The sequence below is a fragment of the Papaver somniferum genome, chromosome 11 (genome assembly GCF_003573695.1).
Source record: "Papaver somniferum cultivar HN1 chromosome 11, ASM357369v1, whole genome shotgun sequence".
Classification (NCBI taxonomy): Eukaryota; Viridiplantae; Streptophyta; class Magnoliopsida; order Ranunculales; family Papaveraceae; genus Papaver; species Papaver somniferum.
The window spans coordinates 95,175,585-95,247,673 of NC_039368.1; the positions used below are offsets into that span (position 1 = coordinate 95,175,585).

Here is a 72,089-nt window from a genome sequence, read left to right on the forward strand (position 1 = left end):
TGATCAACCTTTGGTGAAGGAGCCTCCTTCTACTGAGATGATTGTTACTCGACCAAGGCTGAAGCATTTACTTGGTGGTGATAAACGGAAAACATTTCCAGGATGTTCACAAGTGAGTATTCTCTGCATAATCTTCATAAAATTATGATAATTGTGTTTTGATTATTGGATCAAATTTTTCACAGGACGGTCGTAACGTAAGACCTAGAATCGATGTAGACCTCTCAAAAACTGAATCAACTGTTCATGGCGGAGAAGGCAGGAGCAAGAATTATAAATTGTGGTCCAATACCATAAAGTCCCCGGTTGTTTCTTTGGTGAGTTGTCAGTACTTCTCTTGCTGTGACTTCTTCTCATCCGTATTATTAGGATTTAAAAACCAATATTTGTTATTCCGTTGTAGAACTTTACTCCATCGAGTATTGACGGTCTTCAGTTCTCTGATGCTGGGCAAACAGTTTCTGACTTGAGTGATAAAGAAGAGGTCGTAACTATTTCTTTGTATAACCAATTATGATGCTTTGTAGACAAAATGCTAATTGTTAAGAATATATCCAGGAGGATGTCTTCATGGAAGTGGAGATTACTGATGATGTTCGTTCATCTTCGAAAAATTGCGATAAAGAAAATTCCCAAATCCCAACACCGAATGAAATCAATGGTGCTCTTGATGTTGATAGGGTAATTCAGGTTCTTTGAACGCTCCAGAGACCACCCAAGCAAGTATTTATCTTGAATTTTATCAATAAAAGTATAAATTTCTTGATTTATGAATGAATGAATGGGAATTCATGTGAATATAGGAAAAGTTTTGCCGAAATACGTCACCAGAAATTCCAGAATTCAGCCCTTTAGCAAAAACGCCATAAAATCTTCATCCGATGTTGGATTTTTGCGATCTACCCATGTATCTTCATGCCCAAAATATTTACAAGCATTGTGAAAGAATCTTTTTAAGTTTTGAGCACTTTTAGGGGTCTAAATCGGCGAAACGGTAAACTTCCAGGAGACTTCAGAAGATTTTCAGTTGCCATGTAGTCCAATGTTTTGATCACATCTTTTTACTCGTTCATCCAATTTCTATGAAATTTTGATATGTTGTAGATAACATCCACAGGAAAATAATGGTATATAACTAGACCTTAGATTCTTTACCAATTGCTCCCAGTTCGTCATTTTGTACAGGGAAGTGTAAAATCCTCTCAGACGAGCTCGTTGTAAAACGTGTTTTTATGACTTTCACGCTATTTGATCGTGTCTTGAATGCATAATGATGAACTTTGATGATTTTAGACCACTTTTATGCTTTAGTTTATGATTCCATTTGGTTTCCATGTGTAGATTGCTCTAATCTCATGTAATCTTTGTATTAGGTACTAAATGCCGAAGTTGAGAATAATGGAACCAATAATGATGATTCGAACAACCCTGTGGTTGTTGATGAAGGGACAACCACCTATGTACTTCAAGACCATGAGGGGATTTCTACTGAAACCATTAAGAAAACTGAGACTTCAATTGTTGTTGCTCCAGTGTCGGAAGAAGCCGAACCACGAGTGGAAGAAACTGAAGAAATTGTCGCCCTGACTGTAGAAGTTGCTCCAGTAATTGAGAATCGTATAGTGGTGAATGAATATCCGAGTGCAGGAGTTTCTTTCGATCCTCCATTTGATGCATTACTCCCATACCACGAACTAGTTGGTGGATTCAGCGTTCCTATTGGATATGTCGGCTTGTACGAGAAGATATGGAGGAAATTTGGTCACATCATCATTACCAGAGATACCATGCGTGCTTATTCTTTAACAATGCAAGTAAGTGTTATCTTGCGTGTTGTAAGTGATATATGCGCTAGGGCCATAAATATTGTTACTTCAGATGTACTCTTTGATTGGGCGTTCAACTTGGAGAATTCTGAGAGATTTGGCTTCAACGTGAAGTGGCTTCGTAAGACGATAGATGCTATCAAGGACTCATGCGAGAATAACATACCCTTTCCCAATAACTCATGCGAGAATAACATACGATAGACGATAGATGCTGTGATGAAGAAGGAAGCCAAGATTACTAGGCTGATTGAAGAGATGAACATGGAGAAGGCGACTTTACAAGTCTTGAAGGATGCAGAGGAGCGAAAATCTTTCTTTGCTGATTTTCTTTGATTTCTTTTTCATAATCTCTTGAACTTCTGAACTTCTGAGAGATGTGAGGTTTTATTTTGGTTTTGATTTTTTGATTGGTTTTGGACTGGTAGATGATTGAGGATTTTCTTTTGGACTTGATAGAGATTTTCTTTAAGTAAAATGAACTGAATTTTGATAAATTGATGAATTCAAATACTCAATGCAAGTATTGCAAACTTTTTTGAGAAATTGAAATACAATGAAATAAAATCCTAAATGCCAAATCCAGACATCATGAATGTTCAAAATCCTAGTACCTCAAATGCCCAATAATTTCAGGTGTCAAATGCTTTAAGCCAATTCTCGTGTATCATTGGCACGGACCTGCCATCCGTGTTGATCAGCCCGTAGTATCCTCCAACTATGGATTTAGCAACCACGAAAGGTCCTTCCCAATTGAAGTTTCTTGCAGAATGAAGGTTGCGCTTAGCTGCTTTGAGAACTAGGTCTACTTCATGGAATTTGTTAGGCTTAGTCGTCCGCGCCTTGAATATATTCTGTTGATTCGGAATGCCTTGTGCGGTGGGATTACGTGGCTGTGGCACATATGGGCACTCATGCAAAGGGGAGTATCCAGAGTACTTTCTGTCATGCTCAACCATGCATTCAGCAATAAACTTTTTGATAGAATACTGAGTTTGAAGAAGCTCTGTATTCAACCATTTGGTGTAATATTGTCGCGGTGAGGCTATCCACTCATAACACTTTGCGACGGCTAAGTTGTCAGTGGGAAGAAGTCCCAGGACCAGGGCAACATGATTAAACATTTGTAGTATAGGCGCATGAAGGGTAATCAGACTTGCTTGAGTACGAAACCTTTTGATGAAAGAGTGTGCACTTTCTCCAGGTTTATGTGCTAATTCCACCAAGGCTTTAACTTCCTCCAGATGCTCGAATGATGGAGTATCTTCTATTTATTCTGAATCAGAGCTTTCTTCAACCGAAGGCATTAGAGTCACCTTTCCATCATGAATCCAAGGTCGTCCAAGAATCATGTCATATCCTGGATCTTCCCGGATTATATAAAACTTGGTCTCAGTGCAGACCGAGTTTTCTCTGACCTTGAGGGTGATGTAGCCGTATGCATCTCTGAGTGTCCCTTCATGATCTCTGATTGACATGGGAGCATGCGCAACTTCTTGTCGAGTAATGCCAATGGCTCTGAGAGTTTTCAAAGGAATGATATTGATGGTTGTGCCAACATCAACGAACACTCTTCTGAATGCATTTCCTTTGAGATGCACAGTGGTGAGCAGTCCCCAGTCGTATATTTCTTTGTCAGTGGCTGGAGGCTCATGAGGTACTTCTGGGATCAGTAGACGTTTCCCAGATACTATATGATTCAAAGTTGTGAACATGTCTCCCCTTTGAGCCTTCGACAAATAAATCAATTCGCAGACATGTTCGATCAACGACTAAACAGCTTCTTTGACTGGTTGTTCAGAGAGGGAGAAAGTCCTTACTAGAAGAGGGTCCTTGTATACTCCCTCAGTACCCAAGTTAAGTTCCCCTGATTTGACTTTTTCTTGAAATATGCGCTTCAAGATTCTGCATTCCTTTGTGGGATGATTGACGAATCTATGAAAAAGACAGTAACGAGGATTTTCCATGTCTTCTTCAGTTGGTTCTTTCCTGGCATATGGTAATTTGATTGCACCGTCTTGAACCCAGACATCTAATAATTCAATTGCCTCTTCGATGGGAAAAGGGAATTCAGGTGCTTCTCTACCAGTCCCTGCGTGTTGGGTAGGAGTTGGTGCATCTCGAGTTTGATTATCCTTCTTTTGTGCTTTCGAAAGGGTCGGAGAAGTATGCTTGCGCTGCGGCTCGGATTTTCGTTTGCTCCCTTCTGCAACAATCAAACGTATGCTACCTCGAGTTTCTCGTGGCTCCTCAGCTTTTGTAGTTTTGGCTCTCTCCAGCAAAGCAGGTGTAGTAGTTGCTGACCTTTTAGCCGCTTCATGAAGTTCGGAGAAAGTCTGGAATCTGAGATTTTCCAGTAGATATATGTAAACCGGAATCATTCCATTGATGCACAAGTGATAAAAGATTTTTCGTGGTTGTAGTAACGAGGTTCAAACTCTCGGACTTGTGAAGGATAATTTTTTAGAAAATAAATATATATACAAATATTGACAAATTGGTAGAGAGGTACTGGGACTAAAGATTCGGCCATTTTTCATTTTCAAGTGGTTCAGAATTTAATTCTAGGCGATTATAGTTCAAAACAAAACAAATCTTAACTCTAGTTTATTGCCAAGATAGATTTTATAAAATATTACTTGTATTTCTTAAGCATGGCATATCAAAAATCCCTAGGACTAAGCATAAACCATCAAATGAAATCACAAATAATTAATTAAAATCTTAATTCAATTAAAATTGGTGCAAAAAGTAAATATAGAATTAAATAAAATTACCCCAAGTATGAAGTTTGGCCTCCTCCATCGTCCCAGTGTTGGGTTTTAGCTCATCGTAGTAAAAATGCTCTCAAAATAATTATTTATTGCTCAAAAAGTTGTTTACAAATGATAAAAATGAGTAAAAAAATTGAACAGAAAAATCGCAACAGAAATAACTGTTGCAAAGGCGCTGTTCAGTTGTTACAAAAAGAACGATAAATGATAACTGCTGTTGTACGAAGAACTACGACCCACGCGTGTGCGTCTTAGACACTGTTGATAAACGACTGCTTCTGCGAGTCCGTTCTTCGTGTTCTTCATCTTCATCAATGGCAGCAGCAGCAGCAGAGAGAAATCATGGTTCTCGATATGCAGCGTTCCTTCTCTCCTCCCAACTCTCGACAGCCTCTCTAGTACTCCCAGGGAACATATTTATACACCTACAGCTCGTTGAATCTCCCTCAATTACTCCATATAATTCTCTTTAACTCGGCAGTAAAGAAAAATATTCTTGGGAATATTTTCTTTCCATTCTTGCTCTGGTACGCATAGATTTCCATCCTGGTCACTCTAGAAGTGTTTAAACACGACCCAAAACGTTGCTAGAGCCCTCATGCATGAGAAGAACACGCTCAAACCCGTGTCCAACCCGTGTTTCCCTGTTTTGCTTCCGTGAATTTTCCAGCTAATTATGGCCAAATTGGATCGAACCAAAAGCCCAAAACGTGTTCCTTAACCTATATCAGATCTTCCTACCAAGTTTGAGCCATTGAATCGCACCACAACACCTTCATTTTGTCGATTGAAATTCTGCCAGTTGATGAACCAATTTTCCCTCCAAAAAGTTTATTTGAATTTGAGAAGAAGGTGCCCCTTATCAAGAATGATGGGGTGTGAATAGTAATTTGGGTGGAAATAGTAATTTTGGGGTGGAAATGATAATTTTTCTGGGATCCTCCGGTACATTTCTGGGGTGCCTTACAGTGCATTTCTCTGGGGTGTAAAACATTACTTATTGAGCAACTCTTTCTACACAAGGGGTATTTCTCCAAAAACACCTAAACAAACATAAAAACACCACAATAAGCAAAAATGGGTACTAACAAAATACACAAAAGAGATGAAAATAGACACATAAATGCGTCTATCAAATACCCCCAAACTTATTATTTGCTAGTCCTCGAGCAAAATTTATTCTTGAAAAGTGACCGAGTTAATCTCGGGTGGGTTTATCAGAGGTGTACCCACAAAAACCAATACTCCAGACCCTAGCTATCTACGAAAAATCTTGGAAAGCACTAAAGAACCTCCTTGGTTGGCATACAATTATTGACTTTAAGAGGAAGAACCCTGATGCGAAATTCCAATTGCTTGCACTCAAACATACTAAAATTCATATAAGTGACAGAGCTCTACTAAGATAGTTTCACGATGGACATCATACTCGGAGTCAGACTAATTACATGAAAAGATTAAGAAGATGGAAAGAAAAATGTAGATGGTTGAAAAGCGAACGGTGTTTCCCATATCTGTCTGAAGGCCTCTGCCAAGATGAACCTAACCTAAATGACTGAGATACCGGTCTGACTAATATTAACACACTGGCATATACAAGGGAACCAGTAGTTAATAACTTAAATCTAGATCAATAAACTGGCAAATACAAGGGAACCAGCAGTTGACTACACATAACAATAACCATTTTTTTTTTTAACTTAACGGCATGAATAGATCTTTTGGATCCAAGCGCATGCTTCTTGTCAGCAGATTACACGATAGTTCCCACGGGTCCTGCATTCCACGCTTGCTTAGGCGACGGAAACAAGGAGAACACACGCATATTGCTATCCAAGTGTTAATACTTATTCCGATTGGTCTAACTGGTCCGGTCTTTTTTTTTTTTTTTTTTTTGGGTAACTCAGTCACTCTATTTCACCCTAGCAAAGGTAACAACTTGAATCGTGTGCCCCACCAAATCACTTGAAACAAAAGAAAACTAAAAATAGAAAGTGAAAAGGACTCGACGAGATATGGCGAAACTATCATGTTATTTCTAACACCTGAGCTCTGTGCTTTTATGAATAGACTCTATAGATGTTTCCATCTAGTCAGATTGGTTCCTCAACTCCTAAAACAAAAATGTTTCCATCCACTTAGATTGGTTAGTGCTATCCTTAATAGGCGTAAATTTCTAGGCTCTGGAGTTTATTTATTGCAACTAAAAAGTTTCTCCCATACCCCCAAACTTAAATCTAACATTGTCCTCAATGTTCTAAAGATGAAACTAAAAGCATGAACAAGGAGAAACTGTTACCATTTGAAGCGAAAGAGTTAAGGAAAGATATTACCGTGTTGCATGAGATTGGGTTACCTCCCAAGAAGTGCTAAGTTTAAAGTCTTCAGCCAGACGTGGGAAAGGTTTAGTCAACTCGAACCGTATAACAGTAGCCGGAATAACTGTGGGTCTTTAAAACCAAAAAGAGCTGACAAAAGGAAACTGCAGTGAACCAAGAAAATGTACAAGACTAGCATGCCCTTACCTAGTTTCCTGATAACTATCGCTAATTGTGGTTCAGGTTCAGGTTCTATGAAAGGGTCTAAATAGAATATTTTCATTGGCTGCGTTTCGTCATAGGTTGGATCCAAATTATTAGGTCTTAGAGTCTGTAAAAACTCAAATAAGAACTTAGAATCACAAAATAATAATAACCTAAATAACTGAGGATCCTCTAAGTCAATCAGGTTTGACTTACATAATTGACCACAGTGAGAGTAGTGGTCATTCTTAGGAAAATGTGTCGATTCTAATTTCCTAAAGTACTTAGGCTTAGTCTCAGAACTTAATAAGTGACACATTTGAAATCTATATGTTCCCACAATTGGAAGAAAACTATTTGGTGGGAAAACAAAGTCAATCTGGGTATCATAGCCTGGGCAAACCACATCGACCAGAGGATGGGTTTCTAACGACTGAACCTTTTTCAGGACATCATTAGGTTCGGGAAAACGAGTATGAAGATAATCTTGTAAGATGGTTGAGGCATTGATGTCAAGTCCCAAGTGAGGGACCTTAATAAGAGTTAAAGAACATGGAGAATGATACTCACCCCCAAACTTAGAGTTTTCGGCGTCTCTAGATAGACTGGTCATAACCTCCCTAATTTCTAGGTCGGCAATTGATTTTTCTAAGTCAGGTTCATCCTCGCTAATCTCTACGAGTTCATCTAAGACTATTGTTTCTAAATCGTTTGACTCGATCTCAAGATAAACTGGTTCCTCTAAACCATCATCGGTTTCGTAAACAGGACATACAACATCGTCTGAAACGGGGGTATCTCTAGTCAAATCCTCGTCCTTTTGAATAGGTGAATAATTTTTAAAATTATTAGGATCTGAACCAGAAATAATATAATCATTATAAGGCTCAACTGGGGTAACAAATTCCTGATCACTATTCCCACATACTTCAGATTCTTCATTACTGCTATCCTCATCATCATAGTACGAAAATGATTGAACCTTATCTAAATAAGTAGTGTCTTTTATTCTAACCTCGTCATCTAAATTAGGCAAATATTCATTATTGATATCAAGGGTAAAATTAGAAACACTATTTTGGAAATTTAGATTATTTCGAGCAAGTCTTTCGTTCGTCTCAGCCATCAACTTGAGGGATTCCTCTATAGAAAGTTCTCTTTCGTCAAAAACTAAGTTATTCATTTCTGCTAACTTACGTGTCGACTCTTCTAATTTCCTGAGAGACTCTTCTAGAGAAGGAATAGGAACTGAAGGATCATAAAAAGGACTACTTTTCAATAGTTTGATTGTATCCTCTAGAGACGAAGAACTAGTACTATAATCTTCTTGCTCGTAAGACTGATGCATGTGTGGATAGTAATTGGGCTCACCAGGGTATGACCCATATCCTTCCAAAGGATGGCGTTCCCAACCACTATTCCCAACATGGTCATAAAAAGGATGATGTCCATATTCAAATTCAGGTCGATACTCATTGTATTGGCTTCTATCATACCAGTTCGACATTCTTAATTGCAAGGGAATTCTACACAACCACAAACGAGGCTGACTCGACCAAATCAAACCTATAAAATCTAGCAAACAACAAGCATGATGGCTCCACTTAGATTGTTTCTAGACTTGCTTCTATCTCTCGAAGGGGAATTCGTTACAATTTAAGCAAACCCCTCTGGAATCAATCCGAGTCAAAGTAAGTTGAATTGAGGCGAGGGAAGCTCAGTGGAGCTTTGATACCCAAGGCCTCACCGCTATCACAAGGCGGCACAGTCACGCTTTCAACTCACAGAAACCATTATGAACTTCAAGGTGTGCTTAAGAAAGTAACCAATATCCTTCGAAAAATTTTCCTAATAAGCGCGTTACCCTATCGGTCTCGTTCTAGTCAAGTTTTAAGCTTGGGTTCGCGTTAGGTTTCGTTTTCCTAAGGCGGGCAAGAAGGGAGCGGTGATGAAATACGAACCCTTATCTTGTATTGGAAGGCCTTGTCCTTTACTAGGAATTTAAAAACAGTCCAAATTCGTCCTCAATCAATGAATCACCTTAAGGAATACAGTAACTCGCTTACAGGAGATTCGCGAGTGTTTCGATGGACTTACCTCCCGTACCAGACGGGGGATGAACCGTTGAAGTCGACTCGGGCCACGACTCCTATGTCATGTATGAACCCGAGGGGCCGAGACGATATAGTAATCGTCGCCCTTCCCTGCACACAATTTATATAATTTTTTATTTTTTTTTAATAATACCCTTCCGTAGGGTAAAAAAGAATAAAGTCCAAAGTCCAAAATAAATAAATAAAAAAATTACAGTTTTCCTCACACACTCTAAAAAAAAAATTAAAAATTAAAAATTAAATCCTAAAATTGTCCTTTTTTCTTCTCTTTTCGCTTTTCGCTTTAAGCTTTTTCCTCTCCAAGTCCTTAGTGCTCCACTTCGAACCTGTAATCCAAAGACAAAAAGACAAAGTAAAAAGGAACAAATAATAAAAAAAAAAATAAACCTAAAAATTCTACCTAAGCACAAATCCGCGTCGGCGGCGCCAAAATGATAAAAGATTTTTCGTGGTTGTAGTAATGAGGTTCAAACTCTCGGACTTGTGAAGGATAATTTTTTAGAAAATAAATATATATACAAATATTGACAAATTGGTAGAGAGGTACTGGGACTAAAGATTCGGCCATTTTTCATTTTCAAGTGGTTCAGAATTTAATTCTAGGCGATTATAGTTCAAAACAAAACAAATCTTAACTCTAGTTTATTGCCAAGATAGATTTTATAAAATATTACTTGTATTTCTTAAGCATGGCATATCAAAAATCCCTAGGACTAAGCATAAACCATCAAATGAAATCACAAATAATTAATTAAAATCTTAATTCAATTAAAATTGGTGCAAAAAGTAAATATAGAATTAAATAAAATTACCCCAAGTATGAAGTTTGGCCTCCTCCATCGTCCCAGTGTTGGGTTTTAGCTCATCGTAGTAAAAATGCTCTCAAAATAATTATTTATTGCTCAAAAAGTTGTTTACAAATGATAAAAATGAGTAAAAAAATTGAACAGAAAAATCGCAACAGAAATAACTGTTGCAAAGGCGCTGTTCAGTTGTTACAAAAAGAACGATAAATGATAACTGCTGTTGTACGAAGAACTACGACCCACGCGTGTGCGTCTTAGACACTGTTGATAAACGACTGCTTCTGCGAGTCCGTTCTTCGTGTTCTTCATCTTCATCAATGGCAGCAGCAGCAGCAGAGAGAAATCATGGTTCTCGATATGCAGCGTTCCTTCTCTCCTCCCAACTCTCGACAGCCTCTCTAGTACTCCCAGGGAACATATTTATACACCTACAGCTCGTTGAATCTCCCTCAATTACTCCATATAATTCTCTTTAACTCGGCAGTAAAGAAAAATATTCTTGGGAATATTTTCTTTCCATTCTTGCTCTGGTACGCATAGATTTCCATCCTGGTCACTCTAGAAGTGTTTAAACACGACCCAAAACGTTGCTAGAGCCCTCATGCATGAGAAGAACACGCTCAAACCCGTGTCCAACCCGTGTTTCCCTGTTTTGCTTCCGTGAATTTTCCAGCTAATTATGGCCAAATTGGATCGAACCAAAAGCCCAAAACGTGTTCCTTAACCTATATCAGATCTTCCTACCAAGTTTGAGCCATTGAATCGCACCACAACACCTTCATTTTGTCGATTGAAATTCTGCCAGTTGATGAACCAATTTTCCCTCCAAAAAGTTTATTTGAATTTGAGAAGAAGGTGCCCCTTATCAAGAATGATGGGGTGTGAATAGTAATTTGGGTGGAAATAGTAATTTTGGGGTGGAAATGATAATTTTTCTGGGATCCTCCGGTACATTTCTGGGGTGCCTTACAGTGCATTTCTCTGGGGTGTAAAACATTACTTATTGAGCAACTCTTTCTACACAAGGGGTATTTCTCCAAAAACACCTAAACAAACATAAAAACACCACAATAAGCAAAAATGGGTACTAACAAAATACACAAAAGAGATGAAAATAGACACATAAATGCGTCTATCAAATACCCCCAAACTTATTATTTGCTAGTCCTCGAGCAAAATTTATTCTTGAAAAGTGACCGAGTTAATCTCGGGTGGGTTTATCAGAGGTGTACCCACAAAAACCAATACTCCAGACCCTAGCTATCTACGAAAAATCTTGGAAAGCACTAAAGAACCTCCTTGGTTGGCATACAATTATTGACTTTAAGAGGAAGAACCCTGATGCGAAATTCCAATTGCTTGCACTCAAACATACTAAAATTCATATAAGTGACAGAGCTCTACTAAGATAGTTTCACGATGGACATCATACTCGGAGTCAGACTAATTACATGAAAAGATTAAGAAGATGGAAAGAAAAATGTAGATGGTTGAAAAGCGAACGGTGTTTCCCATATCTGTCTGAAGGCCTCTGCCAAGATGAACCTAACCTAAATGACTGAGATACCGGTCTGACTAATATTAACACACTGGCATATACAAGGGAACCAGTAGTTAATAACTTAAATCTAGATCAATAAACTGGCAAATACAAGGGAACCAGCAGTTGACTACACATAACAATAACCATTTTTTTTTTTAACTTAACGGCATGAATAGATCTTTTGGATCCAAGCGCATGCTTCTTGTCAGCAGATTACACGATAGTTCCCACGGGTCCTGCATTCCACGCTTGCTTAGGCGACGGAAACAAGGAGAACACACGCATATTGCTATCCAAGTGTTAATACTTATTCCGATTGGTCTAACTGGTCCGGTCTTTTTTTTTTTTTTTTTTTGGGTAACTCAGTCACTCTATTTCACCCTAGCAAAGGTAACAACTTGAATCGTGTGCCCCACCAAATCACTTGAAACAAAAGAAAACTAAAAATAGAAAGTGAAAAGGACTCGACAAGATATGGCGAAACTATCATGTTATTTCTAACACCTGAGCTCTGTGCTTTTATGAATAGACTCTATAGATGTTTCCATCTAGTCAGATTGGTTCCTCAACTCCTAAAACAAAAATGTTTCCATCCACTTAGATTGGTTAGTGCTATCCTTAATACGCATAAATTTCTAGGCTCTGGAGTTTATTTATTGCAACTAAAAAGTTTCTCCCATACCCCCAAACTTAAATCTAACATTGTCCTCAATGTTCTAAAGATGAAACTAAAAGCATGAACAAGGAGAAATTGTTACCACTTGAAGCGAAAGAGTTAAGGAAAGATATTACCGTGTTGCATGAGATTGGGTTACCTCCCAAGAAGTGCTAAGTTTAAAGTCTTCAGCCAGACTTAGGAAAGGTTTAGTCAACTCGAACCGTATAACAGTATCCGGAATAACTGTGGGTCTTTAAAACCAAAAAGAGCTGACAAAAGGAAACTGCAGTGAACCAAGAAAATGTACAAGACTAGCATGCCCTTACCTAGTTTCCTGATAACTATCGCTAATTGTGGTTCAGGTTCAGGTTCTATGAAAGGGTCTAAATAGAATATTTTCATTGGCTGCGTTTCTTCATAGGTTGGATCCAAATTATTAGGTCTTAGAGTCTGTAAAAACTCAAATAAGAACTTAGAATCACAAAATAATAATAACCTAAATAACTGAGGATCCTCTAAGTCAATCAGGTTTGACTTACATAATTGACCACAGTGAGAGTAGTGGTCATTCTTAGGAAAATGTGTCGATTCTAATTTCCTAAAGTACTTAGGCTTAGTCTCAGAACTTAATAAGTGACACATTTGAAATCTATATGTTCCCACAATTGGAAGAAAACTATTTGGTGGGAAAACAAAGTCAATCTGGGTATCATAGCCTGGGCAAACCACATCGACCAGAGGATGGGTTTCTAACGACTGAACCTTTTTCAGGACATCATTAGGTTCGGGAAAACGAGTATGAAGATAATCTTGTAAGATGGTTGAGGCATTGATGTCAAGTCCCAAGTGAGGGACCTTAATAAGAGTTAAAGAACATGGAGAATGATACTCACCCCCAAACTTAGAGTTTTCGGCGTCTCTAGATAGACTGGTCATAACCTCCCTAATTTCTAGGTCGGCAATTGATTTTTCTAAGTCAGGTTCATCCTCGCTAATCTCTACGAGTTCATCTAAGACTATTGTTTCTAAATCGTTTGACTCGATCTCAAGATAAACTGGTTCCTCTAAACCATCATCGGTTTCGTAAACAGGACATACAACATCGTCTGAAACGGGGGTATCTCTAGTCAAATCCTCGTCCTTCTGAATAGGTGAATAATTTTTAAAATTATTAGGATCTGAACCAGAAATAATATAATCATTATAAGGCTCAACTGGGGTAACAAATTCCTGATCACTATTCCCACATACTTCAGATTCTTCATTACTGCTATCCTCATCATCATAGTACGAAAATGATTGAACCTTATCTAAATAAGTAGTGTCTTTTATTCTAACCTCGTCCTCTAAATTTGGCAAATATTCATTATTGATATCAAGGGTAAAATTAGAAACACTATTTTGGAAATTTAGATTATTTCGAGCAAGTCTTTCGTTCGTCTCAGCCATCAACTTGAGGGATTCCTCTATAGAAAGTTCTCTTTCGTCAAAAACTAAGTTATTCATTTCTGCTAACTTACGTGTCGACTCTTCTAATTTCCTGAGAGACTCTTCTAGAGAAGGAATAGGAACTGAAGGATCATAAAAAGGACTACTTTTCAATAGTTTGATTGTATCCTCTAGAGACGAAGAACTAGTACTATAATCTTCTTGCTCGTAAGACTGATGCATGTGTGGATAGTAATTGGGCTCACCAGGGTATGACCAATATCCTTCCAAAGGATGGCGTTCCCAACAACTATTCCCAACATGGTCATAAAAATGATGATGTCCATATTCAAATTCAGGTCGATACTCATTGTATTGGCTTCTATCATACCAGCTCGACATTCTTAATTGCAAAGGAATTCTACACAACCACAAACAAGGCCGACTCGACTCCACCAAAACAAACCTAAAGATTTCTAGCAAACAAAAAGCATGATGGCTCCACTTAGATTGTTTTCTAGACCAGCTTCTATTCCTTCGAAAAGGAATTCGTTACAATTTGAGCACACCCCTCTGGAATCAATCCGAGCTAATGTAATTTGAATTGAGGCGAGGGAAGCTTAGTAGAGCTTTGATACCCAAGGCCTCACCGCATTAGGCGGCGCAGTCACGCATTCAACTCACAGAAACCATCATGAACTTTGAAGTGTGCTTAAAAAGAGCAACCAATATTTTTCGAACGAGTTTCCTATTAAGCTCGTTACCCTATCGGTCTCGTTCTATTCCAAATTTTAAAGCTTAGGTTCGCGTTCGGTTTTGTTTTCCTAAGGAGGGCAAGAAGGGAGCGGTGATGAAATCCGAACCCTTATCTTGTATTGGCCAGGCCTTGCCTTTTACTAGGAATTTAAAAACAGTCCAAATTCTTCCTCAATCAATGAATCACCTTAAGGAATACAGTAACTCGCTTACAGGAGATTCGCGAGTGTTTCGATGAACTTACCTCCCGTACCAGACGGGGGATGAACCGTTGTCGTCGACTCGGGCCACGAATCCTATGCCATGTGCGAACCCGAGGGGCCGAGACGATATAGTAATCGTCGTCCTTCCCTGCACACAGTTTATATAATATATTTTTTTTTTAATAATAATACCCTTCCGTAGGGTTAAAAAAAATAAAGTCCAATTGTTTAAAGTCCAAAGTCCAAAATAAATTAAAAAAAAAAAAAAAAAATATTATAGTTTTCCTCACACACTCTAAAAAAAAAATTAAAAATTAAAAATTAAATCCTAAAATTGTCCTTTTTTCTTCTCTTTTCGCTTTTCGCTTTAAGCTTTTTCCTCTCCAAGTCCTTAGTGCTCCACTTCGAACCTGTAATCCAAAGACAAAAAGACAAAGTAAAAAGGAACAAATAATAAAAAAAAAAATAAACCTAAAAATTCTACCTAAGCACAAATCCGCGTCGGCGGCGCCAAAATGATAAAAGATTTTTCGTGGTTGTAGTAATGAGGTTCAAACTCTCGGACTTGTGAAGGATAATTTTTTAGAAAATAAATATATATACAAATATTGACAAATTGGTAGAGAGGTACTGGGACTAAAGATTCGGCCATTTTTCATTTTCAAGTGGTTCAGAATTTAATTCTAGGCGATTATAGTTCAAAACAAAACAAATCTTAACTCTAGTATATTGCCAAGATAGATTTTATAAAATATTACTTGTATTTCTTAAGCATGGCATATCAAAAATCCCTAGGACTAAGCATAAACCATCAAATGAAATCACAAATAATTAATTAAAATCTTAATTCAATTAAAATTGGTGCAAAAAGTAAATATAGAATTAAATAAAATTACCCCAAGTATGAAGTTTGGCCTCCTCCATCGTCCCAGTGTTGGGTTTTAGCTCATCATAGTAAAAATGCTCTCAAAATAATTATTTATTGCTCAAAAAGTTGTTTACAAATGATAAAAATGAGTAAAACAATTGAACAGAAAAATCGCAACAGAAATAACTGTTGCAAAGGCGCTGTTCAGTTGTTACAAAAAGAACGATAAATGATAACTGCTGTTGTACGAAGAACTACGACCCACGCGTGTGCGTCTTAGACACTGTTGATAAACGACTGCTTCTGCGAGTCCGTTCTTCGTGTTCTTCATCTTCATCAATGGCAGCAGCAGCAGCAGAGAGAAATCATGGTTCTCGATATGCAGCGTTCCTTCTCTCCTCCCAACTCTCGACAGCCTCTCTAGTACTCCCAGGGAACATATTTATACACCTACAGCTCGTTGAATCTCCCTCAATTACTCCATATAATTCTCTTTAACTCGGCAGTAAAGAAAAATATTCTTGGGAATATTTTCTTTCCATTCTTGCTCTGGTACGCATAGATTTCCATCCTGGTCACTCTAGAAGTGTTTAAACACGACCCAAAACGTTGCTAGAGCCCTCATGCATGAGAAGAACACGCTCAAACCCGTGTCCAACCCGTGTTTCCCTGTTTTGCTTCCGTGAATTTTCCAGCTAATTATGGCCAAATTTTATCGAACCAAAAGCCCAAAACGTGTTCCTTAACCTATATCACATCTTCCTACCAAGTTTGAGCCATTGAATCGCACCAAAACACCTTCATTTTGTCGATTGAAATTCTGCCAGTTGATGAACCAATTTTCCCGCCAAAAAGTTTATTTGAATTTGAGAAGAAGGTGCCCCTTATCAAGAGTGCTGGGGTGCGAATAGTAATTTGGGTGGAAATAGTAATTTTGGGGTGGAAATGATAATTTTTCTGGGATCCTCCGGTACATTTCTGGGGTGCCTTACAGTGCATTTCTCCGGGGTGTAAAACATTACTTATTGAGCAACTCTTTCTACATAAGGGGTATTTCTCCAAAAACACCTAAACAAACATAAAAACACCACAATAAGCAAAAATGGGTACTAACAAAATACACAAAAGAGATGAAAATAGACACATAAATGCGTCTATCAACAAGTCCACAAGTTGTTGTTCTGTGACATTTTGATCATGACAGTCCAGGGCTTGAACTCTGAACATTTTCACATAATCATTAGGATGTTCATTTCTCCTTTGAAACATCCTTTCAAGATCAGAGAGGGTGATTTGCTCTGAAACAAAGAAATATTTCCTATAGAAAGCGTTAATCATTTCTCCCAAGCTCGTGATACTCCCTGGTGCGATATTGTTGTACCGGGTATATGCTCTTCCTTTCAAATATTTTGAAAATTCCTTCAGACGGATGACATGATTGTGCTCATGTTCACCCAATGCTTCGAAAAACCGAGAAACATGCTCTCGAGCTTGCCTGTACCATTGTAAAGGGTGAATGTTGGAGAAGTGTAACCTTTCGGCAGAGGAATCCTTTGTGTAGCAGCAGGGTATGAAGGTTGGTGACGATGGACAAATGAAGTCTTATCTTTTCCACGGTCCTCCAAGAGACGTTCCAAATCTTCACGAGTGATGAAACTGGACTGTTCCTTAGCTGGCGGATTGTCTGCAGCTTTAGCTTTAAGAACTTCTTCATCGTCTACTACATGGATTGGAGTGACTTCAGGATCAGCGTCCGAAGATGTTTCTTTAGCTTTTACTTTCTCCTGAGTTTTCCCTGACATCTTGTATGTAAGAGTCTTGAGATAATTGCACAACTCTTTCTGAGTAGCAGCCATGTCAATCTGATTCTTGGCAAGAGTTTCTTGCTTCCGATGTTGGTTTGAGGAGGAGTGGTACCACCAGTGTCGTTGTTAGGAGTCGGAGTAGTTTCTGGAGCACCACCAGTATTGCTAGTGCTAGCATTGTTTGGGTTGAGATTTGTAACTGAACCTGACCTAAGATCAACCATCTTGTGAAAATGTGAAATTGCAACCGAGAGAATGATCTCCCACAGTGGTCGCCAATCTGTAGATGGGGAAAAACGATTTGCTGGTTTTTACGGAATTGAGGAGACGACCATGCGGAGGAGACTCCTTGAACCGGGCGAAATGTTTAACCTCACACAGATGCACTGCAAGAAGGGAGTGCTTTAAGTTCGAGAGATCAATCTGTAGGACTCCGGCCTAAACCAAGACAATGGCCGTTCCAGAGTCAATTCGGCCACAAGAGAGGATGAGTCGATCTGTAGGAGGGAAGCTGAGAAATGTGTGAGATCAATGGTAATCAAGGATTTTTGGTGTGTTGTGTACCTTGCATGAAAATAGTTTCGAAATGATTGAGTTTTACTCAGTTGAGAGTAATTGCAAAGATGATGAATTCGTGTAGATGAAAGACTGTCTATCGAGAATTGTCTCTTGTTTCAATCATGGGTTCAGAGAACTATTTATATTGCAAGAGCAGTAGACACCTTGATCCCAGTAAGTGTGACAGTTGCTGAAGTCGAAGAGTAAAAAAAGTGGGAAATCGTGTAAAAACCAGTTTCTCATCGTGCGGATATTTGGTTGATCGTCCATCCACTACTTCGTCAACTCCTTCAACCGCTTGCACGACTTAGTCACATTCTTATCGTGGATGAACACACGTGTCGTAGGCCGTCAGACCAAAACCCTAGTTAATATCCCCCCATGTGACACGATTGATGTCTCGTAATTGTGGAGTCTACAAGGCAGACATGTATTTAGTTAGTCAGTTGTTGACTTTATGGGACGATGAGTCCTTGTATTGCTGAGTCAAACACGATTTTCAAATGTTCTAAGACTCATGAATTGAACGTGTCTGTTGAGACAGAGGTATAATTTTCGAATAAATGTTGATAATTAAGGTGAGCAAACGCTGATTTGTTGAATATTGATAGTTGAATCAATATTCCTTAGTCTGAGCAAATATTGCTCATCTGAGCAAATGTTTCCCGTTTGATGAATTGTTGAATATTGATAGTTGAACCAACATTCCTTAGTCTGAGCAAATATTGCTCGTTTGATGAATTATTGGTAGCAGGACCAAAATAAAAATAATAATTTTAAAATACTGGTAACTGAATCGAGTATAATAATTAAGATGTTGATCACAGGATCAAAATAAAATTATTAGCGTTTGAATCTGGAGTCATGAACCTTGATTTCGAAACTCTAATTTCGATCAATAGCTGATTAATTGATGATTTATTGAAAATCAACCACGGAGTGAAGGAGGGACCGTCTTTATGGGATGATGAATCGACCATGAAGCGCCCAAATGCTCGAGTGAGCAAAATACCAAAGTCTCTTGAAGACCAGTTGGTGAAAAGATGATTAAATGCTGGTTCAATCATTTATTAAAATAATGTAAATCCGAACCTTAAGTGATAAAATCTAATAAAATATGAAGAGATGAAGGACCGACCAAGGGGTCATGAAACCGGCCCTGGTTGGTCACGGGATCGACTGACGATTATTTGATGAAAATCCCAAGTTGTTTGGAAGAGTTCTGGACCTAATACGTGCAATTGCGCAAATTAGGTCAAATTATGAAATGCGTGGGACCGGCTCTTTGCAAGCCAAAGAGACAACCTTGGTCAGTCAAGATAACATGCTCACGTCTCTAAAGTGTCTGTGCTCGGTCCTGAAAATTTTGATATTTTCTGATGTGCGTTTGAGTAACATTTTGAGAAAATATCAAGAAATCAAGGATTTTGCTGAAACTGAGGAAGCTTCATAAGATGAAGGAAATAATAATAATAAAATGAAGGAATCATGAAGTGTGGGACCGGATATGGCCAAGGCACGGCCGGCCGGCCAATGAGCCCGGTCCCATGGCACTTTTCCTAATTTATTATTATTTTCATGATTTTAGGGAAATATCATGAAACTAAGGAGTTTGTTGAAATCAAGGAGTTTCCTTCAAGTGAAGTAGTTTCCATGAGATGAGGGAAACAAATAATATTAATAATAATAAAATAAGGGCGTGTGGGACCGGCTTGGGCATGGTCGGCCGGCTAGGGCCTGGTCCCGGTCCCGTGAGTCTCCCCTAATTTATATTATTTTCATGATTTGAAGGAAATATCATGAAATTAAGGGATTTCCATGAGATGATGGAAATAATTAATAAAATAAGGAATTACAAGGTGTGGGACCGGTCACGGCTAGGGCATGGCCGGCCCGGTTAGTGACCACGGTCCCGTGACACCTTTCCTAATTTTGTGTAATTTTTGTATAATTTCCTTAATGTGAAGGAAATACCATGAAACGAAGGAGTTTCATAGGATTAAGGAATTTCCATGAGATGATGGAAATAATTAATAAAATAATGAATTACAAGGTGTGGGACCGGTCATGACTAGTGCATGACCGTCCGGCTAGTGACCACGGTCCCGCGACATCTTTTCTAATTTTATGTAATTTTTGTATAATTTCCTTAATGTGAAGGAAATACCATGAAACTGAGGAGTTTCATAAATTGAAGGGATTTTCGTGGGATCAAGGAAAAATAATAAAACATGATAAAATAAAGGGAGAAGCGTGGGACCGACCACGGCGGCGTGACCGACCGGCCGGTGGGTTGGGTCCCCTTAGACGCCTCCTTTAGGTATTTTATTATCATTAATTTTTCCACGATTTGATCGTTCCTTCGTGTTATTGAATGTTCGTTCGTGCCTTCAGGTGCTCGTTAGTGAATTTATTGCTGAATACATTTGCACCATTTTCTCGGGCTTATTCGATGGTGGCTCAGATGCCCGTACGTTGAATATTTATTACTAATCCATGGAATTCTGCTGGGAAAAGCCATAAATTGAAGTAACGAAATATTATAGAAAACGTAGAGTATTTTCTAGGAATTCAATTGATGAATTTTGCAACTAGAAATAATTAATTGATGGCTCTATACTAGCAGGCATGTTGTCTAGGAGCATTATCATTATTCGGAAATCGAGGTATGAGCTAGCTGGAGCAGAACGCTCGATTTGAATGTTTATTCTGTAAAGTCAGGGAACATTGCGACGTCCTAAAGACGTGGTGCTCTATACTAGTGAGTAATACATCTAGGAGCCGTCCAATGATTTCGATTCTTTACAGAAGTGATTACTGAAATTGCTCAGTATTTATGAGATATGCTATGGTGTCAACTGAGAGACTGCATATATATACTCTGAGAAGTAATATACTCGATCAGAGACTTTTGAAGAAATTCTGAGAGGTGATACGCTTGATCAGTAGTGTGGCAGCTTTCACGCTTTAATGAGAGATACTCTCAATATTCGTCTGACTGCTGGATCATGGATATGTAAGGTTACGATTTTAACCTTTGTTAAAAATCCACCATCAACAACGTGTTTGCCTTATCTGATACCAATTGAAAAAGCAGGGGTCTAACAACCTCACCCAATACTTCGCTTAGCAATACGTATGAACTAACTCCAATATACTTTTAAGAGAATCAACTAGACAGTCAGACTCAATCTTAATAAAAAGTATATCAAAGAGTTATATCTCAATTTCTCGATTCAATCCGCAATCAAGCAAATAGGAATTTGCGAGCCTGATTGAATGCAAGATAAATAACTTCAAAGGTACCCAATGTTCAAGGATCAATCAATTTCAATCAAAAACCTAAGGTTGGATTTACCAAATGATCGATTCAACGCACAACAAACCAGAAGTTTTGTTAACGAGGAACCCGCAAATGCAGAAAAACCCCGGGACCTAGTCCAGATTGAACACCACACTATATTAAGTCGATACAGACACTAACCTACTTCAAACTAACTTCGGTCTGGACTATAGTTGAGCCCTAATCAATCCCACACCGATTAAAGGTACAGTTGCGTTCCTTACGTCTCTGATCCCAGCAGGATACTACGCACTCCATTCCCTTAGCTGATATCACCCACAACTAAGAGTTGCTACGACCCAAAATCAAAGACTTGATAAACAAATTTGTCTCACATAAAAAAGTCTATAGGAATAGATAAATATGTCTCCCACAGAAATACCTACGGGTTTTGATCCATATTTTGATAAATCAAGGTGAACATGAACCAATTGATATACCGGACTTATATTCCTGAAGAACAGCCTAGAAATATCAATCACCTCACAATAATCTTAACAGACTAGCGAAACAATATATTGTGGAATCACAAACGATGATACGAAGGTGTTTGTGACTAATTTTCTATCTTGCCTATCGGAGATATAAATCTCAAGCCAATATTACGATTGTACTCAATCACGATAGAAACAGCAAGATCAGATCACGCAACTACAGAGAAAATAGTTGGGTCTGGCTTCACAATCCCAATGAAGTCTTCAAGTCATTAACCTACATAGTTTCTTGAAAAACCTAAGGTTAAAGGAGAATCGACTCTAGCCTATACAACTAGTATTGCACAGGAGGCGTGGGGATTAGGTTATACAGTTGCTAGAGTTCTCCTTTATATAGTCCCCAAATCAGGGTTTGCAATCTAAGTTACCTTGGTAACAAAGCATTCAATATTCACCGTCAGATGAAAACCTGATTAGATTCAAGCTAATATGTTTCAACCGTTAGATCGAACTTAGCTTGTTATACACAAATGAAATGTAACTTCATTTAGGTTTGAGTAACCGTACCTAAACGTGTACACTTAGTTGGTTCAACAATAGCTAACCAATGGTTAGCCATATGAGCACTTTCATATCAATCTTATTCATCTTCACCATAACTAGTTCAAATGACTCAAATGAACTAGTTAGAGAGTTGTTCAATTGCTTAGATCTCATAGAAGTATACAAGATACAATTGAAGCGGTTTTGATTTCACTCGGATCGATTCATGCACATTATAGCCACGGTTTGGAAAGATTGTATTCCTTATTATGTAAATGTTTTAGTTCGTAAACAAACCGATTTTATAAAGTAACCTACCTAAGTATGCAAACGGGTACGCGTACTTAAGTAACCGGATTGAGTTTGTTTTTACTTTCAAACTCCAGCAGAAATTCACGGACATAAACTTTCCGCCAGTATGCGTACGGGTACACATACATACCTGGATTTCCAACAACCACCAGTACGTGTACGGGTACGCATACTTTGGGTTCCCGATTTTGGACTTTTACCCAAATGTGAGAACACACTAGGTTTATGTCCATAGATGGTTACATATTCTAAACTCTCATTTCAATCATTGAAACTTTCTTAGAGGATGTTATATAGTTGTTATTCACAAACTATTTTTCATCAAAGCGATTTTCAAGTTATTTAAATAATCAACATGACTTTCGTCACGAGTAAAGATGAACTTGGCCAAAGCGAAAGCTTACCAACACATATTTCAAGAAATAGATAAGCGAGATAAACTCGGCTCGAAATAGCCAATGTGCATAATCGAAGTCTATATAGCAATACGACTTTTGTCTCAAGATAGAAGATAGAATAGATAGACTTTTGAGTGATAGATAAGTTCAAGTCTCCACGTACCTTTTTGTCGATGAAGTTCCACAAGTTCCTTGAGTAGTTATTCGTCTTCGCATGATGAACGTCGTGGAGTCTAGATCTCAACTACACTTACTATCCTAGTCCGAGACTTAGCTATAAGTAGACTAGAAATCAAGACTTATATATAGTTTTGGCAACTAAACTTGACAAACAAGCTTGAGATAGCAACGTTTGTGAGTTCGACCGAGCAGTGCTCTAACAAATTTATTTATGAAAGTATCATAATTATTAAACTGAAACTAGATATTTAAATAGTATTTCATATCTGCCAAACTATGCATTGGATTTTTATGAATTTTATAAATTAGGAAAGTCCTTTAAATTATCTACACAATTAGCATGTATTAAAACGTAAAATTTTATTTTTTGACGTATATTTATATCTCTCTCAAAAGGTAAATATATTTTAAAGGAAAATTAAAAAAAGGCACACTTATATGCTATTCAAACATTGTTCAGACTCTTTAACACATGTTTTGTCGATAAAGAAAAGACTTTTTAATTCATAAGTTCACGATAAAGGAGTCAATAGGGTTTTATGATCAAAATGTATAATACATGTTGTGCAACACTCTCTCATATTGCTTAGAGGAAATAAGAAGACGAAAAAAAACAGCCTTGACAATGTGCAACACAGGTGCACATTACATGTTGGCAAATTTACCAATATGTTATTTTTGAATGTATAATTGGGAAGTCTCTCTGGATATCAAGTTTACCTCTTTCCAACATATGTAGGGATGCGTGTTTCATATTTAGGGATTATATTGGAATATGTACCTACACAAAGTTATGCTTTGATCATTTAGTTGATTAGATTACTTTACTTGATCAATATTTACGTCTTTCTTTGTTGATCACCTAAATAGGGTTTACCAATTATCTTCTAAGTCAGTACCAAAAATCATAGTTCAGGGGAATAGAGAAACAAAGAAGAGAAATAACACAAAAAGTTTAATTTTTTATTGATCCATATTATTCTGAATACAATTTCTTAGTTACAAGATAAGATTCTATGGATGTATATATAGGCGTGCTTTCACGCTAACGATGTGTCTAATGAGGTACCACTCGTATCTACATGGATGTGACGTCATGATCAACTCATACTTTACCTTCCCTCGAAAAGACTTCTGCAGTCTGAACAAAATATTGTCAAACTGCAAGTCATTAATGAAGATACGTCAAAGCGGTCGTCGAACATACCTTCGAAATGTATGTCATAATCCTTAATCTCGGAGTGCAATCTTGATTATCACTCTATTATCTGATCTCCGGTGACATGAAGTTAGCGTTTTCTGATTATCTTTTAAGTCGCCTAAGGTTAATGGTGGTTTGAAGAGAATCAGATAGAAGGGAGAATGAATTTTCGGAAGTCTATTTCTATTATCAAAATGAACTTGTTTACGTCATCATCCTTTCTGGATATTTATACATGATATCAACATGATAATTACATGTGTATGAGTAATCACATGACCGCTTTGACTTAATAATCTCCCACCTTGAGCTTGTACCGACCTGAGACATCTCGTCATTATAACTTCTCAGCTTTCTAGGCCTTCACTCAGCTGACAGTATCGAGAATCTTCTTAGCTTCGCATATGGAATCAGGTCTTCCATATTTATCTTCGTGCATTTGTTGTGTTTAGTCTCCCGTGGCTCGATCGTTGAAAATCTGTCCCGGGTCTTCGATATCTGACCTTGAATCTTATTTAACATCTCAGATGTATTATTCTTCAGCTGTCAATTCTTGGGTAGATGCTTTATTTTGTCATCTACAATTAAGAACAACATCAGTCTCACTTGGATCATTAGATAACCAAATAAAGACTTATAAAAATCAACACATTCAACACCAACCTCCTTATCATCCTCCAACTTTTTATTCTCTATAGAATATGAAACAAGAATATTACTCATTGACCTTCTTTCTCTTACAGAATTATAGAAGAAACTAGTATTTGAATGCCTTGTCTCCATCCCACACGGCCATACACTTTTCCTTTACAATAGCTTCCTTATATTTTTCTAGTTTATCTAAAGTTTTAACTGCCTCCCTCTCTTTAATAGGCAAATCACTTCTAAATGATGAACTTGCAATTGTTGTTGCACATCTTTTATAGCCTCCTTGGCTTCGATAACTTGAACATAAAATCTTCTAAACATAGCATTTTTTTCAATCAATTAAGACCATATTCAATCTAATTATCTTATCAAAAAACACCATCATAGGATTTCCCCTCATAGGCTTCATCCGAGACTGTAGCGTCTTAACACAATTTGGTTTTGCTAGGTTTTTCTATTGCAAACAGTTTCCTCAAGATAGATATATGAAAACTAAGATTGAATATTTATAACTTGCGCCAATCCAATTATAAACATAAACAATATAATTAGAAAAAGGAAAACACAAGACACCATAAGTTTTGTTAACGAGGAAACTGCAATAGCAGAAAAACCCTAGGACCTCATCAGATTTAAAAACCAAACTGTATTAAGCCGCTATAGACACTAGCCTACTATCAGACTTCAGACTGGAATGTATTTGAGACCGAATCCACCCTCCAAGCGATTCAGTTATAGTCGCGCTCCTTACGTCTCTTGAACCTCGCAAGTCTCTACGCAATTGATTCCCTTAGATGACGTCATTTACAACCTATGAGTTATTTCAGCCGAAGTGAATACTTCTGATACTAATTTGCCTCTAACAGATAAGCCTATTTGATTTCCGTTTAGATCAAAGATCAAGGTGAGGAAAATGTTTGCAATAGACAAACCTAGCAAACCTCACGAATCTGGAACCTATGACTCCCGAAGAGCATCCTAGATTCTTAACCACCTCTCACTAACAATCTTCAAAAGATTAATTAAGATCGGTTTTCATATATCTATCTTGAGGAATCACAAAGTCTAAGACTTTGAAATTACTATATATCTTGCCTGGAAGAGATTATGAAAACCTCGATAGCAGAAAATCAAGATTAGGATACACGAACTATCAAGGTAAAGATAGTCGGACCTGACTTCACGAATCCCCAAAGCGAAGTCTTTTAGTCGTAGACCTAATTGATTTCCTCAGAGGAAACCTACGTCTATAGAGCACGACTTTATAATCAACTATGACACAAAGTTTAGGGATTGATTTTCCCAGTTGAAAAGGCATCTCTATTTATAAATTTGAAGGACAAGAGGTTGCTTCGAATTCAGGCTAAGATAACTTGAGAATCAAACAAACTAAAAAGGCGGGGGTTTAACAACCACACCCAATATTTCGTTCGACAATCTGAATATACAAACTCTAATATACTTTCAAGAGAATCAACTAGACAGTCAGACTCAATATAGAGAAAAGTATATCAAAGAGTTTATATCTCAATTCAATCCGCAATCAGCAAATAGGAATTTGCGAGCCCGATTGAATAAGAGAAATAACTTGAGCGGTACCAAAGACCAATGTTCAAGTGTCAATCAATTTATATCAACATCCAAAGGTTGGATTATATAATTGATTGATCTTTAACGCACAATCTGTGATATTTTTATTATATAAGAAAATATAATGCGGGAAAGAAATAACATAGATACCAGAATTTTGTTAACGAGGAAAACCGCAAATGCAGAAAAACCCCGGGACCTAGTTCAGCTTTGAACACCACACTGTATTAAGCCGCTACAGACACTAGCCTACTACCAATGAAATTCGGACTGGAATGTAGTTGAGCCCTAATCGATCTCACACTAATCAAGGTACAGTTGCGCTCCTTACGTCTCTGAACCCCAGCAGGATTCTACGCAATTGATTCCCTTAGCTGATTTCACCCACAACCAAGAGTTGTTACGACCCAAAGTTGAAGACTTGATAAACAAATATGTCTCACACAGAAAAGTCTATTGGAATAGATAAATATGTCTCCCACATAAATACCTACGAGTTTTGTTCCGTCTTTTGATAAATCAAGGTGCATAGGAACCAATTGATAAACTTGACTTATTGTAGCGCCCCCTAAGCTAGTAGCTGACTAGTCCAAGAGATTAACTAAATAAAGAGGCACTAAGAATCTAAAACATGTACTTAAGCATTCAATTGAGAAATGCGAAACAAAACTTAACCCAAAACTAACCCGCTTTGAAACATATATATACAAGAAGTCCTCTCAAATAATACATATACAATAGTCATTTAATTTACAGATACAATATGTAATATAATATAATTTATATCTGAGTCTGCATAAATTTTAACACGTCTTAGATTTTGGAGAAATTAATCTCAAGCCAATTTTACGATTGTACTCAAATACGATAGAAACAACAAGATCAAATCATGCAACTACAGAGAAAATAGTTGGGTCTGGCTTCACAATCCCAATGAAGTCTTCAAGTCGTTAATCTACAGGGTTTTGTGAAAAACCTAAGGTTAAAGGAGAATCGAATCTAGTCACAACTAGTATCACACATGAGGTGTGGGGATTAGGTTTCCCAGTTGCTAAAGTTCTCCTTTATATAGTTTTCAAATCAGGCTTTGCAATCTAGGTTACATTGGTAACAAAGCATTCAATATTCACCGTTAGATGAAATCCTGATTAGATTCAAGCTAATATCTTTCAACCGTTAGATCAAACTTAGCTTGTTATACACAAATCAAATGTACCTTCATTTAGGTTTAAGTAACCGTACCTAAACGTGTACACTAGGTTGGCTCAACAGTTGTTAACCGAGGTTAGCTATATGAACACTCTCATATCAACCTTATTCATCTTAACCATAACTAGTTCAAATGACTCAAATGGAACTAGTTAAAGAGTTGTTCAATTGATATATTCTCATAGAAGTATACAAGAACACAATTGAGGCAAAATCGGTTTGATTCACTCGAATCAATTCATGAACATTATAGCCACGGTTTGCAAACAATGCATTCATTATTATATAAATATATTAGTTCATGTCACAACCGATTTTAGAACTTTAACCACTCAAGTATGCAAACGGGTACGCATACTTAAGTAGCTGGACCAAGTTTGGTTTTCGCCAGTATGCAAACGGGTACGCATACCTCCAAACCCAGCAGAATTTTCCGGACCTGAACCTTACGCCAATACGCGTACGGGTGCGTGTACTTAGGTTCCAGGACTTCTCAAACCAACATGTACGCATACGGGTATGCATGCTATGGTTCTCGGACATGGATTACATATATGCAAGAGAGCATAACATGTTTAAAATCCAATGTTGGTTAAGTGTTCTAAACTTTATTCAATCGTTGAAACTTTCTTAGAGGATGACAATAGCCGTTTTTACACACTATTAGCATCAAAGCAATTCTCAAGTTATTCAAATAATCATAACGAAACTTTCCAAGTCTACACCAAATGATTGGTTTTGTTGCTGTAAGTTTTTTCTTTCTTTTTACAGGAAAAATATGTGAACTTTTTTTGACTTGAATTGTTATATTAAGTTAGATGGGTCATGAATGAATGAATGGGAAGAATGATAGTTGAGTTGGATTTTTGTGATTTGTCTGGTTGTTAGAATCTTGATTTCCGTGCTATGATTGATCAAGCCTAGCAATGTTGTCATTTGCAACATATATGTACCTGACATGATAATCTTGGTTTTGCTTTATATAGCATTATCTTACTTCATGATTCCTGTTTGTCATTTTTTTGATAGCTTCAAAGCTTTTCTCTTTTCAGCTTTTCCCTTTTCTTCTTCTCTTCCTCCTCTTCTTCGTAATAGAGAAAATGAAGATTATGTGTAGGATTCTTGAATTAATATTTTACTCTTCTTTCTTTTATGTGTTCAGTGATCTTTCTCAAAGTTGATGATATGAGGCAAGAATTCGGTACAAATCAAAGGGTATGTACATATGAACATTTTGGAGTAACTTTTTTTTTCGTTCTTTGGTTGTAGCAGATCCTAAAATGATACGAACTAACACAAGTATTGATTGTTGTTTTTCTTTTCAATATAGTCATCTTCACGGCCTAAAACAATTGTGAGAAAATGGTTGAATATGAAGACTAGATCTGACGAGTTTCATTTTGATTATACAACAAAAGGTTGCTAATTACTTCTTAGTTAATTTTCTGTTTTTCTTTTCTTTTACCCTTAACTGTTTCTTTTCAATCTGAAATTTCTAACAGTTTTTTTTTAATTTTTATTGTATTTGTGTAGGAACAGCACCTGGTTACGGGTACAAACGAGATGAGAAGGAAGAGTTGCTCAGATGGAGATAAGTATGTTATGATTCCAAGAGACATCTCTGGAGGTATACACAGTTTCTTACTCGACCAGATTAACGAAAATTAGATTACTGATGTATCTTTTGAGGTCTGATAGCATTCATATTGTATTAATTATGGTCAGGATGGCAAGTCGAGTGGGAAAGTCTAAAAAGACCAAGACCATTCGAACAAGAAACGTCCACTGCCACCAATGATCTTAACCAAAGGTAACTAAATTACACTAGCTAGCTGACAATCATTTTTACACATGAATTCTCACCTTTTTCCAAATGATGATAAATATGGCAATCTTAATTATATTTGGTGTTGATAATTTTGGTTCCATTTTTATTAATTGGCATAAAGTTCATAAACTTTTTAGCTGTGTTTTCACGAGAAGAAGAGTATAAATTAATCCAGTAACCCGTTATAGGGACGATATGGTTTATTAGAGGGGCGACATTCTAATAGGATAAAAAGGGTTATTACATGATCATTCAAGGTGTCATTTACAAAAAAATTTGGAAATGACAAATTAATCCTCATAATTGATAACTTAGTTTAGTGATGATAATCAAGTTTAATGTTAATGATTAATTTCACTTATATTAACTCAAAATCAAAACAAAATCAGATTTTAGAGTTTTAAAAAAAAAAAAAAATTGGAGATGGTAGAGAAGTTTTAACCCAAAGTGAAGGTCAATCTCAATCAATTGAAGAAATTAACCAATAAAGTGAAAACTCAATGCCTGAAAATGACCAGGTATACTTCTAAATTAGTCCCAACTAGCTTTTTGTTGCTCAAATACGTAAAAAAAATCAATTTCTTACATTTTCAGAGCTAATTACGGTTGGTATTTTGTCACACCCGCTCTCTATTACCACAGCAAGAGGTTATATTTTTTTGCCACACTTTTTTCATATTGTTGCTACAGTTTTATGGCAAAAGCTTCATATTGCAGCAGTAAATTATCGCTTTTGGCTGCACTTAAAAACTATTGCGACTAAATTTTTTCTTTTGCAACATATATATTAAAGATGTGACAATATATGGTGCAGCAATATATAGATTTTCTTGTAGTAAAATAACTTACGACCGTTGGGTTTGGCTAGATTTTGGGGATAATCCGGGGAATTTAGCTCCAATAGTGCTTGACCTTGATGACTATGTGACCTTGTCTTTTTTCTGAAGTTATTATTGCTCTAGGTTTTGCCGTGAAAAAAGATTAACCAAAAAGAAATCAACTAGCAACATATTAACGGGCGTGATATTGATGATTGTTTCCGGCATCTAAATCCAAAGCTGGCCCTGTAAACAGTCTTTCCTAGCCGAAGCCTAAGTAGCCTTCCTGAAAAGGGCAACAGTCCTCGACCAAAAAGAAAAGAAAGAAGGGCAGCAGTCTTATCCTCCTCGTCAACATAAATTTCAAGGTGAAGTATATATAAAAAAAAAGTTACTTCTGAGTCTAGTGCGTGGGGACGAGTCGAAGACCTGAAAAGACTATAGCCTTATTTGATTTGCTGATAGAAAAGCTCGTCTGTGATATACTGATCCTTTGGGAGACTGCTTATTCCCTGTTGTCTTTCATCTTTCTCTTTCTCCTGTCTTCTTTACTTTTGAGAATAATTCTTGTGATAACAATGAGTTTCTACAACAGTTCATCATCAACATCAAATAGTGGTGTATTACTTGAAATTTCTCTTAGTGAAATACTCCTTGCGATCAAACCATCAGAAGACGATGTAACAGCACGAACGCAAATCATTAATGAGCTCAAAGCTACTGTGGGAGGTATGCGAAGTAAAAATCTAAGAGGTAATTTATTTATTTTTCCTTTTTTCTAATCGATCTTAACTTGTTTATGGATTTTTGAAATCAAAAAGTTGCATAATTATTTTGATCAGACGTAGATATCGCGTATATTATGTGGATCAGACATAAATTTTCTTAGTGAATCTTACCAATTACCATCTTCATTCTTCATGCTTAGTTGCTTACTTGGCCGGCAATTTTCTTTTCTATTCTTTATATATGTTGGAGGCTAGTAGGTAGTCAGTGAGCCCCCACCCTCTATGCTGTTGCATATACTATCTTGGCTACCAGTCTTGCGGATACTACGGCAATGCAGTCCGTTGAAATTTATGTTAGAATACGGGCATCCAACTCAAAATCAATTAGCAATGAGTGGAGAGTCCTTTGGAGATTATAAATTGCAGGATTTTAGATTGCCCAATAATATGGGACTAATAGTCTCAACACGCCCCCTCACGTGTAGCCTCGTTGGATCTAACACGTGGACAATAAATCGGGTGACGCGGAGTACGGTCCGGTCAAATGACTCGACACAAATAGCCTGCTCTGATACCATGTTAGAATACGGGCATCCAACTCAAAACCAATTGGTAATGAGTGGAGAGGCCCTTGGAGATTATAAACTGCTGGATTTTAGATTGCCCAATAATGTGGACTAATAGTCTCAACAATTTCGTACTACTTTTATCTTTGTAAGAGCACGTCTTATGGTAGAATCCATCCATCTTCCACGCCACCTCATCACTTGGAACTGTGGATGGAAGCGCAAGTGTAACGGTGGAATAGTAGAAACGTTATTCTTAATGGAGCTAAAAAAACGCAATTAAGAATGGAGCTTTTTTTTCGGCCGTTAGATTTCAACAACTCATTTTAAGTTTACGGATAAAAAAAAAACGCAATTAAGAATGAAGCTTTTTTTTCAGCCGTTAGATTTCAACAACTCATTTTAAATCTACGGATAAAAAAAAACGCAATTCTTAATTGCGCTTTTTAGCTCCATTCTTAATTGCGTTTAACGCTATTCTTATTGGCGTTCAGATGGATCCCACGAACCCTTCCACGAAACCGTGGAATCTTGTTTGGATTCTCTGTGGAAGACCCCAACTTGGAAGCCACTAGGCTTGACATTCCATGGTTTTTCCATACTTGGAATAGTTTGGATTCCACCATAAGACTTGCTCTAAAAGAAAATTACTCAACTGTGCCTTCTTCTTTTTTTCATATGGTGCCATATACAAGTATAATTGCCTTGTCATTTCCATTTGGTTTTATCTGCGGAATGAACTAGTCTTAGTCTGAGGGTGTGCAGATTGCAGAGCATCTTAATTGTCACAAAATTTAATTCGGGAGCTCTATCGATATGGTTTACACCCAACTGTATTCAGTTAATGGTTTAGACTTCTATAAATTGGAGATGCATGATCTTTCGTAGTTTATATGTTCTGTATCCAATGAATTCATTAACAGATGCAAGTGTCGAACTATTCGGGTCATTCGTTTCTAATCTCTATACGAGATGGGGAGATTTGGATATTTCTGTCCAATTACCTGACGATCAAGTTTATCTTTCAACTGCACTTAGAGACATCAAGGGGGCCTTGCAGAGAAGAGGTATAATATTAATGTTTTTTAGTTTTTCTCCTTCATGTGTATTTCCTGCATATAAAAATTTTCACATTTGTATCTACCAACTAGTGTCATTAGAAAATACGGTGTATTCAGTTAATGTCTCTAAAAGGCGAACCATGTTTCAGGTATTTTTCACATTGTTGACTTTATTCCGGGAGCAAGAGTTCCTATTCTTGCAGTTGCAAGTAACCGCAACAATATTCATTGTGACATATCAATCAACAACTGGAAAGGCCTAATTAACTCAAAATTCCTCTCATGGATTACTCTAATAAACGGATGTTTTCGGGATATGGTTCTATTGGTCAGCTTTAATCTCTCTCTAGTGATCATTAAAACTTCATGTTGATTTGTTAAGGTAGCAGTTTTTGTACTTTAAGTTTGTGTCTACTTATATGTGCAGATCAAGGAATGGGCTAAGTCACGTGATATCAATAGCCCCAAAGATGGAACCTTGAATTCGTACTCCCTTTCTTTGCTGGTTATTTTCCATTTTCAGGTAAGTTTCCATATCTGTGAAATATGCATCAAATTTATGAAGTCTACTTTAATTAGATGGATATACTATCTTCCGTGCCTTGATGTACGCTTGTGCGTAGACATGTGAACCTGCAATCTTTCCTCCACTTAAGGAAATCTATGCCGGGAATATTGTGAAGGATTTTAGAGGTACATCTATCTTAAGCTGCATTCACTTATGACTTATGGTTGGAAGTTTCTTGATAAAATGGAAGTTTATGACGGAATTAAGTTCTGTTTATGAAGGTGGGAGATTAACTGTTACTGAGGAAAGAAACATCCATGATACGTGCAATTCAGACATAGAAAGATTCAGACGCAACTTAACAAATGTGAACAAGAGCTCCGTGTCTGAGCTCTTTGTTTCATTTTTTCAAAAGGTAATCTTGGTTAACTTGTTCGTCCTCATCCACACAAGCAGAACTTGAAAGTTCAACCACATTTTCTAATATGGGAGTTTGAGAATGTGAAATATGTGATGCACAGCACAAGTAAACGACTAATTCATCAACACTTCTGTTATGGCGAAACAATAACAAGAGGGTTTTGAAGTGTGCAGCAGCTCCATAAATCCAAAAGCACTTGGATACTTAAAAAATTTCAATGAGAAAAACAGGGATCATATCAAAGAGTAGACAAATTCATTGATTTATAGGAAGATAAACATTCATTTCAACAAGATGATTAAAAAGAGTACTACAACCAACATCCAAAGATTCACCAAACCATGTACCACTTACAGATTAAACAACAAGACCTAACTAACAACAAGACCTAACTAACAACAGACCCAAGAAAATATAAAGGGAAACACAAAAATTACATACAAAAAATGGCAAGATACAACATAAACATTAACTAGGTTTCTACAATTATGCCTTTTTAGGTGATTTTCCAGCTTTTGGAGACTTTGGCTCTTTAGAACCACCAGTAGATGCTTTCTCAGCAGTTTTCTTTGGCAATAAAATTGGGTTGATATTTGGTAAAACTCCTCCATGAGCAATGGTAACACCTGATAAAAGCTTTCCAAGTTCTTCATCATTTCTTACAGCTAATAACACATGCCTTGGTATAATTCTTGTCTTCTTGTTATCCCTAGCTGCATTTCCAGCCAATTCCAATACCTGGACAAATCAAAATTTCACATACAAAATCAGATCTAAATAAAATTTTGTTATAAAACCCTAGAAATTGAATGAATTCAAATTACCTCAGCTGCGAGGTATTCAAGAACTGCGGCGAGATAGACAGGGGCACCACTACCAACACGTTGAGCATATCGACCTTTCTTAAGATATCTTCCGATTCTACCAACTGGGAATTGCAAACCAGCTTTGACTGATCTTGTGACTGCTTTCTTTTTAGGACCACCACCTCTTCTTCCTGCAAATCCTTTCTTTGCTTTTCCTCCTGGTGTCCATGACTCCAATTACCTTTGCCCTAAAAAAAGTCTAGCTGAGAGAGAAACAATTTGGAAGATGAGATCCGATAAATAATTCTTGTGTCCGGAAATGAATTGGGTTTGCGATCAATTTATACTAGTTTTTTTGTAATCGGTTATGAGTTGCGGATCGAGTCTCTCAACCGTTGATTATATTTTTTAATCGAGGGTTCTTCTTCTTTTCTTTCTCGATCCGTGTATTTGTTGAGTGAACCAATGATGTTTGACGTGAATTCATGAGTGTATCGTGTTTTCAGTAATGATACATACACCGTGAAAATGTCCCGTGATGTGTACCGAGAGGGATCTGACGGCCTAAATGTCATCCTCTCTACACTGGTGTACAGGTGAGGCATGAGTGGGTTCCACCATCCTCTCACACGGTGCACACTCGGTTCATTTTTCACGGTGTATCAATCATTTTCCTTGTGTTTTCTAACTTGGGGGAAATATTTTGATCTTGCGTTCCGAGATCAAAATTGAATTTCACGGATCTATAACCATCAGATTATAGAGATGTGAAAAGTGCTTGCGAATCCGGTGAAAAACTGAGTTAACTCGGTTTATATTTTTTAGCAGTGCCGGAAAGGTTTATAAGGTATAGGCTTATATGCCGTTAGATTATATCTCCCACCGTTAAAATATATATTCAGTTAGTTTTTCTAAAATATTATAGTTGACTAACTTATAATTTTGGAAAATATATATTCAGTTAGTCTTTTCTAAAATATTATAGCTGGCTAACTTATAATTTTGGAAAGAATCCCTTTTAGTTTAGTTTTATTTCACCCTATGTCATGCGTATGTTCTTCTATTATGTGCAATTTATTAGTTTACAAGGTCAATTGATTATCAAAATTGAATTCAACGTACCCAACGAAATGTTTTTGCTTCATCCTGCAAGAACAGATCTATCAAATTTGGAAGTACTCACCATTAAACTCCTAGAGAGAAACTATGTCTTGCCGTTAATTTCTTACAGCTCAATTATTGAACTGGAAAATCATAAATTGCTAAGGTCGGCAATGGTGGATAGGTTACTGTTGTTTCTTGTAGTAGTAGCAAAGAAATCATCAAGGGTGAATGGGTTTGGTTCTGATTTCATCTATATAATCTCATCTTTGATTTTTTATTATAAGTATTTATGGGTTTCATTTAACTCTGTTCATAGATTTGCAATTAAGATATAAAGATGAGAAAAGAGTGAAAGATATAAAGATTTTCAAACACATAAACCTAATTACATCATTTCAATCACACCAAACAACACCCTTTAATTCTTATTTGGGTTTTTGTTGTAAAATGAGAGGCCTTGTATAATTTTGTTGTTCCTTTGAATACAGTTCAACTGTATGGGTTTCTTTGTTCCTTTTAATTTCGTTGTTAGGTGATGAAGAACAAATGAATAGTCTAGGACCAACGAGCACAATTACTATTTTAGAAGAAGCAACAAATTGTTGTGAAATACCATAAAAATCAGAAGGAGTCACGTGGGGAGAGAGAACGTCCGAGGTGGTGTGATTTTGTTTCTTCCGTTTGTTAGGGTTTTTTCTCTCTTTTCTCCGCCGCTCACGGCGGCATGGCTACGGTTTCTCAAGGTATTCCACCTCTGTTGAACATCTCCGGTGATGCAGTGGGTAATTCTAAAGGGGATTCTTCTGGATCGATGATGTCTAGTGATGTTGGTGGTGGGTCTGTCCCTAAATCCTCTGTAGAGGGTCCTCGATTTGGATCTATCGTCTGGTAGGAGTTTTTCTCTAAGACTAAATCGCAAGCTAAGAAGGAGGATTTGAAGTTCAGATCTCTAGATGTTGTAGATGGGGAAAAGGATATATCCCATTCTTTGGCTGATTTCTCTGAAGACATTCAAAAATGTCAGGATCTGGTAGTTGGTGCACTTATTGGCCAGAGATCTTCTTTCATAGCGATGAAGTATGTTGTTCAAAGAGAATGGAAGCTCAAAAGTGAATTTAGTATGACTCTTCATGGTGAGTCTCTTTTTGTTTTTGATTTTGATTCTGAAGAAGATAGAATAACAGTATTAGAGAGGGGTTCCTTCTACATTTCTAGTAAACTGTTTGTCATTAGACCTTGGAATAAGGATTTTGAGAAGGATTTACAAGATCTTAAAACTATCCCTATTTGGATTAATTTGAGGAAAGTTCCATTATACATGTGGAATTCCAAGGGATTGGGTAACATTGCTAGCTGTGTTGGTGTACCTATTATGCTAGACAAGAAAACTCTGAATGGAACAAGGATAAGTTATGCGCGTGTTTGTGTTGAAGTGGATACTAGTTGTAATTTTCCACCTATTATACCTGTTTACATGGATGGTGTTTTGGCTTTTGAGGTTTCTGTTGAATATCTATGGAAGTCCCCTTTGTGTCTTCATTGCAAGACTTTTAATCACTCCTCTATAGCTTGTAAAAAGGTTGCTGAGCAAGTACAGCAAGAGAAGACTGTACCACATACTAAAAACAAACTTGATAAGAATGGTTGGGTGGTTAAAGGTTCAAAAAGAAACAGAGACAATATTGAGAATGAAAGTGTTGGAACTACTGCACAAAATCTTGAGGCTAACTCTGGTGTTAGTTCAATGGATGGGGTGGAGCACTCTGATCCTGCTAAGAATAAGGCAATTGGTGGAGCTGATCCTGTTTGCTCTAGTGGTGTTGGTGTTGTGAAGACAATTAACATGTTTGAGGTTATGGGAGAGCAAGATCTTAATGTGGTAAATGGACATAGTAAGAAGAATTCAAGTTCCAATAACAAAACTTCTGGAATTGAGTCTTCTTCTCAAGGTGCTGAAAGAGTTGGCATAAGGGCTCATTTCATATCTAAGAGCTCTGACAATTACTCATCAAAGACACCTTTGGCTTCAAAGAGTTCTGATCTTAAGAGATCTAGTAGATGTAGAAAACCTAATCTTACCCAAATTCATAATGTTTAAAATAGCAGCATGGAATATTAGAGGGCTCAATGACCCTCTAAAACAAGTAGAAATTAGTTCTTTGATTAGGTTGAATAATATTTCAATAATTGGGATTCTAGAAACCCATGTTCAGACTTTTAATGCTCCTAGAATTAGAAATAAAATTATGCCTTCTTGGCAGTTTGTAGATAATTATAATAACGACTCTTTTGTTAGAATCTGGATAGGATGGGATCCTTCTGTTGCTAAGGTTTCTATCTTACATTCTTCAACTCAGTGCATGTTTGTCTTAGTGGATACTTACAAGGATTTATCCTTTGTTGCTACTTTCTTATATGGGGATAATAATATTATTGTTAGAAGATCCATGTGGGAGGATATTGTTAATTTCAATCAGTTTAATTCAAAACCTTGGATTATATTGGGGGATTATAATTTTATTCTATATTCTGCGGAGAAGACTGGTGGGGCTGACATTCGACCTTCTCATTATCAAGATTTGAGTAATTGTGTTCAAGATGAAAATCTGTTAGACCTTCCTTATTCTGGATGTTATTATACTTGGTTCAACAAACAAGATGATTCTAGGATTGGTTCTAAAATTGATATAATTATGGTGAACATGGAGTGGATTGATCAGATTGTTGATTCTAAAGCAGAGTTTCTTAATCCTGGGATATCTGATCACTCCCCTGGGTTAGCTACTATATTTGAGAAAAGGAAGCATGGTCCACCACCATTCAGATTTGTTAATTTCATGACTGAAGAACCTGATTTTCTTGATTTGGTGAGGAATGTCTGGAAAGATAAAGTCGGGGGTAACCCTATGTTTGTTTTTATGTCTAAACTTAGAAATGCTAAGGATGCTATTATTAAATGGAAGATAACAAGGTTCAAGAATCTTTCTGAAAAAGTTATGGAAGCTAAGAAGGAGATGTTTTCTGTTCAACAACAAGTGCAAGCAAATCCTCTCTGTCCTTTTTTGGCTAGGAAGGAGAAACAAGTTGTTCAGGAGTACTCCAAGGTTGCTAGATATGAAGAATATATGAAGAAGCAGAGACCAAGAGTTATGTGGTTAGATTTGGGTGACTCTAATACTCATTTTTCACAATTCTATTAAAGAAAGAAGATTTAGGAATAACATCTTTAGTCTTACTTCTAGAGCTGGCAATGTATTGATTGATGATAAAGAAATTGCCAATGAATGTATTGATTTCTTTACTGACTTGTATGATGAACAAGATGTGGTGACCACTAATACAAAGATGATTGAGGCTTTATCTTTTGAGAAACTGGTGGGCACTGAAGATTGTGTTGAACTTATCAAACCTGTTTATAGGGATGAAATTGTCATAGCTCTTTCCTCTATTGGTTCTAATAAGGCCCCTGGCCTAATCGATTTTCAAGTCACTTCTTTAAAATTTGTTGGGATATTATTGGTGATGATTTTGTTGCTGCTATCCAAAAATTCTTCAGGAGTTCTAGAATGCTTCAAGAAGTTAATAGTACCTTCTTAACTTCGGTAGCAAAAAAGGAGAACCCAAATGGTGTTGATGATTACAGACCCATCATGTTGTGGGGTTGTTTACAAGTTCATTGTAAAAATATTGTCTCTAAGAATGAAGTTTCTGTTGAAGTCTTTGATCCATCCTTGTCAGTCTGCTTTTGTTTCTGGTAGAACCATCCAAGATAACATTATGCTAGCTCATGAAATTGTTAGGAACTACCATAGGCCTACATGAACTCTTAGATGCACTCTTAAAATTGATTTGAGAAAAGCCTATGATACAGTTAGCTGGGAGGCAGTCCTTAGTACCTTAAGGAAGATGGGGTTCCCTGCTTTATTTATTGGTTGGATCAGTCTGTGTATTTCTTCCCCAAAGAATTCCATTCTTATCAATGGTTCTCCTTATGGGTATTTTGGTGCTAGTAGAGGGCTTAGACAAGGGTGTCCCCTTTCTCCCTATCTCTTTGTTATGGTGATGGAGCTGCTGAGTATTATTTTTCAGAAGAACGTATCTGATGCAACTTTGGATTACATCATAGGTGTAAATTAACATCTCTGACACATCTCTGCTTTGCAGATGACGTCCTTATGTTTTTCAAAGGTAATCCTCAAGCTGCTTATAATGTTAATCAGGGTATCATTGAATTTGGAGAATGCACTGGACTTCAAATTAATCAATAGAAGACATCACTTTTTTCTTCTACTGTTGGAACCCAAAGATATCACTTTACGTCACTCGGGTATCTCATAGCCTCAAAGATGTTTAAACTTATGGGCTCACGGTCAAATTCCATAGTTACGGTGCCTTTAAAGACATCAATTTTAGTTCTAGCAGAAAGGTCTACCCAACAACAAAGGCGTAGACGAGGGTGAATCTTCATCCCTCATATCTAGAACATAAAAGTCTACAGGAAAAATCAGCTCGTTAACCTGCACCAAAACATCTTCCGCAACCCCTTTCGTGTAAGTAGTGGACCTATCAGCAAGTTGAATGATAATACCGGTATCCTTAAAAGGACCAAGGTCCAATGATTCATATATTGAAACAGTCATAACATTAATAGTTGCACCTAAGTCTAGCAAAGCACGATCAGACCTGGTTGTACCAATTGTACATGGTATAGTGAAACTACCGGGATCCTTTAACTTTGGTGGAAGTTTCTTTTGAAGATACGCGGAAGCATTCTCACCCACATACATAACTTCATTACCGACCAATTTGTGCTTGTTAGTGCACAATTCTTTCAAGAACTTTGCATAGCGGGGAACTTGCCTTATCGCTTCAAGAAGTGGTATGTTCACTTGAATGTTCTTGAAGATCTCATAAATATCTTTGTAAAGTGCCTCCTTCTTGGACTTTGCAAACCTACTAGGAAAAGGAGGAGAAGTGACATTAGTAGAAACAAGTGGTTTAGAGTTAGAATTTGTTACCAAATCATCCTTGTTAGGGGCTGTTTCATCCCCTTGTTGCTCTAAAACAGGTCCATTAGCATCCGGTGATGTTGTCGGTTTCTTTACTTGCTTCCCACTTCTTAGCTCAATAGCATTGACATTCTCCTTATGGTTCAACGGTTGTGAAGGAAGTTTTCTAGATCCTTGTGCCTTGAGATGATTCATATCACTAGCCAATTGACTAATTTGGTTTTGCACATCTCTCATAGCCATCTCGGATTTCTGCTGGAATTGGTTTAACCCTTGCACTGACTTTGAAATCTCTTGCATACCTTACATCATAAGAGCAAACTTGTCATTCACACTTGTTCCCTGAGATTCTTGCTGAGGTCTTTGCATGAATTGGTAGCCTCCTTGTTGATTGAAAGTAGGATTTGATGCAGCTTGCTTGTTGGCGTAGCTGAAATTTGGATGATCTCGCCAACCCGGATTGTATGTGTTGGAGTACGCATCATACCTCGGCCTTTGCTGATTTTGATACATAGCATTTGTGTGCTCCATATTGTCTTCATGCTATGGAACAATCACTGCAGAAATTTGTTGCATCATCCTCTCCATATTACACATCCTTTGTTCCATATGAGAAGCTTCACCAACCTCATTAACCTTCTTGAAAAGAGTTTCTGATCGGGTGGAGAATTGATGCGAATTAGATGCCATATTCTCAATCAAAGCTCTTGCTTGTACGGGTGTCTTGTCAACTAAAGCTCCACCGCTTGTAGCATCATTCATTGTCCTATCATTTAATAAGAGTCATTCATAGAAATATTGGATGATAAGTTGTTCCACGATTTGGCGATGCGGACAACTTTGACATAACCTCTTGTAACGCTCCCAATACTCATACAAAGTCTCACCTGCCATTTGAACAATACCACATATCTCTTTTCTGATTTTTACTACCTTGGATGCGGGAAAGTACTTCTCAAGAAAGAGTTTCTTCATACCGGTCCATGTAGTAATACTACCTGCTGGGAGACTGTAAAACCACTCCTTGGCCATATCCACAGGAGAAAATGGGAATGATCTAAGCATAACATCATCGGTTCTAACTTCTTTTGGCTTAACACTTACAAGTACCATGTGAAATTCTTGGAGATGACGGTTTGGATCTTCCCCGCTAAACCATGGAACTTGGGAAATGAGTTGAGCAAAGTTGGTTTCAACTCAATTTCTTTGTCCAATTGAATACACAAAGGTTGAGTGTTCAATTGTGGTGATGCGAGATCCTTGAGTGTTGCCATAACTACTTGTTCTTCCTCTACGTCCGAATCTGCGAACTCGCTTGAAGTAGAACGAGGAAGCGGAGCGTTAACCGCTTGAATAAAGTCCTTTAGTTGAGTGTCGGATCGAAGATGTATACCAATAGGACTTGTCTTGCCCCCTTTAAGCATTCACCAAAAGTATAGTACCTGAAAATAGGATTCTCAAAAATTGTACTAGTAATCTAAAAGTGAAACTAAAAGCAAAAGTAATAACCAAAAAGAGAAATAACAACTTAATACTACCACTTCCTCCCCGGCAGCGGCGCCAATTTTGATGAGGTTGTCAACCTATGAATAATAATTCTCTTATGCTACACAATTCTATAAAGAAGTAGTGAGGCAAGTCGAGTTCGTATCCACGGGGAGGTGTGAGTTTTAAGTTATTATGTAAGACAAATTGATGTTGTTGGAAAACACAAATTCTGAAAATTGCAAAGATTGTAATTCAAATTATAAGATGAGATTGACTAGAGATTCATTCGCCACTACCAAACAAGATATTATTAATCATACAAGTTCTACTTCCAATTAATTTCGATTGTTAACAACTTTTAGACAAGTTATAAGTTCAACTAATCTTTAGACTCCAAAAATCAGCACATAGAATAAGTTCTCTAGTGGATTCTAATCAAGTGAACCACCCAAAATATGCTCTCTAGGTGTAATTCAAACAATTGCATTAAGATTTATGGATCAAGTTGTTCCTAGTCACATGCTCGTAAGTTCGACACGTTAACCTAGGATTATCTTTTACACACTATTGCATGCAAAATCCCTTTGCGACATATAGTGCACCGCTACTTTTGTAAATATTACTCCAACAATTACGGATTAAATTTCTTTATACTAGCATTAGAGTTGCAAACGAGTTACCTAATTGCGCACTTAGATACCAAGCATACTTCCCATGGTCATATAAACGGTAAAAGACAATCAACAAAAGATATTTATCGGAAGAATAACTTGCATAAGATTGATCAATAAAACATGTTCGGATTTTTGAAATCCTCCCCAATCAATAAGGTTATTAGCTACTCATGGTTTTGGTTTAAGCACAAAGATAGATTCAAGGTAAATATGGTTTCAAAGAAGAACAGATGCAAAAGCAAACCACTACAAAGTACTCCGCAACTGCCTGCAAAAACTGGTTCAGGAACTGTTGATTCTGCACACCTTCTTCTCTCAGGAATTTCTGCGAACAATCTGCAAGCCAACAACTGGTGATCAAGAGGTAGTCCTGTTGTGTTTCTGAGCTTCCCTTATATAGCTTTCTTCTCCTCCAATATTGTAACCTAAAACAGCCCCAGCAATCCTTGTTCAATACAAACTCTGCCACCTCCAAATCTCAACCATACATCACAAAAAACTGACGGCCAAGTCAGCACTTCTCTGGTTGTATTCACGGCAACAAACTCCTTCCAAAATTAAGATAAATTTGCGCCCAAGTCTCCATATCCTGTAGCCTTATAGGTCTAGTCCTATCTGCTGCCATACAACCCTTGTACTAAGCCTTTGAACCATGGTTAGCTATTGCACAAGGCCAAACAAAACTGCACTTCCCTGGCCACTTTCTCCCTGCTTAATACATCTCCCTGCTTTCCAGCAAAACCCATTTATCTCAAGCCTCTGTAAACTCTGCCCATGACTCAATTATATGACCACGGCTATTTCTCAGTCTCGCTGCTGGATTTGAACAGCTCCTTCAACCCTTGTTAACTTCTGTTTCCACTTCTTTATACATTCAAGCTCCATTCCCAGCCTTCTCAGCCAAGACTTGATCGAACCACCACACTGCCAATCTGAGATTCAAACCATCACTATACCCTGTAATCCACACAGCTCCATGGCTCGACAACATCAACACTTCAGCTTGACTGCAATCACAGAATCCATGCTAACAGCAACACTTCATTCGACCTGTAGTACCACCAATTCCACCTTATTCTACTCGCCAACACTTCTCGAGCCACTGACTTCTGTCCCGTTTTGTATTCAGTCTCCTCAGTAAACCCCTGTAAACATCTGCCATGGTCCAAGAAACTCGCACAGACTTGGTCGACAGCTGCTGCTGGTTACAGTCTTGCTTGCCAGAATTGCACCTCCTTCATTCCTACAGAGTCATGAAAAACCATCTGCCTAATCACCTTCCTTCACTGACTCGCACCACATACCACCAGTACCAGTTCAGTTTCAGTCCATTCTCTCTTCTCCCTGCCTGTACATCCAGAACATGATATCTTCTTGGTTCAGGAAATTATTCAAACACCATAAGAGAAGAATTGATATTGATGCTGTGCATCGGGAAATCATCTTCTCCAGCTCTCTATTCACTGCATAATGCGAATTAGCTCAAACCCATCTCACAGATATCATTTAAATATTCATCTACACTATGTATCATCACAATCAACCACAAGAACAACACATTTTGGTTGTACGGACAAAGAAGGAAGAAACAAAGCTGCCTGTTTGAGCTCACTCCCTTGCTGCTGCTTTGACTTCAAACATAACCCAGAATTCTATAACTCGAGCAACCCAACTTCTTTGCTCATCTCGAGCTTCTATTTCTTCAAATACATCCATCAAAACTCTCCCAAGTAGCAGCTTCAGATCCCCTTTCATCCATCTGATTTACGCCCATGAAATTCCTCCAAATTCTCATATTTCGACCACAGACTCTACAAACTTCTCCCTTGTATGAACTTGTCCCAACCCTCCGTGAAAACTCCCTGAACCCATAGCCTACCGGCATGAACCGTATGAAGCAGCTCTCGATTCAGTGAGAGATTGGTCTTCAACGGGAAGAAATAAAACCTAAAATTCTGAATCCTGTGTTTACAAGATGTGTATGCAAGTGGATTAGGTGGGCCTGAGAAAATACACCGGCTGCAAAACTCGCTCGTCCCACAAATGTTAACTGGGCTTGTGGCTGCTTTGATCAGTCTTTGTTCTTAAAAGCCTGGGTTTTCTTGTGCTTTGTATCTAACGACGCCAACGATTCCGAGAAATGCTTTAAAGCGCCATTTTCCTTCATTTGTGCCAAACCATGCCAAGTACCTACACAAATACTAAACAAGAGTAATATACAATATTTTCAAGAGAAATAGCTAAGAAAGGTGTACGAAACCAATGCTAGAATTAAGTGTTTTAGACACCTATCAAATTCCCTCATAGCTAGACTTTGCTAGTCCTCGAGCAAACAAAACAAAAACAAAAATATACAACAACTCCGTGTCTTCGAGGCTACGGTTACTCTTAGCATAAATAACAAGCCTTTAAACCCCTAGGTGTCCCTAGTGGACGAGTTATAATCTCGTGAGGGCTTACGAGAGGTATACCCACAAAACCTACTCTAACTTCAAAGCGTTCCGGCGTCGCAAGCATCCAAAGAGCTATGAGGACATAGAGTTTCTGCATGCTAGTAATAAGAAGTTAGAAATACCAAAGAATATATTCTCATTCTTAATGTTGAGTGAGAAATAACCACACCATAATGAGAGAACGCGTGTTTGAGAGCGATCAATAAGCATTTCGCCTCGACTTCTGCCTCACCAATAAGGGTTTTATGATAATTGCACTCAAAAAGACGGTTTTTTTATGGGTCTCCCATGTGTGCAGGTAAGAATGAAGAGAGAATCCTACACAGGTTGAACGGTGGGAAGGAAACCTTCAGAATTATTTCTGGAGACTCCACAGAATCGTGGAAAATAAAGATATTTTCTGATGATCTTTAAGAAGGAAATCAACCATTTTTTGCGAGGATGAGAGTACTTACCACCTTCACATCCGATCGGCGGTGACGAAAGCACCACTGTCACAACATCCAATAGAAACGTCTTCCTTTGGCTCGTCTTCTTCATCTTCTTGGTCTTCGTTTTCGGTCTTCAACGGTTGATGATAAACTCTTGAACTTCGATCATTGACAATTTGTAACTCTTTTCCTCGAATTCCTTGTCGCTTGAAAGTTCTTTATAGATTTTTCTTCCATCCTCACGGCTTATTAAATAAACAAAAACTAAAAAACAAATAATAAAAATTTGTCTCGCCCATTTTTTTTTTCCTATTTTTTGATTTTCTTTTTCGGTTTATGAATACAAGAGAAATAAATTACAAAACAATGCGAAAATAAAACAAACCATAGTTGTGGGAAAAGTACTTTACCGCTTGACTCTTCACAACTTGTTGATAGACACATTTTTGTGTTTAATTTGATCTCAATACTATATATTGTTGGCACTCGAGTTTGTACAAATTTTGGTGTTTTATGTGTTTGTAGGCACCTTTGGAAAATTCGGCTCGAAAAGTTGGTAAAAGCCCCGGAGGACACGTGTTATTCGGACTCTCACCGTTGGATAAGGGGCACCTCAATTACTAAGGGGCAACCCAGGTCACCCCAAAAGGCATCTGCTATTCGCACTCCAGCAACGGATAAGGGGCGACCACTGGATAAGGGATGTCCTTCTTCTAAAATTCAAATTTCATTTTTGGCGGGAAAATTTCCTTCTTCACTGGCAGATTTTTGATCGAAGTTTTGAACGTGTTCTAGGGAGATTCAATGGCTGATTTTTGGTAGGAAGTTGTGATATGGCCTAGAAAACACGTTGTGGGATTTTGGTTCGATCAGAATTAGCTAGAATCGGCTAGGCAATCCACGAGTTGCAAACAGGGAAAACACGTACAGGGAGAAGATATCCACGGGTTCTGGAAGAATTTGTACGTGTTCTGATGATGTGTAATGACTCGAACGACTTGTTGGAGCGTGACAAAGATAAACAGGGATAGTTTTCACGTAATTGACAGCTGCAGATACGTGATCGAGATAAAAAAAGGAAAGAAAAATATATCGTTTATTGCCGAGTATTGGGAGAATATTTGGAGTGATTGAGCAAGATTTTATGAGGTTGTTGGGTATAAAAAGGATTCTCGAGAGTCATAGAAGGGGGATGGAGAGTTAGGGGTGAGAACAGAGTATAGAAATTAGAGTTGCAGAGAGTTGCTGCTGCTGCCATTAGAGAAGAACACGAAGAACAATAGACTGCAAGTAGCAGTCGTTTTCTAGTGTCTTAAAACCGTTTCGTTTTCTTCCAGAAAAAAGACTGTTGCTTCTGCGACTGTTTTGTGCTATAATTTTGTAACAGCTTCTTTGCAACATTTGTAACACCCGTAGACCATTGCAAATCTCCGTTTTATCTTATTTCTCTAATAAAAACACCATTTGAGCTATGAGTTATCTTTTTGAGTGTGTTTTCACCATGTGGAGCTAGAACCCTTCACTGGGAAGACGGAGGAAGCTGTATTTCATCCTTGGGGTAATTTAATAAATTCCTTATTTACTTTTTGCATAAATTTTAAATGATTTATGATTTCTAGTCATCATTTGTTATCTTGTTAGATAGTGTATGCTTAGTCTTAGATGCTTTAGATACACTATGCTTGTAATTTACAATTGATTTTTTACGAAATCTACTTTGACAAAGAATAGAGTTATTGTTTCTTTTTCTTTGAGCTATAAATGTCTAGGATTAATTTATGAACCCCATGAACATGAAAACCAGTGGAATCCCGAGTCCCGATCTCTCTTCATCCTGTGACAAATTTTGTATATATATTTTTTCTTATTTTCTTTATTAAATCTTAAAACAAATTCTCAACAAATCTGAGTGAACGAATCATCTTACTACAACATCATAAAAAACCACATCAATTTTTGGCGCCGCCGACGGGGATTTGTTTATAAATTTGTTTTTAGGTTTTCTTTTTATTATTTTTGTTCTTTTTTATGCGTTTTGGTATTTCTTATTTTCTTTCAGGTTTGGAGCTAAGCGAAAGAAAAAGTGTTGAAAAGAAAAACGAAGCTAAAGAAGGAAACAAAGAAGGGATCCAAAAGAAGTAAACAAGAAGATTTTGTATATAGTTAATTTATTTTTATTTTATTTTTAGAAACTGTTTTTTTTGTAATTCTTATTTTTATTTTTGGACTTTTTAATTTTTGGACATTTTTATTTTTTGGACATTTGGACATTATTTTTTTTAAAACCCTACGGAAGGGTAGTTATAAATAAACTGCACAGAGAAGGACGACGATTACGATATCGCCTCGGCCCCTCGGGTTCGTACATGACATAGGAGTCGTGGCCTGAGTCGACTTCAACAGTTCATCCCCCGTCTGGAACGGGAGGTAAGAATTCTAAACACCCGCGAATCTCCTGTCAGCGGGTTTACTGGATGATTTTGTATGCATATATGTTGAGGAATCGAATACGGCTGTTTTAATTTCCTAGTAAAGGGAAAGGCCTGGCCATACAAGATAAGGGTTCGGATTTCATCACCGTTCTCTTCTTGCCCGCCTTAGGAAAACGAAACCAAACGCGAACCTAAGCTTTAAAATTTGGAATAGAACGAGACCTATAGGGTAACGAGCTTAGTAGGAAAGTCATTCGAGAAATATTGGTTACTCTTTTAAGCATACTTCGAAGTTCATGATGGTTTCTGTGAGTTGAATGCGTGACTGCGCCGCCTTGTAATGCGGTGAGGCCTTGGGTATCAAAGCTCCACGCAGCTTCCCTCGCCTCTATTCAGCTTACCTTGACTCGGATTGATTCCAGAGGGGTTTGCTCAGATTGTAACGAATTCCTTTTCGAAAGAATAGAAGCTGAAACAATCTAAGTGGAACCATCATGCTTTTTGTTGCTATATAAAATAGGCTTGTTTTGGTCGAGTCAGCCTTCTTTGTGTTTGTTTAGAATTCCATTGCAATTAGGATGTCGAACTGGTATTATAACAGCCAATACAATGAGTATCCGACTGAGCAGCTTGGACATTATCCTTTTTATGACCATAGTGTGAATAGTGATTGGGAACGCGAAACTTTTGAAGGTTATGGGTTATACCATGGTGAGCCCAATTACTATCCACATGCGCACCGGTCATACGAGCAAGAAGACTATATCACTAGTTCCTCGTCTTTGGAGGATGCAATGAAACTATTGAAAAGTAGTCATTTTTATGATCCTTCTGATAATTCCTCTTTACTAGAGTCAACACGTAAATTAGCTGAGTCGACACGTAAGTTAGCAGAAATGAATAACTTAGTTTTTGACGAAAGAGAACTTTCTATAGAGGAATCCCTCAAGCTGATGGCTGAAGACGAATGAAAGACTTGCTCGAAATAATCTTACTTTCCAATATAGTGTTTCCAATAATACCCTTAAAAATGAGGATAGTTATTTTCATAATCAAGATGACGAGGTTAGAATTGGTAACACTACTTGTTTTGACGAGGTTCGATAATTTTCATGTTATTATAATGATGATTATGATGAGGATAGTATCGATGAAGAACATGAAATATGTAGGCATAGTGATCAGGAATTTGTTACTCCAATTAAGCTTTACGATGATAATATTATTTCTAGTTCAAATCCAAATAATTTTTATAATTATTCACCTATTCAAAAGGATGAGGATTTGACTAGAGATACCCCCGTTTTAGATGATGTAGTATTTCCTGTCTACGAAGCCGATGATAGTTTTGAGGAACGAGTTTATTCTGAGAATATTGTTTTAGAGTCTAGAAATTTAGAAACATTAGACTTAGAAAAAGAAAATGAACTCGTAGAAATGAGTGAGGATGAACCCGACTTAGAAGAATCAATTGACCATTTTCGGGAATCCGATGACCTAGAAATTAGGGAAGTTGTGACTAGTCTTTCTAGAGACACAGAAAACTCTAAGTTTGGGGGTGATTATCATTCTCCGTGTGCTTTAACTCTTAAAAAGTTCCCTCGTGTAGGACTTGACATTTGTGCCTCAACCATCTTACAAGATTATCTTAGTATACTTTTTCCTGAACCTAATGATGTCCAAAAAGAAGTTCAGTCGTTAGAAACCCATCCTATGGTTGATGTGGTTTGCCCAGGCTATAATACCCATATTGACTTTGTTTTCCCACCAAATAGTTTTCTTCCAAATGTGGGAACGTTTATATTTCAAATGTTTCCAATATTAAGTTGTGAGACTAAACCTAAATGCTTTAGGAAATTAGAATCGACACATTTGCTCAAGAGTGACCACTACTCTCATTGTGGTCAATTTTGTAAGTCAAATCTTATTGACTTAGAGGATCCTCAGTTATTTAGGTTATTATTGTGCGCTTCTAAGATCATATTTGAGTTTTTCCATACTCTAGGACCTAATGATTCAGATCCCACCTATGAAGAAACACAACCAATGAAAATATTTTATTTAGACCCTTTCTTAGAACCTGAACCTGAACCACAATTAGATATAAATATCTTAATCAGGAAACTAGATAAGGGCATGATATCCTTGTTCACTTTCTTGGGTTATTGTAGTTTCCTTTGGTCAGCTCTTTTTGGTTTTGAAGACCCACAGTTATTTCGGCTGTTACTTTTTGATTCTATGAGGTGACTAATTCCTTCCGATGTATGGATGAAGACTTTAAACTTAGCACTTCTTGGGAGGTAACCCAATCTCGTGCGACACGGTAATATCTTTCCTTAACTCTTTTGCTTCAAATGGTAACAGTTTCTCCTTGTTCATATGCTTTCAATTTTATCTTTAGAACATTGAGGACAATGTTAGATTTAAGTTTGGGGGTATGGGAGAAACTTTTTAGTTGCACTTTTGAAACTTCTAGCGTCACATGGTATCCGATTAGCTAAGTTTACATACTGTTTCTCACCGAAAAGATAGAAATTGGAATGCTAGAGATAACAGCTTATTGAGACATTAGAGAAAAAGACATTGAGATCCTTGAAATTCAGGAGAGAACTTGTTCCTTTTAGAGGGTAACCGTGATGGACCTAACCATCCATGATGTAAAGGCGAGTAGGTCAGGAGGAAATGCCAGAAAGACAAAGAAACCTCACAATGTAGTCTTAGTTACTGGATTATTACGACTCTCTCTCAGTAGAAACTTATCATCATCTACAAGCGGGGCGACATCAAAATGTATGAAGAAAGTTGAAGACCTTTTAGGTTTAGAAGCAATAATAAAAAAGAATAATTCAAAAATCAAAGTTGAAGTTATAAGAGCAAATGATATAAGTTGTTAGAATCCATAATACCAAGACATCACAAGTTGCGAAGATCCAAGTTTTGAAAGTCCTTCTCTCATGGTCATGTAAATTGTTGTCTTGTAATTTTTGTTTCCAAAAAAAAAAAAAAAAAAAAAAAAAAAAAAAAATGAAAAAAAAAAATCATCGTTACGTTTTGTTCAATAAGGCCCAAGGGAAGTAGAAATTTATAAGTCAAGGAAGAAATCGAAGAGAAGAGTTAATTGTCAAGGTTCTATGAGGTTCGATAGTTTATCATCAACAGTTGAAGACCGAAGAAGACGTTGTTTCTACTGAGCACTATGAGAGAGTCGAAGAAAGATACATTTGGTTGCTTTGTTAGTTTGCTTTCAATCTGGCACAAGATCTTTCTAGCACTGGTTTAACTCATCACACGTAATTAGTCCAGCTGTGTAGCAGATGTCCCTCTCATTTTTATCTCTCTCCTAATCTTATCCAGCTGTAAAGCAGCGGACGCATCTTACAATGTTTATCTAGTTGTGTAGCGGATATCTCTTTATCTAGCAGTGGTGCGGATATGTCTCCCCTTTTCTTCAGTCAGTTTTAGAGTTGACACCTTTAATTTCTCTGGCATTCTAGTTACTTGGAGATAGGTTGAGAATATGTATGTCCTCATAGATCTTTGGATACTTGTGACCAATTAGGATTAAAGGTTTTGTGGGTACACCTCTGGTAAACCCTCCGGAGACAACACTCCGCCGCTAGGGCCACCTAGCGGTTTAACGGCCTGCTGCAGTGCTAAGTGTAGTCTTTTTATCTTTTCAAAAATAAATTTTGCTCGAGGACTAGCAAATAATAAGTTTGGGGGTATTTGATAGACACATTTTTGTGTTTAATTTGATCTCAATACTATATATTGTTGGCACTCGAGTATGTACTAATTTTGGTGTTTTATGTGTTTGTAGGCACCTTTGGGAAATAAACATTTTTTGGAAAATTCGGCTCGAAAAGTTGGTAAAATCCCCGGAGGACACGTGTTATTCGGACTCTCACCGTTGGATAAGGGGCACCTCAATTACTAAGGGGCAACCCAGGTCACCCCAAAAGGCATCTGCTATTCGCACTCCAGTAACGGATAAGGGGCGACCACTGGATAAGGGGTGTCCTTCTTCTAAAATTCAAATTTCATTTTTGGCGGGAAAATTTCCTTCTTCACTGGCAGATTTTTGATCGAAGTTTTGAACGTGTTCTAGGGAGATTCAATGGATGATTTTTGGTAGGAAGTTGTGATATGGCCTAGAAAACATGTTGTGGGCTTTTGGTTCAATCAGAATTAGCTAGAATCGGCTAGGATATCCACGAGTTGCAAACAGGGAAAACACGTACAGGGAGAAGATATCCACGGGTTCTGGAAGAATTTGTACGTGTTCTGATGATGTGTAATAACTTGAACGACTTGTTGGAGCGTGACAAAGATAAACAGGGATAGTTTTCACGTAATTGACAGCTGCAGATACGTGATCGAGATAAAAAAAGGAAAGAAAAATATATCGTTTACTGCCGAGTAATGGGAGAATATTTGGAGTGATTGAGCAAGATTTTATGAGGTTGTTGGGTATAAAAAGGATTTCGAGAGTCATAGAAGGGGGATGGAGAGTTAGGGGTGAGAACAGAGTATAGAAATTAGAGTTGCAGAGAGTTGCTGCTGCTGCCATTAGAGAAGAACACGAAGAACAATAGACTGCAAGTAGCAGTCGTATTCTAGTGTCTTAAAACCGTTTCGCTTTCTTCCAGAAAAAGACTGTTGCTTCTGCGACTGTTTTGTGCTATAATTTTGTAACAGCTTCTTTGCAACATTTGTAACACCCGTAGACCATTGCAAATCTCCGTTTTATCTTATTTCTCCAATAAAAACACCATTTGAGCTATGAGTTATCTTTTTGAGTGTGTTTTCACCATGTGAAGCTAGAACCCTTCACTGGGACGACGGAGGAAGCTGTATTTCATCCTTGGGGTAATTTAATAAATTCCTTATTTACTTTTTGCATAAATTTTAAATGATTTATGATTTCTAGTCATCATTTGTTATCTTGTTAGATAGTGTATGCTTAGTCTTAGATGCTTTAGATACACTATGCTTGTAATTTACAATTGATGTTTTACGAAATCTACTTTGGCAAAGAATAGAGTTATTGTTTCTTTTGCTTTGAGCTATAAATGTCTAGGATTAATTTATGAACCCCATGAACATGAAAACCAGTGGAATCCCGAGTCCCGGTCTCTCTTCATCCTGTGACAAATTTTGTATATATATTTTTCCTTATTTTCTTTATTAAATCTTAAAACAAATTCTCAACAAATCTGAGTGAACGAATCATCTTACTACAACATCATAAAAAAACCACATCACTTGTATTGTCTCTAAATCATAAACTTCAATAATTCCCATCTTTTGATTTTCTTCACTCTTGTACTTAGTCTTCCACTTTGATATAAAATCCCGCTCCTTGTATGCAAGTCTTCAACATGTATATGTAAAAATATGCTCATTGTATGTTTCTTTTACTTGGATATGAAATTTGTACTTACTTGTATCGTTCCTTGTAAACCTTGAACGTCTTCAACTTTCTTGTAGATTTTGATGTCGCTCCCTTGTTGATGATGATGTGTGTTTCTATGGATATGTTCTTGTCGAGAGAGAGAATGGTGCTAACTGCAAATCAAACTACAAGAAGGTGGTTTTCATCTATAGACGTCACCCTCATGATTGAAAAAAATAGCACTCAAGAGATCAAAGAGTAGTGCTTCTATTGGTGGGAGGTTGGATAGCTCACCATTCTACCCGGAATTAACATACGGTGACACATGCTCAAAATAAAGCTCTTTAGTCAGCTACAAAGAATTTTTGGTCTGGTGCCTCAGTTGATATGAAAATAGGTAGTCTCCACTAATGATTGATCAATAACTCTAATAATGCATTCCCTCTGCACCTCATTTGCATCACCGGATGATTAAATCCATTATTAACACTCTAACAAGTAAGAAATCCGAACGTAGTTCCCTAACACTTCCAAGTTCAGTTATGTCGGTCAGAATTCTCTGTGTAAACATACCTAGAAGTATGATAGTGACTCTAAAATCTCTACAAATTGGAGGTTTTCTATGCAAAATTTTGAAAAATTCTATATGCAAAATAGTCACTCCCCCATACTTAACCTTACATTGTCCTCAATGTAATTGACTCGTCCAAGTAAAATAAAGGTGGGAAATCCTAATATGATATGCAAAAGAAGAAAAAATTAAAAACAAAAGATAGAAACACAAAACCTATGGCAATTACTCCTCCAGAGGGAGTGGATCACTCAATTCTGTGACTTCATCATTCTCCATCATGAACTGCTCATAGTATGGTTTCACTCGGTGGCCATTCACCTTGAAAAGTTTCCCTGTTTTGGGACTAGAAAGCTCAACTGCACCATGAGAAAACACATTAGTAACAACAAATGGTCCAACCCATCGGGACCTAAGTTTACCGGGAAACAACTTAAGACGAGAATGAAATAAGAGAACTTTATGCCCTATAACAAAACTTTTCTGAGAAATCATCTTATCATGAAAAGCTTTAGTTTTCTCCTTGTAAATGCGCGAACTTTCATATGCATCATTGCGGATTTCTTCTAACTCATTGAGTTGAAGTTTCCTTTGTTTCCCTGCGGCATCTAACTCCATGTTGCACATCTTGATGGCCCAAAAAGCTTTGTGTTCAAGTTCTACGGGAAGATGACAGGGTTTGCCATAAATCATCCTAAACGGAGACATTCCAATGGGAGTTTTGTACGCTATCCGGTACGCCCATAAAGCATCATTGAGTCTAAGACTCCAATCTTTCCTCGTAGTATTCACCGTTTTCTCTAGAATGGACTTGATCTCCCGGTTGGAAATTTCAGCTTGTCCACTTGTTTGCGGATGATAAGGTGTGCCAACTTTGTGAGTAACGTTGTACTTCTTGAGAAGAGCGTGGAAGGATCTCTGAAAATTGGAACCTCCATCACTAATCACCACTCGAGGTGTGCCAAACCTAGAGAATATTTATTCCTTCACAAACTCACAAACAATTTGGGAATCATTATTCTTGGTGGCTCTAGCCTCCACCCATTTAGAAACATAATCAACAACAAGAATAATATAAAGATTCCAATTCGAATTCACAAAAGGTCCCATAAAATCGATAACCCAAACATCGAATATCTCTAGGGGAAGAATTGGTGTTAATGGATTTGATTTCTAACATCTAGATTGCCGGTTCGTTGGCACCTATCACAAGCTTTACAAAATAAGTATGCATCTTTGAATAAAGTGGGCCAATATAAACCACTCTCAAGAACCTTGAGTACCGTTCTTTTGGACCCAAAATGACCTCCACAAGCATATGAGTGACACAAATTAAGAATAGATTGAAACTCGGATTCTAGGACGCACCTTCGCATTATTTGGTCGGAACAATGTTTCCACAAATATGGTTCATCCCATGTATATTGCTTGGAGACTTTCTTGAGTTTCAATTTCTGAAAAGTTGACATGGTACTAGGTACTTGTCCCGTCACCAAGTAGTTCACAACATCAGCGTACCATGGAGTTGTGTTATCCACCATAAAGAGTTGCTCATCCGGAAAACTATCATGCAAAGGAATAGCTTCTTCGGATGCTATCAATCGACTCAAGTGATCCGCTACGGTATTCTCACTTCCCTTCTTGTCCTTAATTTGGAGATGAAACTCTTGAATAAGTAGTATCCACCTAATGAGCCTCGGCTTAGCATATTTCTTTGTTAGCAAGTATCGGAGTGCAGCATGGTCGGAGAAGACAATCACTTGCGTACCCACCAAGTAAGATCCAAACTTTTCAAGTGAAAACACTATGGACAAGGGCTCCTTTTCAGTGGTTGAGTAGTTGATTTTTGCGCCATTAAGAGTTATAGAAGCATAATAAATGGCATATGGAACTTTACCATCTCACTGTCCCAACATGTCTCCAACGGCATAGTCACTAGCATCACACATCAACTCAAAGGGCTTGCTCCAATCTGGTGGTTTGATGATCGGTGCGGTAGTCAACAACTCTTTCAAGTTGTCAAAATCCTTCTTGCACTCCTTGTCACAATCAAAGGTCACATCTTTTTGCAAGAGCCGACACAATGACATTGCAATCTTGGAGAAATCCTTGATGAACCTCCTATAAAAACCTGCATGGCCAAAAAAAGAACGAACCTCCCTCACAGTTGTGGGGTATTGTAAGTTTTTAATCACATCTATCTTAGGTTTGTCCACTTCTAATCCCTAGAGGATACAATATGGCCTAACACAATACCGTGATTCACCATGAAATGACACTTTTCCCAATTAAGCACAAGATTTGTTTCTACGCATCTTTTAAGTATAAGTGTAAGGTTATCTAAGCACTTGTCAAAAGAATCACCATACACACTAAAGTCATCCATAAATACTTCTATGATGCTAGCAACATAATCTGAAAATATACTTCCCATACAACGTTGGAAAGTGCCAGGAGCATTACACAAACCGAATGGCATGCGTCTATAAGCAAATGTGCCAAATGGACAAGTAAAGGTCATCTTTTCTTGATCTTCTGGAGCTATTACAATCTTATTATACCCTGAAAAACCATCAAGAAAACAATAGTGAGAGTGTCCAACCAATCTCTCAAGCATTTGATCAATAAATGGCAAAAGAAAATGGTATTTTCGGGTGGTAGAATTGAGCTTCCGGTAGTCAATGCACACTATCCAACCGGTCTTATTTCTACTTGGAACCAAGTCATTACCTTCGTTTTTCACCACCGTGACACCGGATTTCTTTGGAACGACTTGGACCGGGCTTACCCATTTGCAATCGGATATGGGATAGATAACCCCTACATCCAACAACTTCAGGATTTCTTTATTGACCACTTCCATCATCGGAGGGTTCAAAGGACGTTGATATTCTCTTGTTGGTTTTGCCCCCTCCTCGAGAAGTATTCGGTGCATGCACATGGAAGGGTTGATTCCCTTTACATCGGCAATGGTCCACCCTATGGAAGACTTGTATTCTCTTAGCACATGAACAAGATTGTCTTCTTGCACCTTGGTGAGGTTTTTGGAAATAATCACCGGTAACTCTTCCTTATCACCTAAATAAACATATTTGAGATGATCTGGTAGAGGTTTCAATTCAAGGACAGGTGCCTGCAAAATCGATGGCAAGAGTTTCTCATTAGTACAAGGTAAGGAAATATAAGAAACATCATTTCTAGGTGAAAGTTCTTTTAATTCAGCAAGAGAGCAAATAACTTCTTTAAGCTCATCACACATTTCTATGTCACTTTTCATGTCATCATGCTTTACACAATCTAAACTCTTCATTATAGCTTTCTCTAACGCATCATCACCGTCTAACTCAAACGTTTGTTGAGCTAAAGAATCAATCACATCCACTGAAAAACAGGAATTTACGTCACTCGGGTATCTCATAGCCTCAAAGATGTTGAAACTTATGGGTTCACCATCAAATTCCATAGTTATGGTGCCTTCAAAGACATCAATTTTAGTTCTAGCAGTTCTCATGAAAGGTCTACCCAACAACAAAGGTGTAGACGAGGGTGAATCTTCATCCCTCATATCTAGAACATAAAAGTCTGCAGGAAAAATCATCTCGTTAACCTGCACCAAAACATCTTCCACAACCCCTTTCGGGTAAGTAGTAGACCTATCATCAATTTGAATGATAATACCGGTATCCTTAAGAGGACCAAGGTCTAATGATTCATATATTGAGGCAGGCATAACATTAATAGTTGTACCTAAGTCTAGCAAAGCACGATCAAACCTGGTTGTACCAATTGTACATGGTATAGTGAAACTACCGGGATCCTTTAACTTTGGTGGAAGTTTATTTTGAAGATACGCGGAAGCATTCTCACCCACATACATAACTTCATTACCGAACAATTTGTGCTTGTTAGTGCACAATTCTTTCAAGAACTTTACTAGCGAGGAACTTGCCTTATTGCTTCAAGAAGTGGTATGTTCACTTGAATGTTCTTGAAGATCTCATAAATCTCTTTGTAAAGTGCCTCCTTCTTGGACTTTTCAAACCTACTAGGAAAAGGAGGAGAAGTGACATTAGTAGAAACAAGTGGTTTAGAGTTAGAATTTGTTACCAAATCAACCTTGTTAGGGGTTGTTTCATCCTCTTGTTTCTCTAAAACAGGTCCATTAGCATCCGGTGATGTTGTCGGTTGATTTACTTGCTTCCCACTTCTTAGCTCAATAGCATTGACATTCTCCTTATGGTCCAACGGTTGTGAAGGAAGTTTTCCAGATCCTTGTGCCTTGAGATGATTCATATCACTATCCAATTGACTAATTTGGTTTTGCATATCTCTCATAGCCATCTCAGATTTCTGCTGGAATTGGTTGAACCCTTGCACTGACTTTGAAATCTCTTGCATACCTTGCATCATAATAGCAAACTTGTCATCCACACTTGTTCCCTGAGATTCTTGCTAAGATCTTTGCATGAATTGGTAGCCTCCTTATTGATTGAAAGTAGGATTTGCTGCAACTTGCTTGTTGGCGTAGCTGAAATTTGGATGATCTCGCCAACCCGGATTGTATGTGTTGGAGTACGGATCATACTTCGACCTTTGCTGATTTTGGTACATAGCATTTGCGTGCTCCATATTTCCTTCATGCGATGGAAAAATCACTGCAGAAATTTGTTGCATCATCCTCTCCATGTTACACATCCTTTGTTCCATATGAGATGCTTCACCAACCTCATTAACCTTCTTGAAAAGAGTTTCTGATCGGGTGGAGAATTGCTGCTAATTAGATGCCATATTCTCAATCAAAGCTCTTGCTTGTGCGGGTGTCTTGTCAACTAAAGCTCCACCGTTTGCAGCATCAATCATTATCCTATCATTTAATAAGAGTCCTTCATATAAATATTGGATGATAAGTTTTTCCGTGATTTGGTGATGCAAACAACTTTGACATAATCTCTTGTAACGCTCCCAATACTCATACAAAGTCTCACCTGCCATTTGAACAATACCACATATCTCTTTTCTGATTTTTGCTACCTTGGATGCGGGAAAGTACTTCTCAAGAAAGAGTTTCTTCATACCGGTCCATGTAGTAATACTACCTGCTGGGATACTGTGAAACCACACCTTGGCCATATCCACAAGAGAAAATGGGATCGCTCTAAGCATAGCATCATCGGTTCCAACTTCCTTTGGCTTCACACTTACAAGGACCATGTGAAATTCTTGGAGATGGCGGTTTGGATCTTCCCCCGCTAAACCATGGAACTTGGAAAGTGTGTTGAGCAAAGTTGGTTTCAACTCAATTTCTTCATCCAATTGGATATACAAAGGTTGAGTGTTCAATTATGGTGATGGGAGATCCTTGAGTGCCGCCATAACTACTTGTTCTTCCTCTACGTCTGAATCTGCGAACTCGCTTGAAGTAGAACGAGGAAGCAGAGTGTTAACCGCTCGAATAAAGTCCTTTAGTTGAGTGCCGGATCGAAGACGTGTACTAATAAGACTTGGCTTCCACCCCTTAAGGATTCACCAAAAGTATAGTACCTGAAAATAGGATTCTCAATAATTGTATTAGTAATCTAAAAGTGAAACTAAAAGCAAAAGTAATAACCAAAAAGAGAAATAACAACTTAATACTACCACTGCCTCCCCGGCAGCGGCGCCAATTTTGATGAGGTTTTCAACCTATCAATAATAATTCTCTTACGCTACACAATTCTATAAAGAATTAGTGAGGCAAGTCGAGTTCGTATCCACAGGGAGGTGTGAGTTTTAAGTTATTATGTAAGACAAATTTATGTTGTTGGAAAACACAAAATTCTGAAAATTGTAAAGATTGTAATTCAAATTATGAGATGAGATTGACTAGAGATTCATTCGCCACTACCAAACAAGATATTATTAATCATACAAGTTCTACTTCCAATTAATTTCGATTGTTAACAACTTTTAGACAAGTTATAAGTTCAACTAATCTTTAGACTCCAAAAATCACCACATAGAATAAGTTCTCTAGCGGATTCTAACCAAGTGAACCACCCAAAATATACTCTCTAGGTGTAATTCAAACTATTGCATTAAGATTTATGGATCAAGTTGTTCCTAGTCACATGCTCGTAAGTTCGACACGTTAACCTAGGGTTATGTTTTACATACTATTGCATACAAAATCCCTTTGCGACATATAGTGCACCGCTGTTTTTGTAAAGATTACTCCAACAATTACGGATTAAAGTTATCTATACTAGCATTAGAGTTGCAAAGGAGTTACTTAATTTCGCACTTAGATACCAAGCATACTTCCCATGGTCATATAAACGGTAAAAGACAATCAACAAAAGATATTTATCGGAAGAATAACTTGCATAAGATTGATCAATAAAACATGTTCGGAGTTTTGAAATCCTCCCCAATCAATAAGGTTATTAGATACTCATGGCTTTGGTTTAAGCACAAAGATAAATCCAAGGTAAATAGGGTTTCAAAGAAGAACAGATGCAAAAGCAAACCACTGCAAAGTACTCTGTAACTGCCTGCAAAAACTGGTTCAGGAGATGTTGATTCTGCACACCTTCTTCTCTCAGGAATTTCTGCGAACAATATGCAAGCCAACAACTGGTGATCAAGAGGTAATCCTGTTGTGTTTCGGCGCTTCCCTCATATAGCTTTCTTCTCCTCCAATATTGTGACCTAAAACAGCCCCAACAATCCTTGTTCAATACAAACTCTGCCACCTCCAAATCTCAGCCATACATCACACAAAACTGACGGCCAAGTCAGCACTTTTCTGGATGTATTCACGGCAACAAACTCCTTCCAAAATTAAGATAAATTTGCGCCCAAGTATCCATATCTTGTAGCCTTATAGATCTAATCCTATCTGCTGCCATACAACGTGTCACACGCCCATTTAATCGCCTAAAATTTTCACGGGACATGACCGCCAATACTCTGTGGTTCAGTGATTCAACATCACCCACAAGTACTCAGCGTTGCATACTTGCATCAAAGTATGCATCTGCCTTCACTCTAAAGGCTTTGCACAACAAAAGTATTTTCTTCTTTCTCTCTAACTCTTCATGCCCCCATAAGCATAAGAGGTTCTGCCATGCATCAAACCAATTGACAAACTCTCACACAAATCAGCAACATAATGAACACAAAGATTACTGCAACAAACCCATTTTATTGCACTAAAGAAAGATTACAAAACTCGTCCATCACATGAACCAAAAACAGGCCATTCACCCTCTTGGTGAATGCCTAAAACACTCTTTACATTAGTGGTTCTTCTATCAATCGAACAACCCCAACATTATTGATTCATAATCTATTTATACTAACTAGGATCAGGCCAAAACTTCTGTGCAACCGCTGCACAAGCCTTGGACAGCCAAGTGTCCAAGTAGTTTCCATAACCGCCACTTCCAACTGCCACCTTTTGTGTTGTCACGCCAACTGATGCTACACTTGTCCTTGGTGGTTATGAATCTTCCACATGGTTATAAACTCCTTCTATAACCGACTTCTCTTGTCTCACACATTTGGCATGCTTGCAAAGCCAATAACCAGCTCCTAACCGTCATATGCTTCACTTAGCCAATCTGCTTGACAATAGTAATGCCACTTTTGCATTACTAGCTTGTTTTCATTGTTCAAGCTTTGTCCAGCCTTGAACGAATGCCATAGACCAACTCTTGATCTATTATTTACTCTTGCATCATCCTTGAGTTTGGGCCAACTCAATTCCATGGATATGCATTGATGCCAACATCGCATGTTGCATATGTCACTTTGGCCTCAACTTGCCTTTCCCTCAATGAAGCCTTATTATGTCGGATGATAAGCTTCATTACTTAGCCAATGTGCTTTAAAATGAAGTGCCACTCTTGCACTTTATTGTCCCTGCAAGGTTATGCCATTCTTGGCACTTGACAGTCTATACAGTATACCGCCATTATGGCTTACGTAGCGCTATTATGGCTCCGTGATGCGCCATTACGGCTATACTGACTTGGCCTGCAACTCGCTAACGCATCATCATTATGCGTCACTTGCAGCACCATAATAGACCTCCCCCACCTAATCTGTTCAACGTCCTCGTTGAACGCAACCAAGTATACTCGATATACTTGTTATCCTTGTACACTTCTGAGCCACTCTCAGAATTCAGCAAACTTGTTTGGCCCTCATTCTTGCCAAAACTTTTATGCCTAGTACCCAATGCCATCACTTAGATTACTTCCTTGCCATTGATCCTACTGACTTGTACTGTTGTTTTCACGTTGTCCTACGCTCCAACTTCAACTACAATCGCATATCAACACTCAAATGCAACTTGGAAATTCTTCTTGCCAATTCCATGAATTGTGCTTGAACTTCGCATGAATCATTTGTGCCTAAGTGTACACAAGTAATGATTCTTCCCAACTAATCACACTGACCATTTTCATTGTCTTATGCCTTCATTTTCCGACTTTAGTTGCACCACGCAACATAACAAGAATTATACAAGACTTGACCTCAATTCTTCAATCATATGCGCCTACGCCAAATCATGCCATGCCTTAAGGTATGCAAGTTATGATTCCATACCACTCTGATATGAGCCAAAACTATAGCCTTTGCTGCACTTTGCAAACTCCAGGACTTTCACTAGATTTGGCCTCCAAATCATATTGCAAAATTCAACTTCTTGGACTTGCATCATTTGTATGCCAAAGAACGCCTCTTTGGAATGCATAACTTTGGTATAATCATGACTTAGGATACCCGTGGCATCACAACGCCTATTTGGGCCAGGCATCCTCTTCACGCGCCTTTGAAACCAGCAATTTAAGCATCACTTGCTCTTTCAAACTGCTACGCTCTAATGTGACGGAAAAACAACATCATGTTCTTCCTAACTATGAGTCAATCTAAACTTATGTACTTGATGGACTTACATCTTCATTCTTGCTGCGTTACTCCATGCATTCGCTGCCATATGCCTTCGCACTTCTACATAACTCCCAACAGCAAACTCGACTATGCCACCAACTTCTATTTGCTTCTCTTACTTTCAGCGTCTTCTATTGCATATTTTGGCTTAATATGCTATGTAGCATCTTCCACGCGAACTAGCTTTACTTTGAACAAAAGAGGCAAGATCTTTTACTTCAAATACCTTCATTCACTACTACCTCACATAGATAGACTTCATTCCAACACCAAGGTCCACTCGACCCAAACTGAAAGTATACTCAAACTTGAGCAAATACTCGCGCCAACTGATTGTAACTTGTAATACCTAACAAGCCTTGCAATACTGACTTCACCTTCGCTTCTAAGCAACAAAGGAAGCGAGACGGCACCTACTGTCCCCAATGTAGCAATTCACTTTGTCACATGCACTCTCCCAACTATCAACGTTCGTATGCCACTCCCATAACGAACCACACTATAATTGACAATTAGTTGAATACTCCTTTTAGACCGATGCTATCATTTTTCTTTAGCTTTCATGAATATTTCTTCAATATGGCTACATGACATCTTTTTGCATCACCATTACTTTGTCCTTCTTTTTCCATGCATCTACAATTTGCCTAACTTGCATCTCCAACCGCATCATGCATCTTGGCCATGCCCAAATATAATTTGGCGCATGCTATTATTGCATACATGCTATGCCAATTAGCACCCAAATCTTGACACAGACTTGTGCACCTTTGCACAACTAGAACGGACTTAACTTGGTGATTATGAGCATCACCATAGAGCTCAGCAAATTCATATCACTCAATGACTTTCGCGGAAAAATTCCCTTGGACAATCTTAACAAGGCCATAATCCTTGCAAATGAGGCGTCACTGCCTACGTTCCATGAAGCAAGAATGCCACATTCTTCTTCAAACTTAGAAACTCATTTTTACTGCCCATGCACAACTGGAAAATCTTGTCTTTCCCCTTCTCTAAAATCAGCTTTGTAGCAATACTGATTTGTAGTTGACAAGAACATCCACTTGTGGTTATATGATCAAATGCAGGTCTTTGAACACCCTTGTTCAAGCATATTGACCCCACTCATAAACCAGGTGAAAACACACTCCTTGTGTGCATATAGCATCAAAGAAGAACTCTTTGAAAACGCAAGACCGTGGTGTACCGATTTTCCCCTAACTTGCGCTTCTTTCTTCAGCCTTTCAATAAGCTTTATGCTAGATAAGAATTGGCCTTCCAATTCTCCTTTTATGGCATCACACTTCCACAAAAATGCTGATTCACAATCATACTTTGCATTACCACCAAGGTATGCATTCGAGAGATATAACTTTAATCTTCCATCCAACTGGCTATAATGAAAACACCTTCAATCTATGGCATAAACATGTTCTTAATCTTCTTTTCCACTGCAAAGGCCAACAACATCTTTGGATTCTGGAATTTTCGCAAAATTCCCATTACCACACATGTAATGTACTTGCTACTGATAACACTACAAAGATATGCATTCCAAATGCGTAATCTTTGCATACTTGTGAAAAACATGGACTTTACCGCCTGACTTGCACCATAGAAGTCAGCATACTCCTTAGTTTTGTCATGCCTTCACTTGAAAACCCGGTTTTCAATGACTCTTGCATGTTCGTCTAACACTTTGGGCGGAAATTTTGACACCTTTGTCATAAAATTTAATGGCTTTCTGCTACTTCAAGCTTCAAGTTCATTCCAATTGATCTATCCACACAAGACCAAATTTTTCTAGTCTCCATACTAGCGAAACCCAAAAAATTCTCCACTGAATTTGGCAAACAAATGACATTAACTTGAGCAAAAGAGAGAAAAATCAGCAAACAGTGTCCCCTAACACAGCTCTGATACCTGCTGTCACACGCCCATTTAATCGCCTAAAATTTTCGTGGGACATGACCGGCAATACTCTGTGGTTCAGTGATTCAACATCACCCACAAGTACTCATCCTTGCATACTTGCATCAAAGCATGCATCTGCCTTCACTCTAAAGGCTTTGCACAACGGAAGTGTTTTCTTCTTTCTCTCTAACTCTTCATGCCCCCATAAGCATAAGATGTTCTTCCATGCATCAAACCAATTGAAAAACTCTCACACAAATCAACAACATAATGAACACAAAGATTACTGCAACAAACCCATTTTATTGCACTAAAAGAAGATTACAAAACTCGTCAATCACATGAACCAAAAACAGGCCATTCACCCTCTTGGTGAATGCCTAAAACACTCTCTACATTAGTGGTTCTTCTATCAATCGAACAACCCCAACATTATTGATTCCTAAGCTATTTATACTAACTAGGATCAGGCCAAAACTTCTGTGCAACCGCTGCACAAGCCTTGGACAGCCAAGTGTCCAAGTAGTTTCCATAACTGCCACTTCCAACTGCCACCTTTTGTGTTGTCACGCCAACTGATGCTACACTTGTTCTTGGTGGTTATGAATCTTCCACATGGTTATAAACTCCTTCTATAACCGACTTCTCTTGTCTCACACATTTGACATGCTTGCAAAGCCAATAACCAGCTCCTAACCGTCATATGCTTCACTTAGCCAATCTGCTTGACAATAGTAATGCCACTCTTGCATTACTAGCTTGTTTGCATTCTTCAAGCTTTGGACATCCTTGAACTAATTCCATAGACCAAATCTTGACCTATTATTTACTCTTGCATCATCCTTGAGTTTGGTCTAACTCAATTCCATGGATATGCATTGATGCCAACATCGCATGTTGCATCTGTCACTTTGGCCTCAACTTGCCTTTCCTTCAATGAAGCCTTATTATGTCGGCCAATAAGCCTCATTACTTAGCCAATGTGCTTTACAATGAAGTGCCACTCTTGCACTTCATTGGCCCTGCAAGGTTATGCCATTCTTGGCACTTGACAGTCTATACAGTATACCGCCATTATGGCTTATTATGGCTCCGTGATGCACCATTACGGCTATACTGACTTGGCCTGCAACTCTGTAATGCGTCATCATTATGCGTCACTTGCAGCACCATAATACAACATCAACACTTCAGCCTTTGAACCATGGTTATCTATTGCACAAGGCCAAACAAAACTGCACTTCCCTGGCCACTTTCTCCCCGCTTAATACATCTCCCTACTTTCCAGCAAAAACCATTTATCTCAAGCCTTTTCAAACTCTACCCAGGACTCAATTATATGACCACAACTATTTCTCAGTCTTGCTGCTGGATTTGAACAGCTCATTCAACCCTTGTTAACTTCTGTTTCCACTTCTTTATACATTCAAGCTCCATTCCCATCCTTCTCAGTGAAGACTTGATCAAACCACCACACTGCCAATCTGAGATTCAAACCATCACTATACCCTGTAATCCACACAACTCCATGGCTCGACAACATCAACACTTCAGCTTGACTGCAATCACAGAATCCATGCTAGCAGCAACACTTCATTCGACCTGTAATACCACCAATTCCACCTTAGCCAATCTGCTTGACAACACTTCTGTCCCGTTTTGTATTCAGTTTCCTCAGTAAACCCTTGTAAACATCTGCCATGGTCCAAGAAACTCGCACAAACTTGGTCGACAGCTGCTGCTGGTCACGGTCTTGCTTGCCAGAATTGCACCTCCTTCATTCCTGCAGAGTCATGGAAAACCATCTGCCCAATCACCTTCCTTCACTGACTCGCACCACATACCACCAGTACCAGTTCAGTTTCAGTCCATTCTCTCTTCTCCATGCCTGTACAGCCAGAACATGATATCTTCTTGGTTCAGGAAATTATTCAAACACCATAAGAGAAGAATTGATAGTGCTGCTGTGCATCGCGAAATCATCTTCTCCATCTCTCTATTCACTGCATAATGCGAATTAGCTCAAACCCATCTCACAGATATTATTTAAATATTCATATACACTATGTATCATCACAATCAACCACAAGAACAACACATTTTGGTTGTACGGACAAAGAAGGAAGAAACAAAGCTGTCTGTTTGAGATCACTCCCTTGCTGCTGCTTTGACTTCAAACATAACCCAGAATTCTATAAATCGAGCAACCCAACTTCTTTGCTCATCTCGAGCTTCTATTTCTTCAAATACATCCATCAAAACTCTCCCAAGTAGCAGCTTCAGATCCCCTTTCATTCATCTGATTTACGCCCATGAAATTCCACCAAATTCTCATATTTCGACCACAGACTCTGCAAACTTCTCCCTTGTATGAACTTGTCCTAACCCTTCGTGAAAACTCCCTGAACCCATAGCCTGCCAGCATGAACCTTATGAAGCAGCTCTCGATTCAGTGAGAGATTGGTCTTCAACGGGAAGAAATAAAACCTAAAATTCTAAATCCTGTGTTTACAAGATGTGTATGCAAGTGGATTAGGTGGGCCTGAGAAAATACACCGGCTGCAAAACTCGCTCGTCCCACAAATGTTAACTGGGCTTGTGGCTTCTTTGATCAGTCTTTGTTCTTAAAAACCCGGTTTTTCTTGTGCTTTGTATCTAACGACGCCAACGATTCTGAGAAATTCTTTAAAGCGCCATTTTCTTTCATTTGTGCCAAACCATGCCAAGTACCTACACAAATACTAAACAAGAGTAAAATAAAATGTTTTCAAGAGAAATAGCTAAGAAAGATGTACGATTTTCCGATACTAGAAGTAGGTGTTTTAGACACCTATCAATAGGCAATGGAGAAGATACTGATTTTCTTACTGATAAGTGACATCACAGGGGAAAGCTAACTGATTGAATTGATTCTGAATTCATACAAACTTACTTCCCTAACATAGAGTACAAGGTTTATGAGTTTATTGGAGATAACTCATGGGATTATCCTAATGTTCTGCAAATGTTACTTTTGCTCATCTAGCTGAAGTTGACTTTGATAATTCTGGGGCAGATAGAATGGTTTGGGCTATGAACAAAAAAGGTAAATTTTATGTCAAGGATACTTACAACTCTTTTAGACCCGAGGCTCCTCAGGTTTTTTGGAAATCTCTTGTGTGGTTTAAATTACATATTCCAAGACATTCTTTTATAACTTGGATTTCCCTTCATGGTAGACTTAAAACTAGAGATAAACTTCTGCAATGGGGAAGGATTCCTGCTTCTTCTTGTATCTTATGTGGGGCTCTTTTAGAAAATGAAGCTCACTTCTTTCATGATTGTGAGTTTGCTGCTCAGATTTGGAGAGGCCTTGTCATTAAAATGGGATATGCTAGAGAAACTTGCAGCACTTGGAAGGAGGAGCTTACGTGGTGTGTGGATCAATTTAAAGGTACTTCCATTGTTACTATAATCAAGAAATTATTATTCAATAGTTTCATTTACAACATATGGAAGGAGAAAAATGCTAGAATATTTACTTCTAAGTATACTTCTATAGAGCTGGTTAGCTATCTCATTGTGCAAAAGGTGTGGTTAAAACTTAGTGCTCACCACATAAAGGAGGAAGATTCTGCTGGCAATAGGCATTTTATGGACAGATGGAGAGTTCAGTGTGAGTTCATTATTAAACAACATATTCTTTGCTCCTGGCTTGCTCCTACTGTATATGATGTGATGATTAATTGTGATGGGTCTAAATCTGATGAGGGGGATGGATTTGGAGTGTGATTAGAGACTCTCTTGGTGATCATTTAATAGTTGTTACTGGTGGTAGTCATCCTATCCCTGTCAGTGCAGACTCTTTAGCTACTTGTTTGCTTTTGAAGAACTCTGAATCCAAGCCTCCTTGGGATGCTATTCAGATTTGGAGAAGAGTGAAGGTGCTTCTTAGAAGTTTTAATTCTGTGAAGATTAGTCATTATTATAGAGAAGGCAATAGAGCTTCAGACCATCTTGCAAGACTTTATCCTAGTTCCAATTATGTGAAACTCTATACAGCTGAGTTTTCTTTGGAATTTAGAGAAATATTAGCAGCTGATAAAGCTAGGAAAGTTTTCATTAGACATTAGTTAGTTGTAGTTTGTGTTTTGTTTGATTTCCTTGTGTTTTTTTCTTGGTTGGGGTCTCCTTAACCCCGCTTGCTGTATCAAAAATAAAATAAAAATAAAAACAAAAAAAAAACAAACAGTTGTGAAAAATGAAAAGAAATGTGTTGTTGCAAATGGATATTAATGACCATTAAATAAAATATTGCAATAGATGGGGATTTTTTTGAATTTGCGAAATTAACTTAGAGGACTTTTGTACAACAACTGTAAAATTACCATCAACGGTTGTGATTTATCATGTAACATCATCTAAAGGTGACCGACCCGCTACCTTATTGAGCTTTCCCGCACTGTCGTGCGGGATTGCACTGCTCTATATTTTTTCTTCATTTCTCTTGTTTTTTTTGATCATCTTCTTATCTATGTTCCCTGTTTGATCACTACCACTAACGTAAACCTTCTTAATAATTATTTATATTGCTCTTTGACTTTATTTTTTAAAGATTTTCTTCAAGTATTTTAAATCTGTTTTTTTTTCCTCATGATATGTGTAACTAGTTCTTTACTTTTTTTATCTAATATGTGTCTAAAGATTGAGTTATCTTAAATGACGTTTGTCTTTATATGTGTTGTGATCATGGCGTTTGACGAGCTTGGTGTCATTCGTTTTGATAAATCTGGGAACCTGTGTGGAACTCAATGGAGAAAGTGGAAGAAGAACAAAATCAGTATCAACTTGGCGATTTAGAGCAATTAGGAGTTGAAATTTTTGAAATTAAAAAAAAAAAAGAAAATCTTTCCTAAATTCAATTAACTAATTTTTCTCTGGTCAATAGCCAGTTGCATTACTTTCCTTATGCAGAAAGATCTTCACCCTTTCTGTTTCACTGAGAATAGTAAAAATATACGGTCCCATAACCAACAAAAATATTCTTCTATCCCTAATACCTATATATCAACCCTAAACCATCCTTTGGACATAAAGATAAAAATTTCTCACAGTATAATCATGGAAGGAGAAATTTCAACTCAAGTGGGAGATTTAGTTAACAGGTTCAAACATGTTGTTTTAAATCTAGATGATACCTCTGAAATAGTTGATTTCTCTCAAGAGGCAGGCAAAGAAGGAGATGAAGACACAAAATGGGAGGCAAGTGCTATTGAAAAGATTATCATTGAAAGAAGAATGAAAGTTGAGGCAGTAAAAAAGTACATTGGCTTCACATGGCCTTTTATGTCCTCTGGAGATGTAAGAATCATAGAAGCTGATCCAAATATAATGATCTTCAAGTTTAGCAATTGGTCTCTGTTGAACAAGGTTATAGATGAATGGCCTTGGAGCGTCAATAAAAATCTTTTAGTGGTGCACGATTACATTCCAAATATGATCTACACAGAAAAGCACTGGGGTTTTCAACAGTTCTGGATACAACTTAATTTTTTGTTGCCTGAGCATATGAATGTTGCAGCTGTAACTAAGATTGGTGAAATAATGAGTCAAGTTATTGCTATTGAGCCCAAAGATGTTATTCCAGTTGGAAACGATCCTATTAAAGTGTGTGTTAAATATTAATTTTACCAAACCATTGAGAAGAGGAGTTAAGGCTGTGACCGATGCAGGTTTTTCACTCTGGATCAATTTTTTTTATGAAAGACAACCCATTGGTATATGTGAGGATTGTTATGTCATCAAGCATTGCAAAGGCGCGTGTAAGGATGCTAAAAAATTTCTAGAAAAAGCTCATGAGAAGCCTTATTTTTTTGGGAGCACGAACAATCTTAGAAAGAATATCGCCATTAATTCAACAAGCAAGGTTCCTATGTCTAAGAAGAACAACAAAGCTATGGTGATCAACGGTTTTTGTTCCTCCTAAAGATAGTTTTGCAATTAATTTGGATTTCTTGCTTAACAAGTCAGCAGAAAGAGAAAATAAAGAATCTAATAGGCTTGGAAAAAGGCAAAGAGCAGCAGAAGATTACCCCCATAAGACAAATAATCAAGACTCTGAATCCACTAGTGCCATTATTGTTCCAAAACATATTCCACAGCAACTCACAGGGTCACCACTAGAGATAACCAAGAAGCAAATACAAAAAAAAAAAGAGAAACATGTAATTTCTCTACACATGTTAAATCTTTTCATGAATGGTTCCACCTATTTACCACCCACACTTTTCCTATTTGCCACTCTCGTCAAAATTTCTGAAATATTTTTTTTTTCTATCTATTTTTTCCTATTTACCATCTATAAAAGTCAAATTAGATTTGACTGTAACTATAAGCAATCTTATTGGTCTTCTTCTCCGTTAATCTATGTGTTCATCTTAAAAAACCATTAAAAAGTTACTAACCCTAGGTTAAAATCCAAGTTAATTAGTATGTTTAAATTTGTTATAGAACGAAAGTGAATTAAGAAACAGAGATCGTCTTCTACATCCCAAGATTCGACGGAAAAGGCTTCGTTATTCCTATGATCGATAACACGACCCAAAACTTGCGATCCCAAAAGAGAAAAATAAGATCTGAAAGTACCCATTCGTCCCACAACTAGTAGTTTCTGGACGATTGGCATTATTTGTCAAAGTTTCAAAGGCTTCTTTTGGTGTTTCTTCACATAAGATACAAATGAAGACAAAAAGCAAAAAAGTAAGATTCAGAAATTATTTTGTGCACATGAATCACATTGTTCATAGATGAACCACTATAATAGGAATTCAGTGATCATCGAATTAAACACCCACCCTTCTTTTCGGTTTTTATTTTGCTCGAGCATTCCCTATTTTCTTTGGAGGGATATTCTTAATACAAAATCAAAAAATTGAAACAAAAGATTAGGTGATCGGTGGGAGGAGAAGAAGGAAGTGGCGGGTGGCAACTTAGGGTAGTTTTTGGTTTAGTGTTGGGGTGGGTTTATTATTGGATGTAGATAGAAAGTCAAAAGGTTGCATTTAGGATATATGAAAAAATATAGGATTGGCAAATAAGATAAGTGGGGGTGGTAATTAATGAGAGTGGCTAATAGGGAAAACATGGGTGGCAAATAGATGGAACCTTCATGAATAGATTTTTCTTTAAGTTTGCACATATTAGCTTTTGTTTTACTATCATTTCAATATTACAGTCTTTTCAGCATT

At 37.7% G+C, this 72,089-nt stretch overlaps 3 protein-coding genes and 1 non-coding gene across 4 annotated transcripts; 2 read left to right on the forward strand and 2 right to left on the reverse strand.

The window, feature by feature from the left end:
- Window positions 1–33,915: 33,915 nt before the first annotated feature.
- On the reverse strand, window positions 33,916–34,692 carry LOC113321031 (histone H2A-like; the record flags this gene model as incomplete). The annotated part of the gene is made up of 2 exons (XM_026568910.1): window positions 33,916–34,387; window positions 34,474–34,692. Coding segments are annotated over 2 exons (471 nt in total), but the record flags the coding sequence as incomplete, so codon positions are not given.
- A 3,113-nt stretch (window positions 34,693–37,805) lies between these two features.
- LOC113324795 lies at window positions 37,806–39,827 on the forward strand. The gene is made up of 4 exons (XM_026573084.1): window positions 37,806–38,713; window positions 39,116–39,292; window positions 39,390–39,634; window positions 39,724–39,827. Exons 1-4 carry the CDS (start codon window positions 37,806–37,808, stop codon window positions 39,825–39,827), a joined length of 1,434 nt encoding a protein of 477 aa, XP_026428869.1.
- On the reverse strand, window positions 39,361–44,890 carry LOC113320771. Its single transcript, XM_026568669.1, has 2 exons — window positions 42,975–44,890; window positions 39,361–42,010 (listed from the first exon to the last, which is right to left on the reverse strand). Exon 2 carries the CDS (start codon window positions 40,866–40,868, stop codon window positions 39,975–39,977), a length of 894 nt encoding a protein of 297 aa, XP_026424454.1. The 5' UTR covers window positions 40,869–42,010; window positions 42,975–44,890; the 3' UTR covers window positions 39,361–39,974.
- Window positions 41,389–41,495, forward strand: LOC113325576. The gene has a single exon (XR_003348051.1). It is a non-coding gene; the product is annotated as a small nucleolar RNA R71 (small nucleolar RNA).
- Window positions 44,891–72,089: the final 27,199 nt, after the last annotated feature.

Excerpts from the sequence above, each read along its gene's own strand:
- LOC113324795 (XM_026573084.1), top strand. The coding sequence starts at position 37,806 with ATGCCTTCTTGGCAGTTTGTAGATAATTATAATAACGACTCTTTTGTT. Across the intron at positions 38,714-39,115 it reads CAGAGACCAAGAGTTATGTG|GAGTTCTAGAATGCTTCAAG; the intron begins GTTAGATTTGGG and ends AAAATTCTTCAG. Across the intron at positions 39,293-39,389 it reads GAAGTCTTTGATCCATCCTT|ATGCACTCTTAAAATTGATT; the intron begins GTCAGTCTGCTT and ends ATGAACTCTTAG.
- LOC113320771 (XM_026568669.1), bottom strand. The coding sequence starts at position 40,868 with ATGCAAGAGATTTCAAAGTCAGTGCAAGGGTTAAACCAATTCCAGCAG.